This window comes from Rosa rugosa, chromosome 7 (genome assembly GCF_958449725.1).
Source record: "Rosa rugosa chromosome 7, drRosRugo1.1, whole genome shotgun sequence".
In the NCBI taxonomy this organism is placed as follows: Eukaryota; Viridiplantae; Streptophyta; class Magnoliopsida; order Rosales; family Rosaceae; genus Rosa; species Rosa rugosa.
In genome coordinates, this window is record NC_084826.1 from 13074461 (window position 1) to 13146549 (window position 72089).

A 72089-nucleotide genomic window follows, 5' to 3' on the forward strand; every position below is an offset into this window, starting at 1 on the left:
ATGCCCACGTGATCTGGAGCTAGAAGCAGGTCCTGCAGATGGTGGTGTGGATGTCTAGGGTCCCGCAACCCCTACTCTTGTTTTTCGGGCGAATGCAACGCTGTCTCTGTCGGCGGCTCTCGTCCCTAAGATTTCTCTCTCCACTCTGCTACGCAAAGAGAAGAAAGGCATTACCGTTCGAGCCTTACCTACAGGAGCAGTGGATCCGATTAGGGTTACTGGCTCATGCCATCGAAGGGAAGACGAGGAGGATACAGATGGAAAGCGGGCTAGGCATGCTTTGGCCTTGGTTCCGTCAACCCTTCAGCCGGAGGACATGGGGTTTGTAATGACGTAGGAGGGCCTTGTTGAGGTTAGTGTTACTTCGGAGGGGAAGAGCTCAAAGAAAAGAGGACGACCCTGTGGCAGTAGGAACAGTCCTAAGCAAGCGTTGAAACCCAAGGACGGGGAGTCGATCGTGACTGGGTCGGTGGCTTCAGATCTTGGTGCTCACAGTGATGTGGATGTGGCACAGGTCCCTTGTGTTAAGGAGAACTATGTTGTAGGCTACACATTACTCAGGCCAAGGCTGTTACTGGTATGCTAAGTGGAGTGGTACACCAAGAGGGTCATTAGGCCTCAAGCTTCCCATGCTGGTGGTTTTGGGTCTGAGTAATGTGCTTAGCAGTAGGTTTTTTTCTATTTCTGTTCCTAGTTGCATTTTCTTGTGAGTTTGAATTCAGTTGTTTGCATTTTCTTTTCCTAGGATGTAGTAATAAACAAAATTGAGCAGTGGATGTAATCGAAGGATTTTCGGATCATTCTAGCTTGACTTAGTACAGTAGTAAAGAGTATGTGCGTGATTACAACTTCTCCTATTTTAGAGTTAAGGTGCATATATATGAAAGAGAGAATATCACAAATAGTCACTCAACTTTTATCTATTCGACACTTTAGTCACTCACTTTTTAAATATATTACTTTGGTCACTCAACTTTAATTCTGTTATTCACTTTAGTACTTCGTTAATTTTTTTCATTAAAAAAAAATTATTTACTACAATATTAATGATATTTTCGTCTGACCAATTGTGAAAAATTGAGAAATATGTATTAGAATGATTGGGAGAAGTGATCAAAGTGAGATAAAATGCCCCTTGGGTGACTAAAGTGATTGACAATGTAATAGTTGAATGACCAAAGTGATATATTTGAAACTTGAGTGACCAAAGTGTCGAATGAGTCATAGTTGAGTAACCATTTGTGGAATTCTCCCTATATGAAATTGGAAATAAGAGTCACTTCTCAAGTCATGATAATAGAGACCCGTAAGAGTAATCACTTGCATTTCACGTGTTCAATTTGATTAATTGACCCAAAACTGAATTTATATAAAACGTAGTAAGCAATTTGTTGGTTGGTAAGAGCAACTCCAACAACTTCCCCATATTTTGATTTTTCTGTACTTTAGGGAAAAATGAGTCTCTTTTGCTCCAACAGATTCCCTATAACTATCCCTATTTTAGAGAAAGTGAGGAAAGAGAAAACCAAATTATCTATATTTACAGCAAACTCTAAAATTTTAAGAAAGAATATGGAGATTTTAGAGATTGCTGTAAAATAGGGAATCTGTTGGAGTTGGAGAAGAAAAAGATGTTAAAGCTTTGACTTTTGCTTCCCTATTATACAGAAAGGAAAAAATATAGTTTTAGTCACTCAACTTTCGCTTGATTGACACTTTGGTCACTCATGTTTATAAAATCTCACTTTAGTCACCAAACTTTAACTCCGACTATCACTTTAGTCCGCCAGTGAATTTTTTCGATAAAAAAAGTCACATGACGCCTAATATGCCATTTTAAGGGTTATTTTCGTCCTATAATTTCAGAAAATTTCAACCTATATTCAAACTAAAGGTCTCACATCTCTTCAACATCTTAAAATAACCTTTGAAAAATGGCATGAGAGGCGTCATGTGACTTTTTTTATTGGAAAAATTCACCGGTGGACTAAAGTGATAGTCAGAGTTAATTTTGAGTGACTAAAGTGAAATTTTATAAACATGAGTGACCAAAGTGTCAATCAAGCGAAAGTTGAGTGACTAAAACTATATTTTTTCCTATACAGAAATTATATGAAAGCTGTTGGAGTTGCTCTAATAGTGGATGCAGTAAACCCAAAATACAAGCCCGTCCTAAACTGTCACATGAACAACGGATACAGTAGATGGATATATGACTGGCTTGGTTTTACGGGTGGTTAATTATGGCGCGGTCCCTTGAATGCTGGTGTACGTGGGGGCACATATATGAATAGCTTTCACTCTCTGACACCAGTAGTAGTACTACTGAGAAGTGAGAACATTTCTGATTTACCGGCCGGCGAATTTATCGAATTGATGAGGAGGGAGGAGGGAAAGGGTGAGGGAAAGCGAACTCAAGTGAGATTTGCAAATGGGTCAGGCCAAGTTGACAGCTACAAGACAACGACGACAACACCAGACCTGCATTACTGTATTTGCATGGAGACGTTGACTCTCTCTCTCTCCCTTCATGATCGATCAATATCCATGGGGTTACTACTGCTGCCAGAACAAGAATCTGACACGAGACCAAATACTGAGATGGATCGTGACGGCCTCATCGTCGGCGTCCTAGCTCGTCGTAGAGTAGGAGGATAGATCTGGGTTCTTCTGCCCCATGTGAGCAGTTAAATGAATCCATGACGCCTTCTGTAACTGTAGTAGTAGTCCTTTCTTTCTATGCGTGTGTATGGACCAGACCCAACATGGACTCACACACCGCCAAACCCTACCCTTCTCCACCACCTCATTTTTTTGTATTTATATAAATGTAAATGGATGGAATTATGAAAAAGTGAATGGAAGTAGATAATAAAGAAAATCCATGAAAAGGCTCTACGTTAGGGTTGGTCCATCTCCATCTATTAATTGATCGAGGTTTGGAAGGTTTTATATCTTGAATTATGTATAATCATTCTGTGATGAAAATTTTAACCCAACTCTGAGTTCATCATTGGAAATAGATAATTTCTATTGTTGATTTTTGTAATTTGCTTAATTAATTTGCGGCTAGCTCTTCGCTATTTACCATCACAATTGGAGATGTTGAATATTTTCTATACTATAATAAATCCAAAAACTAATTCTTTTTTTCTGCTTTAATCATCATGAAGGCTTGAAGAAGGGTTTACAAATTCATAATTACAATTACTGAAATGTAATATAGTTGTGGGGAAGTGAATCAAGTAGGATGAAATGGAGGTCTGTATCTAAGTTTTCTAAACTCGTTAAAGTTATTTATATAGATTGAGTTTCTATAAGATTGTCATATTCTGGAATAGATATGATTGATAGAAGTGCCCGATCCAACACAAAATAACTAGAAGTTGACCTTATATTCTATTAGCTACAAAAACAATAACTTGAGCATCTTTCTTTTGGCCAATAGAGATTACAAAGTAAAGCGTACACATGTGTGATCCCCAATTAATTTTAATCATATAGCATGTGTGATCCCCATAAACCAGATTAACAAATTTTTTATTTCTTAATTAGCATAACTAATTTAACTATAGATTTATAAAATCATTTATAACAACATAGTTAAGGGTAAAGCTATGGTATGTTGATATTTCTCATACATCAATTATTTTTACTACTTTAAGGACTCATGTTACGACTTTGAGGACTAATATTATTATTTTGAGGACTCATATGGTAAACTAAGAAAATTTACCACTTTAAGGACTCATGTTACTACTTTGAAGACTAATATTACCACTTTAAGGACTCATGTGGTAACTAAGAAAATTTACCACTTTAAGGACTCATGTTAACACTTTGAGGACTAATATTACTATTTTGAGGACTCATTTTACCACTTTTAAGGCAATTGTATGCATGTCATACGTTAACACATTGTAGAATTTTCCCATAGTTCTTATCTGTAATAAACAAAAAAAGAAAGTAGAGGGGGATTGGTATAGCATAAGGCAATCTAAACAATATATTCAGTTTTATTTTTTATTTTTATGCGAAAACAATATATTCAGTTGGGATAGAGTGGTCATGACTACTCACTCAGTGAGAGGGTTCACTTTTAGGGTTTAGACCAAAACTAGCTCAAAGTACACTTCGACCATAGATTTAGCTATATACTATATAATTAGACTAGGGAAATGGTATATGTGGTTGATGGGTTGGGGACAAACAATAAAATCTGACACGTGTTGAACAGGTTGGCCGAGGCGGGTGCACATCCGCCTCTGCTGCCGTTGCCGGCGGAACCACTTGATTTGTTTGCAGCAAGAATCAGTCATCGATAATAAAGCTTGGATCATTACACCCATATCAATTCGATTCAAAGTAAAAAGTGTAAAACAATGGCCGCCTGGTGGGTTCAGCTTAACTAGGCTTGGCTGTTGGGTCCCCATCCTCTCCGAACATATATAGCTCACAGAGTCACAGTTGTTTAATTGTTTTCATGTTATGAAGGTATTTTGGTCGACTACCGGTTCTTTTACCACATTGATCTCTGTCTCTTGCTCCACAGAATCACTATGCCAAAAAATGCTTCATACCATACCCCTCAGACGACAGAAGACGTTTTTTCTGTTGTCTGATTTTTTTGAACGTCTTCAGACAACAGATTTAACTATTTATGTCGTCTAAATGGTATCAAAATCAACACCAATTCAACTTTTTCAAGTTTGTTATAATTTAGAAACTTCAGACAACAGATTCTGTTGTCTGAGTAAATGGAAAAATTATTTATTCTTATCTGGACAAAAAAAAATTTTTGGTTGAACTAAAACTTAATGTGAACTAAATGCCTATACCCCGAGTTTTCTCAACACTCAGTCAAAAAAACAGAAACCTTCTTTCCTTCTCCCTGAGCTAGACCCCGAGCAACTTCAGCTCCCCTTTTGGTTCTTCTCCCCTAATCAGAGACATCATAGACATTCTTTCCCTTTCCCAATTATGGTTATTCTCTCCCTGATCTAGGTTTTCTACACAGAAGAGTCTCATCAACCTCTCCCCGATCTAGGTCAAGAAGACACTGTTGGTGGAGTTCTTCGATTTCACGGTAAGTCTTATTCTTCATCTTAGGGTTTCGATCTTGATTTGTGTTGGGTTTTAGTGCTTCCTTGGGATATTGATTTGGGGTTTTAGGGTTTCTTTGGGATATCGAATTGGTAACGATTTAGAGATGGGGTGATTGAAATAGAATTGGGTTTTATTCTGGTTTATGGATTTGGGGATGGTTTATGGTTCATTTCGATTTGGGATGGTTTATGGTTATTCAGAATCTAAGGCTCTGACTCCTCTCCAATAGTGCTCCTCCCTCTCAATCTTCAGCCTCCATGACTATATCTGATGCCTGAGATTCAGTTCCTCGTTTTTTCCATTGGGTTTTCTGAAATTTTCTCTTCTTATTGATTGGGACATTGGGTATATGAAATCTATGTTTGAGTATATGAATTGTGAGATTTGATTTGAAACCCTAATAGAGTAATACTTGGTTCAAATTTTCAATTGTGAAGATTTATTGGTTATAACTTATGGGCTTTATGTGATGAGAGGATTCCTCCATTGCTATTGCCAGTTTCTCCCTCGCAATCTCACAGTCAGCCGGCATCCTTGCTTTGTGGTAAGTCTCTGGTACTTTGAATGAGAAAGGGAGAGCCAATCTGTAGTTTTGATGTGCTTTCAGAAAATGCAATGGGACCTTTGTAGTTCTTCCGTCTCTCTCTGATTGTTTGATCATATAGGAATTATTGACTGATTAATTTATGTATGAATGGGACCAAGGGAGATGATTTCAAATATCACCGATCAGATTTTTTTTTTTTTTGGGTTCGATTTCATTCAGTCAAATTAGTTGAAGGGAGATTGCTTGTTCTGGTTTGAATTGAATTTTAGGCATATATAGCTTGTTTCTTAATCTTGCTATGGGTACAGGTCCAAGTTGATGAATTTAATTAATTAAGGCATATCATATATACAGGTTTGTGATCTCAACTATTGATTATGGCTTCCCTTTGCGTGTTGTTTCTCTCAGTGCTTGGAGTTTTGTGCTATTTTTCCCAGATTTTGTTGATTTATTCAATTACCAAAAATTGTTAACTAGTTATAAAGAGATTTTGATAGGAAGCTTGAATTGCATATAAGATGTAATATATAAAGTCTCAAGATCATACGGTAATTGGTAAATGGTTATTTTGAATCGATCATGAGAATCTTGGAGTGGTGAGTTTTCAGAATATAGACTTCCTGCAATCATGTTGTGAAGAGAGAGAGATTTTTTATTTTATATTATTTTATCAATACATGAATAGAGTTTAATGAATAATTGCTTGTTATGATTTATATGATGTACATGAACGCAGAGGGTCTTATTTTGTTCTTGTTCATGTCTAAAATCATAACTTTTAACATGAGAGGTTCCTCGAGGGAATCTGAACTTTTTGAATTCATGGACATCCCCGTGCCAAGTGTTTGCTGAGGCAAGGTAAATCATCTTTGCTATGAGTAACAGAATTTTCTGTATTATATCTATTTTGGTTAATATACAAGATTATTGTGTTTTTACATTCACGTTACCAAACAGGTTGACTACGATTTTATTTATAAAGGCACTTTTAAAAAAGCAGTTTACCAAACGCTTAGAAGATTTATTTTACAGCAGATCATTTTCATAGCTGAATTTTTATTACAACACATTATTCACGCACTGACTTGGTTTTGATTAGGCGGATTGTGGTGTACCCAAAGGGGAGCAATGGGAAGCAATACTTGTCCATGTACTTGAATGTTGCAGATGCTTCAAAGTTACCATCTGGGTGGAGTAGATATGCCGAATTCACCTTGACTGTCGTTAATCAATTTAACAGCGACAAGTCGATAACAATAGGTATTTTTCTTCTTTACTATACTCTCTTCTTCATCTTGTTTGTCTATCTCACTTTTATGCTTGTGCCTTTTGTCTCTTATTCGATTGCAAGCTGATTTCTTAATACAGTAGAATGATTCTACTCTAGATTGCAACTCTATGTCTGATTGCCTTTTCTTTACACACAGCACTATGTTATTCTGCTGTTTATCTCAGTGGATCTTTTAAGTGAACCAAACACTCTGTACATTTGGTCATTTCTTTCTGGTTTGTTAAGTTTTGTAACACTCTTCTTTCAAGGACTTAAAAACTTGCTGATTGAAGGTTCACTTGCTCTATAATTATAGAATATATGCTCTGAAATTTGTTCTAATCAAGCAACTTATTTGAGTCTTCCAAGCATACCAGACCCTTTATTATGTTTTTGTATTACTGCTCGATAAGCTGTGCATTTTTTTCGATGTTTTATGATCCTTCATCTTGATTTACAGACTTGCTCTATAATTATAGAATATATGCACTGAAATTTGTTCTAAATCAAGCAACTTATTTGGGTCTTCCAAGCATACCACACCCTTTATTTTGTTTTTGTATTACTGCTTGATGAGCTGTGCATTTTTTTGGATGTTTTTTTATCCTTCATCTTGATTTACAGACACTCAGCATCAGTTTAGTGCAAAAAAAAAGTGACTGGGGCTTCACATCATTCATGCCTCTGAGTGAGCTTTTTGACCAGAATGAAGGGTATATCAGCCAACTGGGGCTTACGATTTTGTATCCTTCTTGGATTGCTTGCAACCAGTCAAGTCTCGGGACTATGCAAAAGTCAATTGCAGTAGCTCATTATCTACAACTTCATATTCTTATATTATGGTTGGATATAGAGTGGGGGATCTTCCACCGTCTTGTTATATGGTCACAGCCAGTCTTGCAATGCTACAACAACCTTGGGGGCACCGCTCATTTTCTCTCACTCGTCAGCAGCTGGAAAGGGGTTTTGATCTTTCATGGGGGAAATATATCTGCGAAAAGCATTGCCAGGCAAGTGATGCTTTCTGTTCCTTCTCAAATTACCGGTGGGAGTGCTATGACAACTGCTATTCACCATTTACAACCATCTATTGTGAGTATTTTTCAGCAGCCATGTGAGACTGAAGAATGACTAGTATGTTTCACGATTAATGAGAAACTTCATTCATAGTTGCTAAATGCTATATGCTCCTCAATTTTAAGATTGTCAAAATAAAAAATATGTCTTTCTCATTTAATCAATATACCTACATATATTTGTAGTCTAATGTTACTTTCAGAAAAATACCATTTAGTAAAGAATAAAAAATAAAAAAGTTGAAGGGGTATAATGGAAACTAGTTTTTAATATGTATGACTGTTTTCAGGTTATGGAAATGGCTGTTTTCAAGAGTGTTTGATTCCATGCATGTAGTTTACTTTGTATGCTGTGGTGAATTGGGACCTAAGTTATGGTATGAGAACTGCAACATCACTCTTGAGACTTTTCAAGAGTGATGTTGATGTTGCAGTTGCAGTTCTCATACCATAATTTGAAGCAGACTGGCACAATGTTTACCAGGCTTTTCAGACTTTTCAAATATAAATGTTAGTGATAAAATAAACCAAGTAAAACATTGAGTTGAGGGCAAAAAGAAGGTAATTTTTATCCACTATTTGATAAAACCCCCTTTTTCTTCCTCGAATCTGCTGTGTTTAAACAGTTTCTTAGCTGAGAGCATTTTAGGATCTTCAAAAGTTGCACCCTAAAACTTCTCCATCTATACCATAGTATAAATGCACTAAACTCTATCTATAGATATATAAGTTCTCCATTCTACGCAACGTGAAATTTTGAGTTCATTTTGAGTTCATTTATATGTGATTGGAGTGGTGATTTAAAGTATGTTGATAGAAGTTGCTTGTTTCTATTTGACAGGTTAGGTGAAAGCTCAATGCTAGCTATCAGTTGACTGACAAGAATAAAAGCTCAGTAGAGAAGGAAAGGACATGGTAATTGAAATAGAAGCATATTGAAAGGAAACCAGAGGCAGTTATAGTATAACACTGAACTAGCCTAAATTATGCATGCAGTTGCTTTGCCTAGCTACTCTTTGTTTACCTTATAGGTTTTTGACTTAGTGCAATATTAGGTAAATAATCGAGATCGATAAGATGGTTTTTTGGTTCTCTTGATCATTATGTAACTGTTGGCTAGGTTTAGAGTTGGAACTATGGATTGTATTTTGGATGATGTTGATGCAATGAAACGTAGCCATCATTTTCAATGCAGATTTTAGTCCAATTTTATGGTTTTGATGATTGTAAATGAATGATGTTGAAATGGTTGAAAGGCAACATATATATGCAGGTTTCACAATTTATGTTGTATCAAGAAAATAGAAACAACAGAAACAAATGATCATCTGTTGTTTGTACCAAGTTCAAACAACAGAAAAGTAGAGTTCAAAGAGCTCTCAGACAACAGAAATAGGTGGTTGATATGTTGTTTGTACCAAGTTCAAACAACAGAAAAGTAGAGTTCAAAGAGCTCTCAGACAACAGAAGTAGGTTGTTGATATGTTGTTTCTACCACGTTCAAACAACAGAAAAGTAGAGTTCAAAGAGCTCTCAGACAACAGAAGTAGGTGGTTGATATGTTGTTTCTACCACGTTCAAACAACAGAAAAGTAGAGTTCAAAGAGCTCTCAGACAACATATAATTGTCATTGTTCTTTAAATCAGACGACAGAAGCATCAACTAAGCTTAATATTGGTTCAATCAAACGACAGAAACAACAAAAACTCCGTCATCTTACATTAACTACATCGACAGTTATTTTTTGAATCTGTTGATGAAGTGAATTTCCAACAACATTAATATGTAGTGGTATGGTGTTTCAGACGACAGATAGACTCCGATTCTTCAATATTAGGTACTTCAGACGACAGAACTTAAACTGAATCTGTCGTCTGAGTAGACTATAAACGACGGAGAATATCTGTCGTCTGAATGGCTTAGAGACGGCAGCCACTTAGACAACAGATTTTTACTTCATCAGACGACAGATATGGTCTGTCGTCTGAAGCATTTTTTGGCATAGTGAATGAGCAAGTGGCAACATGATTCACTTACCTCAGAAGCTGATGCATTATCTTGTACAAGACCTTCGAGTTGTAAATTTTTTTGATGCACAATCTAATTCACGTCCTGTTCTTACAATAATTGAGGTAAATTGACATACTCCTCATTTTAGTTGAGTTAAAATTAATTCAAATAGTGCTTAGAAAGGACCTCCAAATTCAATTTGGTGGTTATGGAGCTGTTTTTCGTGACTATAGAAGGAATTTTATTTTTGGTGTTTTTTCTTCAAATCTAGACATCCCTAACTCGGTTGTAGCAGAAGTCATGGCAGTTATTGAGGCTATTGAGTTAGCATGGGTCCGAGTTTGGAAGCATATATAGCTAGAAGTGGATTCCTCCATTGTTCTTAATTTCTTTTGCTCTCTTCATTTGGTGTCTTGGCAGTTTAGAGTAAAGTTGATGAACTGTTTGCACAACATTTATCAGATGCATTTTCGTTTCTCAACTATATATATCTCGCAAAAGTAACATATTTGCTGACATCTTGGCAAATTATGGTAATACTTTACAAGTTTAGCTCGCTGGGATTTGACTACTACTTTCATTGTTTCGACTGTCAATATTGACTGTTTTGGTCTTTCTCAATTCGTTTTATGTTAGCTAGGTTTCTTTAGTGTATATCGTGTTCTATTATGGAGATTTTGGTTTCGTCTCCCTCTTTTTGTATCTCTTTTTTCTTTAATAACATGAGATGGCCAGGAAAGCGGCTGCAATGCCTTGTTAGCCGTCTGGACTCCCAACAGATTAATTTCAAGGCCTAGAAAACCTCTCGGATAATGTGAACAATCTGAAAGGAGGGTGTCAAAAAAAAAGGCTGATCAGAAGTTTTTTTCCTCTCTTATCCCTTTTTTGAAAAAAAAAAAAGTTCCAATCACTAAAAAAAAAAAAAAAAAAAGATGATGCTCCTTGCAGCTAACTATTAAGACAGTTGCCCTGATGGCACTAACTGTTCTTTAATTGTCTTCAATTTCTCCTCAACTTACCTTTTCTTCTGAGCACTAAACTCCTTCCTCAAGTTTAATCGCCGGTTTTTTCCTTTTCCGTTAATTTCATCCAATGTATCGTTAAAGTTTTAATAATAATAATAAAAAATGTTCGTTAAAGTTGAATAAAAAACACCAAATTATCTCTCATTTGTTAAGTATGTGACACCACATATGTGAGGTTTATCAACTAGGGTTAAAAATAAATTTTATCTCATCAATTAGGAAAAAAAAAAAAACTAGATTAGCTTATGAAGTGTGATCAAAATTATTGGCCTACTTGTAACCAAATTTTCTTCTCATAAAAAAAAAAAGAGGTGCATAAATGTAGAGGTAAGTAGAGCTAAGAAAATCAAACTAACTTTTTCGGTAATATTCAATTTTGGTTTTATCGGTTTCGATTACTAAAAAATCGGTTTACCAAACTTAAAATATTAGTTGGTATTCGGTCGGTTCGATAATTACCAAACCAAATGACAACTTTAGTTTCAACTCTCTTATGTACATAGAAATTAAAAGTATGAAGTATCTCATACTCTTTCATATTTTCACAACCGTTAGATTCAATTAGAAAGTAGATCAAACAGTCAACAAATCCTTCATACTCTAAATTGTTCATCTAAAATGTCATAATAGGTCTATATGTGTGTGATTAACTATTATTCTCTATGCCTTTGCGATCGTTTCATAGGTTAACATGTTCACAACCCGTAGGGTACTGTCTTTGTTAAAGGGTATTGTAATGATTATAGTTGAGAAAGAGTTCGAAACTATAATACATGATAATGATAAAGGTTGTATTCTTATCTTGAATGTGGGATAAGTACTCCTACAGTCCTACTCCTAGCACTCGAGCTCACTTTGTTCTTCATTGGGCAACCACTTTACAACATGATGAATCAAATGGTCTAAACTGAAATCAACATTGCCTTTTCTAACACGGATGGGAATGGCTCAAAATATGACCAGGGCCCTTACTAAGTCAATCGTATTGAGCCCAAGTAATAATGGGCTTTCTTTAACTTGGCTCCAAGCCCGTGTTGACGGGTCAGTATCCAGAGTGAGAGTGAAGAACAAGTTGGAGGCACCCGCTTCCTTCTCTCCTTCACTTGCTACTTTAGACTCGCTTCTCTCTCTGAATTCTGATACGATTTGCTTCAATGATAAGCATGCTACCTTCATTTTCACTTGCACAGTTTCACTTTCACTCACATTCTTCACTTCATTTCTCTTTCACGTTTCAGATAATTTCAGGGTTCTATTTTGTCTGCTCATTTGAGAAGACCGCCGGAGGACGTACATGGTTTGCATGAAGCTGAGAGTGAAGTCTGAAGCGTTTCATCGGGAAGGCCAGACTTGATAAACACATAGAATTGATGAGTTACAGATTAATATGCCCAGATGATGTTTGTTAGTTTGCTTCTTGAAGTTCATCATGTTAATTTGATCTGTACGTAGTAGTAGGCTTGATAAACCAAGAAAGTAGAACCTGTAGTGCATCATGCATTTCTAATGTTTATGAGTGATAGTATAGATGCATAAGCTAGTCAGAAAGTGCTTACTATTTAGATAACCATTTTGTCCTGTCCAGGCTACTAGAAGTTGACATTGTTCCACTGAGCTTTAGGCTATGGAAATCTTGTTGGTAATGAGGTGTGGTTTGGCAAAAAATAAACCCTTTTGAGTTTTGATAGAAACTTCATTAGCAACAGAAACTAGTTAGGATTTCATGGACGATGAATCCATGCATGGGATCAAAATTGATTTATATCGAGGGATCGATGAATGCAATTAATGATTTTTGTGTAAAACTAAATTATAAAACAAGCTCACACATACAAGTTCATTATTAACCTTAGAAGATCAAACATACCATTGACATCGAAAGTTGAAGCCATTGTTGCAGCTGCAGAAACAAAGATGAAGGCGAGGTGAAGTCTTTTGCTATTCACCAACTGAAGCTTCTGAATGGGCAGAGCACAATGCTTGCAAGAACCGGTGGTGATAACAGGGACCCTAGCCTCTTATTTATACAAGTACTAGTCCTAGGAATCCTCCCATAAAGGTTTTCCTTAAGAATCAAGTATTGTATAGTTGTAATCCTAATGCATCACAGTTTAGGACTTTCTTGTAGTCCAAATAATGGATTCCTAATCCAATGCTAAATACAATATCACATTAGATATCTAGGTTGATTCTTTTCCAGATCCATGTTGTACTCAAATTGATGTTTTTAATGGTTTCCTAGTTACTCTAGGATAACTCGTGATAAGTCCACTTTTGGTCTAACAATTTTGTCCCAAAATTGATTTATATCGAGGGACCGATGGATGCAATTAATGATTTTGATTTTTGGATAACTAAGACTATTGAATCATGTTCATGCATGTATGTATAAGATGATTTTGGGTTTATTTTCTGGATCTGATTTGTGTGGTTCTTACAGGGTTTGCCCAACTGGGCTACCGAGCGATATTATTGTTCAAGTTGTGGAAATGTTATTCCACCTCCACAAGGTACATTTCGTGAGATATATGTTCGATAGTTGAAGTATATTGTGTAGTGTGTGTGAGTCATTTCGAGTGTGCTCAGGCGCATATCTATGCGTCTGTTTCTACATGCTCTCTGTCAGCAGTTTTCCTAATTCACTCCCAACTTAAAACCCTTCCAGTTACCAGCTTTCATGCTATATATGTACATTCTCATTCTCTAATCAGCATTTTGGGAACTACTGCAGTTTCCATTGCTTTCTAAAAGTGGACTACTAGAGCAAATTATCAAAGAGTTTACAAGTATAGCGTACACATATAATAGAAGTGGGTCTTCTGTCTCTCAAATTTAGCTTTCCACGCTCAGAGCTTCGAGTCTTAATTAATTAAACTCTCACCAATTAAATTTAATTATATAGCTCGTGTGATCCCCAGAAACCAGATTAACAAAACATTGATTTCTTAATTAGTATTTACTAATTTAACTATAGAAAAGAGTATCTCCTGATCTTATCATAGATGACAGAGTCTTTTTTTTTTTTTTTTTTTGACTTTGTCAAGGGGAACCCAAAGGCTTCCTAGGCCCAAGATAAACCCCTTCGGCGTATGTGAAATGCTCCAACTGTGCATTGCAGCACAGTGCCTCGCCACTTTGACAGCTTCGGGGTTCGAACCTAGGTTGGGGAGCACACCCAACTAGGCAAGAACCACTAGACCACTTGCAGTGGTTATAGATGACAGAGTCTTGTAAAAGGCTTATGACTGACGCTAGTCTATTTATGTTAGGTATATTGACTACCTGTTTTTGGGGGATTTTGTTGATCGAGGCCAGCACAGCTTGGAGACAATGACTCTACTCGCACTCAAGGCAAGCTTCTGCTTTGAAGTCTTCTAATTTTGATATATAGTTGTATTTTATCAGGTTAATTTATTGATCGACTGTATAGTCTGTATATATAGTACCCCTGATTGATTCTGCAGATTGAGTATCCTGCTAATGTTCACTAGATACGTGGAAACCATGAGGCTGCTAATGATATCAATGCACACTTTGGTTTTCGTATTGAATGCATTGAGAGAACGGTATGTAAAATGAGTGTTTCTATTGGGACCTCCAAATCTGCTCACTTGACCTCACTCTATTATGAATTATTAAATGACATATATAACCTACTATAAAATGACAAATAAAGACAATAATTATACTAAGAAAATATTATTCAGGATGTACTCTACGAGGATTATTGTAATTGTTTCTCTGTAGCACGGGGTTCAGGTTTTATGTCCCCCCCGTTGCAAAATTCTACTATTAATATAATAAATGGAACCGGGCGTGGGGCTGAGCCTCCCAGCTAGGCTGGGTTCCAAACCCCTTTCAAAAAAAAAAAAAAAAAAAAATATTATATTAATTTATTTTATGTAGACTTTCCAATTCAATAATATTAGATTGTATTCTTTATTATTTCCCTTATCTATTTTCATTTTCCAATTCACTACATACTCATTAAAGCATTCATATATATTTAATAAGAATTAAAAATATGATTAAGATAATGTGACATAAAAATGTATGATATATTGATATATATGTTGAACACATATTGGTGAGGGAAAACAAAATAAATCCTATTATAATTTATGACCTGAATCTAAGTCTATCCATTATATTTGCAAAAAAAAAAAAAAAAGAGTAGCAGTTATAAAAAAAAAAAAAAAAAATCATGAGATACAAAAAGTAGAGAAAATAAATAAACATTAAGAAAAAATGATTTCTTCATTGTCTTTAACAGCTAAAATAGAAGAAAAAAAATTTAAAAAAACCACATAATAGTTCATGTTATTTTCTTATTGATTAGAAATTAATTTTGAAAATCAATACCTTGTGTTTGATTTATTTTATTTTATTGGAAAAACGATTTATGCATGTTGTTTGATTAAGGTATGTATATGTAGTTAAGATTTATAGAGTAATTAAATCATTCAAATGACTAAGTTTTTTTATTTTAAAGATAATAATTTGTTTATGAGTGAGGTTATTTGAGGAACTTTAGTGAGGTTTAGTGAATAAATTTAGTATTTAAAAATTTGATAGGAGGTGTAAAAAGTTTAGAGGTCAAGTGAGTAAATTTGGAGGTTCCAATAGAAAAACTCATGTAAAATTTAGGGAGTGAAATCCACATTCGTTATTTTACAATCCACACTCCATGTTCCTTTTTTGATAACTTAAATTTTGTCTTTACTAACTTAAATTTTGTTTTTTTTAATGAGAATTTTGACAAATATAAAAAAAGGGAGTGTGGATTACAAATTAGGGAGTGTGGATTTCACTTCCCATTATTTATCATACAGGCATGATGTCCTTGCTCCAAAATTTCAGAATATTAAATATACTAGTATCTTATGTGCATGTAGGGAGAGACCGAGAGAGTGATGGAATATGGGAATGGACACGGTTCAATCAACTTTTCAAGTACCTCCACTGGCTGCACTAATTGAAAAGAAAATCATCTGTATGTGTGGTGTCATGGTGGCATTGGGAGATCTATAGAACAAATAGAGAAGTTTGAAAGACCCATTGCTAGGACTGTCATTTGGTTTGGCAATTACCAAAAATGACCGAATAGTAACTGATGTTTTAGGTTTGATTATCTGTTTGGTAATTGAAACCGACTAAACCAAAACAAAAAATTATAAAAAAAGTTGATTCGATTTTGATAAATGCCGATATTTACCGATTACCTAAATATTACCTATATATCTTCTAGTTTTCAATACACACACATGTATAACAAATATAAACATAAATATACAATATTTAACATTATTACTACTACTAGATTAATAGTATACATATATTAGTGAACCTACAGAAATAGGTCATATACTATTGAGTAACCCAGTAAAAGATGGTTAGATAACTATTTTCATTTTTTTTTTTTGAGAGAATTGTCAACTCATTGCATTGATCAGCAAAATTACACATAATGACCTATCCCGGTGGGACTGTCAAAAGAGTCACTACCTAAGTAATTCAACCTTTTTAAAGATCATGAAGCCCTGCCAAAATCTATCCTAAAATATCCTAGAGAATCAAAGGGCCAAGACATCCTGGATATTTTTGGCGACAAAACTCATTCTTGAGCTAAACCCGGAGCCATTTCCTGCAGGAGAGGACTCACACTGACCTCCTCAGTGACCACCTCCCCTCCCACAGAAATTGCTTCTTCCATTGCAGGCAGCTCAACCACCTGTGCTACAACCTGTTCTTCAGCAATCCCGACATTGTTAATCTTCCGGGCCACTCTCTTACTCCGGACCTTCGGTCCCAATTTGTTTTTAACCCCTTTGGGCCTTCCCCTCTTAGTCTTCAAAGGGGAGATTTGCACTACTTTCATTGAAAATAGATAAAACTCTATGTTATATGTGCATAGAAAATTAAAAAATAAGTAGGTAAACACAAAGTCTCCAAAAATTTATAAAATTAAAAAATAAAAACAAATATCTTTCATTTCAATTTATAGTTAAAAAAAGGATTAAATACTTGTTACTCCTCAAACTTTTGCTTGAAAAACAGTTTAGTCCCTCGCCTTTCAAATTAAACTGGATAGTCCTTATTCTTTCTAATTCTCACACAACAAGTCCAAAACAGATCTAAAATGACTATTCTACCCCCAAGATCCTTTTTTTTATTTTTTTCTCTCTCTTTTTTCAATTTCTCTCTCTTTTTTTATTTATTTTTTCTGCTTTTCTCTCTCTCCCTCTCCACAGATCGATCTTCTCTCTCTTGGTTTTCACTCTCATCCAAACTTTCCAACCACCCACACTTCTCTCTCTCTCTCTTCTTCTTCAATGGCTTCCATCTCTGCTCCAACCCCAGCTCCTCCCAACCTTACCTTTCCCAACCCCAAATCCTACCCCTCCTCCGCTTCGAAAACCCCATTGTACCCTTCCTCTTCCTCTAGATTTTCCGATTCATCCCTCTGCCGGTGCCGGAACCCTTCCTCTTCCTCCTCCGACGACTCAGTCCACCATCACTCGACCCAGCAACAACAATGAAAACCAGAAACCAAGTACAATTTAGAACTAGCTAGAAACATAGGAAATGATGGTGTCGTTGGTTCCGAGCTTGGCGTTGCCGTAGGGGACGCGATTCAAGTCAACGGCGGAGACTGGGTTGGGTGCTTGAGCGACGGGGCTTAGATGCGACAGTGGGCTGGGAGCAACGCGCAGGAGGTGGAGCGACGCCGGAATCTGGACTGCGACGCCGGGAACTGGGGCTGCGGTCGGTGATGCAGGCGGTGAACGCTGGGTGGAGATGCGTTCAGGTCTGCTGGAGGGCGCGGGGATGAGGTTGGCCGGCTGTGGGCAGCGCGGGTGGGCAGGATGCTGCCGGATCGAGATGGGCTAGGTGCGCGGGATTTGCGGCCTGTGAAGGGGAATTTTGTTTTCAGGAGGAAGAAGATGCGAAGAAGAAGAAAGAAAAGAAAGAAAAGAGAGGAAGAGGAATTTTGTTTTCAGGAAGGGGGAGGGAGAGAGAGAGACAGAAGAGAGAGAGAGAGAATATAAAAAAGGGGAGAAAAAAAAAATAGAGAAAAAATAAAAATAAAAAGACGAAGTGAGGGGTATAATAGTCACTTTGGATCATTTTGGACTTTTTGTGTGAGAATTAGAGAGAATAAAGACTAAATTGTTTAATTTAAAAGGTGAGGGACTGAACTGTTTTCTGGAGCAAAGTACAGGGAGTAACAAGTATTTAATCCTTAAAAAAATACTTGTTATAAAATTGATAATACCGAAAATGAAACCAAAAATTGGTAGAAAATACTAAATACCAAAAAATTTATATTATAATTGATAGCTCAATTTTACGGTACCTCAAAACTCTTTTAGGCAAACAACTCACAATAATATAATTTCTGTTGTAAATATTATATATATGTGGTTGTCTACGTAAATACTCATTAGTTATGTCTTTATAATATAAACCTTACTCCTATATAATGGGGCCTAATGAGAATGAATGAGACATTTCTACCTGCTCATTTAATTTGTCTCTCTCTATTCTATATCTCTCTTATTTTCTAGTTTATAACACGTTATAAGCACCATTTTCTCTTCGTTGTTTTTTTTTTTAATTTTTATTTTATTTTAAGCTCCATGATGATCAAAGTGTTCAATGGTATAATTTCGTTGCTTATGACCATGAACCATGATCTATGAGTTTATTATTAAAGGTGGTATGTATATAGATGATTATATCGAGAATCTATGTTCTTATTACTATTCATTACGATCAGTGTTCTAAAAAACGGCCGCCCAGGCCGCCTAGGCGCTGGGCGGCGGGAGACCGAGGCGAGTATTAGCTAAACGGAGCTCTCAGGTGGAATGGATTTAGGCGGCCGCCTAGGTGGCCTGGACGTCCGTCTGGGCGGTCTGGGCGGCTGGGCAGCTAGGCGGGTTTCAATTTGTTTTTCTTTCTTTTTTCACGACACTGAAACCCCAAATCGATCAGACAAGTAGAAACATGTGAAGGGCTAGCTAGGTTCGGCTAGTTATATATTCAGATCAGATCCATGCCAAGTAAAAGCCAATTCGATCCCCACAACTCCTATTCGCTCTCCCCACCAAGCCACCGCGTCTCTGCACCACCCTTCCACCGCAGCTCCACCGCGGCTCCACTGCGCCTCTGCTCCACCGCTTTATCTCGGCCTCAGACTCCCTCTGCTCCCCTCGAGCCACCGTAGCTTCCCCCCAAGCCACCCCTAACTTCCCCTTAAATCAAGATCTTGAAATCTGAGAATTGAAACCTTGTTTTTGTGAAGTTATTCATGAGGTGATTGAACAATGAAGAGAAATATGAGAGACTGGAGAGTGGTGGCTATTGGTTTTGCACAAGAGAGGAAGAAAAGATCATAATGAACATGGCTGTTTGTCAAGAGAGAGAGAGAGAGAGAGGGGTGGCTGCGGTTTGTCGAGAGAGAGAGGATAGATGGGCAAGTGGCTGCAGCAGCATAACTAATTGATTATGTTTGAACTTTGAACACGTTAGGTGGCACGTTTCCTATACTAATTATATAATTATTCAATCAAGTTGTTGGAGAATGGAGAATGGTCATGTTTGTGGGGGAACTTGGAATAAAATATAATTCTATAGAATATCTTATTATTTATAAGTTATAATAAGTATTCATATTAGGCTATATATACTTGATATATATATATATATATATATATATATATATGATATAAAAATAAATAAAAATTAAAAAAATACAAAACCACCTAGGCGCCTGGGCACTCCTCCCCAGCCCACCTCCCGACTAGCGCCTAGCGATTTTTCAAACCTTGGTTACGATGCATTTCACAAAATCTATATGGTACAATTCCACATATTTTTATAAATAATTTTATAGAAATTTTTGAACTCATATTCAATACGCAATATGCAACTTTGAGAACCATTGTTCCAATAATCAAGACTTGAGTCTGCTGGCCGAGTAATCTAAGAACCTATGGCTCTACAGACATCACATGAATATTTTTTCTATGAGATCCATTGTTCATATTCACCAACACTTCGAAACCTTTGTTTCGAATAAGAATTTTTTATTATTTTTCATAGAACATATAGTTCTAATACTTATAGATCCTCACATGACTGCAAATGTGGCTACGATAACCACTTTTGGCGCATTTGTTGCATGCCCTAGCATTAGTAGCACTTTACCAAGCCATCCTCAAAGGTAATAAAGCCGAAATCAATTATATTGATCAATCAGATCCCTTGGGATTCATCTGAGCCATTGAACATCACTAGCTCGACTCAAAATTGACATTTTCTTTTTGTGGATAATAGAAAACATGTTGATGACTGTGTGGGTGATCAACAAATTCCGACCCACAATCATGACAATTAATCCCACCATGAATACGAGAATGATTTCAACTATGCATATGATGATAATTACGATTGTAAATGCAGCAGTGATGATGGTCATAAAGTGCAGCTATGATTACAACAATAAGTGCGGTAATCATTACTGCAATAAAGCACGACAATGATGACGATCATAAAGTCGATAGTAATTACATTATAAAGACGGAGTAATCACGACTTATGACCCAAGTCCTCCTACACCTATAGATAGGGGGCACGACGACAAGGTAAGATATCTCATTCTGACTTATTTGACTTGACTCAACTAAGAAAGTTATTGACTTAGGCATCAAAGGGTTTTTTGTAGGTACCCCTTCCTCTTCGAGCTGACGGTCAAACATCAGAAGGAAAGGAAGCTTCTAGATCATTCCTGATAAGCTCCCACTTCAATCTGCATTCATTGGTGAGTCAAAGTCCTCTTCAGAATTTTTCATCACCAAGAAGTGGTGCAGTCTGTGGGAACACTTTTCCCTTAAAAGTGATGGCGGTATCTGCACCTCAAGGAATCCCATTTCTGTCACTAAGGATTAGGAGTGACGAAATCTAGGCCTCAAACGACGTGGCCTTGAACCTACCTGGAGACTTGAACTTGCTCTCTAATAGACGAGACGCAAAGGTTCAGGCAAGAACTCGAACAACTCAAAAAGAAAAAACAAGATCGGGAGGATCGTCGAGGGAGGAAGCTAGAAAGAATCCTACAACTCAATAGTGACTCATCGGATGGTGAACTTAGCGATGCTCGCCAAGCCAACAGGGTAATCAACGCGGTAGCCAGCGACTTTACCAATGGAGGATTAGGTGGAACCCTGGTCAAGAGGTTGAATGGCACATTGAACGGTGGAATAGGAGTAGAAAACCCCAAGAGGGATAGAAATGATGAGTGACCCGAGAAAATGGTCGAAGAATGCAAGCAGGCCAACCTTCGAGAGCTCGCATATGAGATCGCAAGAGACGTCGATAAGTCTCTGTTTATTCCTAACATTTTCAACACCGAGAAGCCTCAAAGGTTCACCACAAAGGGTACAAATTGCAGATGTCTATCGAGACAACCGACAAGAAGCTGATGTGCAAACTCTTCCCCTTAAGCCTCACGGGCATCGCGTCGACAAGGTTCCAAGACCTCAAGCCCCAATCAATCTCAGATTTCGACACGTTGAGCCGAACCTCCATTTCTCAATATTTCTGCAGTTGCAAACAAAAGAAGGACATGGCGACCCTGTTCAACACTAAGCAAAAAGTAGGAGAGATAATAGGCTATTTCTTCAAGAGATTCAAGGCAGAGATGATGCACGTTAATTGTAACCCTCAGTGTGCGGTAATCGTGTTCCGAGAAGGACTCTTCCTAGGTACGTGTTTATACAAAATCTAAGAGACATGGATGATATTGTTACAAGGGTTTTATTCACTTGTAACAATATCCGAGTCGAGGGGGAAAAACCCAGGTAACATTTTATTCACTTTTTAGGTAACGTAGACTAAAGTTATTTATTTTAGTAATCATTTGTCTGATTTTCACTTCCTTTTGTATTCGAAATGTATTTGTGGCCGGTGGCTGGAATAAATAAAATATTGTTTACTTAACTCGTGTGGTTTCATGGTAACCCTTGCCTGCGGGAACAAGTTGGGATAGCTCTAACCAAATCTCATTTCAAAATAATACACGAGGCCGGTGGCTGAAATAATACACAAGGCCGGTACCTAAATGTGGGTGCAAGGCCAGTAGTTGAAATAATGCACGAGGTTGGTGGCCAAAATGTATGTATGAGGTCAGTGGCCGAGAGGAATGCATGAGGCCGGTGACCAAAATGTATATGTGACGTATGAGGCTAGGGGCCAAAATGAATAGATAAGGCCGGTGGCCAAAATGAATAAAATGTTGTTTATCAGACTTGAAAAATGGGGGCAACTTTATGTCCCATGCAGAAACTAACTCTTCCCCTAAGAGTATTCCATGAATTCATCATATATGGTTTGATTTTGAACTTTTGGTACTCTAAATATACTCGTGTTTTTCATTGTTATTGAGCATCTCGTAAGCACCGGTTCCTGGTAACAGTGGCAATGATATATAGGGGACGAATTATTTTTCTTCTTGCACTTATGAGTGCACAATAAAGAAAAACAGGGGGCAAGATGAAAGTAAAAAAAAAAAAAAAAGAAGAAAAGGCTCTCGGTGAGGGAAAGGCGGGGTTCAGAATCCGGCGAGGGAGAGAGAGAGAGCGAACTAGCTGTGCATCGTGACCGGAGAGAGAGAGAGAGGAGAGAGAGTGGCATAACAGTGACTGTAGTTTATTAATTAGGCTGAGGGCATATTTGTCATTTCTCTTTAAATTGTGTTAGTGAGAATAAAAATATGTTGCTAGAATAAGTGGGATAATTTTGACCAATTTTAGTGCTTTGGGTCAAGGACCCTAATATTATTGCTTTCAAATCAGAAGATGAGATGAGTATTTTGTGTTCAAATATCAAAATTAATTAATTAATATTCCCTTCTAGTGTCTACTTTCTCTCTTAAAAAAAAACACAAACCCACTTCCTCAGTTCCCTCCCCCTTCTAGATATTCGGCTTGAGAGTCGGGGGAAAGCACCGATCTATAGTTTTCCCAGGGATCTTCTCTCTTCAGAGGCTTTATGTCTCTTATCTCGGCTTTCCTTTTCAAGTCTGCTCCATCTAGCCTCCCATCTCCACTCCCACCATGCTCCCTCCTTCCCCTCCTTCAATTCTTCTCCCATCTCTTAACCCTTTCTCTGTTGCTGATCCTTGAACATCATCCAAAATTGTCATTTTGCTCTATTGAATCTGTCGCTTTACCTTTATCATTTACAGCCACTATCACCATTGCCCTTCGGGGTGTTTACCCAGCTCTTCGGAGCGTTTACCTTCATTACACGAAGGAGATCACCACTCAGTTACGTATGGTATCTGAAGATTCCATCATCCCATGGTTCTTTGGTTCTTGGTTCCTTGGTACTTTCTCGGTGGTTGCTTATCTCCGGCTATTCGGTAACAATCAGAGGGATGCTTTTAGTTCATCTCGGCGGATGCTTTGGGTCTCTCGTGTTTTGGTTGCTGGTTTATTGGGATCGTTTGTGTCCTTGTTCGATGCAATCTCTGCATCGTGAATGTTGGATCTAGAGACGCTGTTGCATTGGACCTTCTTTGTTGTTTGTGTTGTTATTTTCTGTTTTATTTGGTTTAGTTTGGTTGGGCCTCTGTTGCCTTCTCTCTGTAATCTTGTTGGTTGTTTAATGAAGTTGTTTCTCTTGCCAAAAAAAGAAGGAAAGAAAAAACCAGAAGATTAGTTGGTATAGAAGAGTCATGCATGCTAATAAAGCCAAGCTGCGAGAGAAGAGACAAGCAAGAGGAAGAAGAGAGACAGGATCATTCATAATCATCAGGACATTTTTCTAGTCAATCTCCATTTGTACAGATAAGGAGGTTTATTGTATCACTCAAAACTAAACATAATAACTGCTTGAATATAATCTCATTCTGCCACCTGATGATTCCAGTAAAATACTTGCATACTAATTCTACCATGCTGCTAGGTCCATACGCCCACCATGCTGGTGGTTGGTTTTGGTATCACTTTAAGACATCATCTATCACATATTCAACCAATTTGACAAGTCTAATCACAATTCAAATTACAACACTACATTTGACACCATGACCACTTATAGAAGAATTGACAATCTTATAGAAGAATTGACAATGTGGCCAGGATTTTGTAACATTATAACTAACAAACACCTCATATCGGAATTACAATACAATGGCTCCCAATATTTTCTTTTAACGCAGTATGCATCTCTTATAAGGGAAGTTTCAGAGAGAAAAGCTATCCATGTCAGACCCCATCATAAGTACAGATATCATACTACACCAATTTGACAATTCTGATCATAATTTAAATTACACCACTACATTTGACACCACCATGACCACTTATAGAAGAATTGACAATGTGGATTTTGTAACATTATAACTAGCAAACACCTCATATCTTACCAACTTGTTGAAATCTTAAATGGAATTATAGTAAACAATGGCTCCCAATACTTTTTTTAATGCAGTGATCATCTCTTATAAGAGAACTTTTAGACAGAAAAGCCATCCATGTCACAGCTCATCACAACTACAGATATCTTACTACACCATTACTATTTGAATTACTTATCTAGTTTTTTTTTTTTTTTTTTTTTTTTTTTTTTTTTTTTTTAACATACACCACTATTTATCATGAATGCAAATTGTAACTGTTTAGTGTTTACTCATATAGATCAGGCACTATTTAGGTTAAGTGCTTCTCATATCAGAAAACAAGCACTAATCAATCTAAGGTGGCGTTCTGGAACATCTTCATGCTTGTAAATGAAAACAGGTTAAGAGTACGTTCGGCAATCTATTTCTTAAAACGTGCAGAACAAAATTAAAAAATATTGTTAACTTTTACTCAAAGAAGCTGAAAACAACAATTTAACATTTTCACTTTTTACTTCAACTGAATGCAGATAGACAATCTTTACTCATAATATAAAAGCAGACACTATTAGGGAAATACAACAACAATTAGTTCAAACAATTCAAAATTATAATCACAACTATCACAGACCGGTGACTGACCTCATTCAGTGAGTGGGCCGTTCTGCCTTGATGCAATAGAGATACAAAACGATATTGCTTACGGTGTTGAACAACAAAACGAGCGTGAAAAGGACTGAAACTATCACAATTTGTACCACAAATTCAGAAGTCACCATCCTCCACCATCCACCATGGCTCAGATCCCCTGTTAAACTCAACTGGACTTGTAGAATCCAATCACTGAACAACCCTAAAATCAGGGCAGGAGTCCCAAAAATCAAAAGCATCATCAAACCCAACATTTTGTTTCCCTTCATCAAAGAGCTGCTTTTTCTCATAGACTCTACCAGCCCACGCGATTCTATCACAACAATTGACGATGCAAGGTTCCACTCCAAGTGAAGATGTACACTACCCAGCAATATAACAATATCTAAAATATCCAGCTTACTCTCCTCACTCCCTCTAATTACCTTAAATAAATTTTGCCCCAAATGAACAAGATTAAACAACGTAACCATGTTCGGAATAGAAATTATGACCATACCGAGGAGAGGAAGGAATGAGACAAATGCAGATTTAAAGAGAGCCGAGATTAGTTTAACTGGTCGGCCATAATATACTGCGTATGTGATTGACCAGAGACCCAAACTGTAGTGGATGAATCCCGAGTAGGAGAAGATGAAGCTAAGGGATGAGAAAGCAAGGGCTAAGAGAGTCTCAGATTGGAACTTGTTCGGAAACGGATGCTCGGCCTTTAAGAGATTTTGACGGGTCGGATAGGCTATAGAGGAGAAGGATTTAGGGAGCAGATAGAGAAAAGAGAGATAGAACAGATATATATACTCTGCTTTGAGAATCCTCACACACTCGCCAACCACTGTGAACAGGTTCAGACGTAGCGATTCCATGGCGGCCGGACTTTTCTTTTTTTGAGAAGACATGGCGGTCGGATTGGGGGTTTCTGAAGCGGTTGGGCATGGTCTTAAATGGTTCCATTTTATCTGGTCGAAGACTATGGCTTGGGCACTACTATTTAAGTCCAGGGCCTAGCCCAAGCTTAGTCCATGTTAGTAAAAAGTGAAGGACTTGCTCGGCCCAGTTCTACCCCTTTTACATGCCTACTTAACGTATTTGTTAAAAGGTGCAAAGACTTGCAAATTGAAAATTTTAAGGAGATTCGAACTTGGGATGAAAATCAGACAACATCTTGCCCACTGAACCAGACTTGGCTTTGAGAAGAGGTTAGTACATATAGTATATAAATTATAGAAAGACTAGCCTCTCAAGTGGATACGTCACTGGGTGTACACCATGCTAAATGCCCTCTTTTGTCATGTCTGCAATGGGAGAGGAGAAGAGTTGTGCCCTTAAGGACATTGGTTCCAGGAATTAAACATGATGCATTAGCAGTAGTTGTATCTCTGATGGCAACATCTGTACTTTTTGTTTCATCTGTTGTTTTTTTTTTTTTTGAACATTAAAAGAAATATTACAAAGAAGATCTCATTGGAATCTTATACAAAGCCTTATTAAAATTTACATATGGAATAATTCTAGTAGGGAAATTGTAAAACCATATACTATTATGAACAACATTTTGACCTAAATCTGCACCATATTGATTTCTCGGAAGATATGTCAGAAAGAAATGTTTGAAAAACTGGCTTGAAAATGCTGAATATCATTAACAATCAAAGAAACTCTCTAAGGAATCTTAGAAATACCTCTAACCATCTTGATTAGAAGAAGAAAATTGCCATCAACTTGAAGTTTATGAGAATACTAAGTTGTTTATTAGCCCACAACAGACCTGCTTTTAAACCTATTGCTTCAACATTGAGAACAGAGGGGTAACCAATGGGAAGAGCACTTGCAATAAGAACTGATCCATTGCTATCAAGAATCACAAACCCTACAAAAGCTTTTCCAACAGCAGATACTGAGCCATCCAAATTTAATATATAACAATTATCATTAGGTGGGATCCAAACAATCAATTGTTTGCGACGATTTTTAAATTTCCGTAAGGCAATCTTATTAGCATTCCAAAAATCTTAAAGAAATTGTTTAATATGATCGAATAACAACATGATTAATTGTAGGTTGTTTTTGCTGAAAAAGCAATTTATTTCGTTGATCCCATAATTTCTAACCCACCGGAAGTATTTTCTCTATCAAAGAGCTTGACTAGTGTTCCAGTGAGTATGAATCCAATTAACTAAAGGAGGGGAATGAACTCGATTTAAAGGTGTTTATGGTGGCTTTCTCCGGGTACCTCACACAGAATGCTATACCACCTGGGGTACCGATCCAACTCCCAAATCATGTACCAAGAACACAGCGTTAGAGGGGTAAACCGTATCGGACGGTTTACGCCTCTCTGATGCCTGAGAAAGATATAAATATATAAATGAATTGTATATATAGTGGACAAAGGAGTTATTACCCGTAAAAGGTAGTTGTGCTGATGCCTTTATACTCGAGCATGGGAAAGAAGTTTCCCCTATCTTCGATGTGGGACGCATGTTGCTCTTTTGATGCCCTATCAACCCTCTGTTGTGTAATTAGATGGGCTGTGCTGGCCATGCCCCGGGGTGACATCCTCCATGGGCCCCGCCATGGTGGGTTGTGAACCTGGCCCATGGCATGGTACCTGGGTATCCTAGAGGCCCCAGCCTATAGTGCCAAACCTAGTGAAGATCTCTCTAGTATGTACAAGTCCCCCAAGTTCCCGTTCAAGATGTTTCTTGGGTGGGGACTTGATATTTTTGGTCACAAGGTTTGTCACAGATGTGCCTGTGGGGAGTCCCCCAAGTGCACATGCAAGGGATGTCTTGAGCGGGTTACACTGCAGGTAGCTAATCTACAATGCTCCCAATTTAACCCTGTAGGGTTGGAGAAAACCTCCGGTATCGTTGGAGCCTTGAGCCTCTGGTACCCGATGGGGTTGAAGAAGGGCTTGAGCCTCCGGTACCCGATGGGGTTGAGGGAGGGCTTGAGCCTCTGATACCCGATGGGGTTGAAAGAGGGCTTGAGCCTCCGGTATCCGATGGGGTTGAAAGAGGGCTTGAGCCTCTGGTACCCGATGGGGTTGAGGGAGGGCTTGAGCCTCTGGTACCCGATGGGGTTGAGGGAGGGCTTGAGCCTCCGGTACCCGATGGGGTTGAGGGAGGGTTGGGCCTCCGGTACCCGATGGGGTTGAAGGAGGGCTTGGGCCTCCGGTACCCGATGGGGTTGAAGGAGGGCCTACTTCGATCTCGAAAATGCATTTCTGCGGGTTAAGCCGCATACCGTTGCGTAATATGATAGCGAAGACAATTGATAAGTTGGTTACATGGTCCTCGGGGGTTAAGCTTTTGACCAGCATATCGTCCACGTATACCTCCATGATAGTACCAATGACTTCTACAAACATGGAGTTGACAAGTCGTTGATAAGTGGCGCCTGCATTCTTCAATCCGAAGGGCATGACATGGTAGCAATAAAGACCTTTGTCTGTAGTGAAAGCAGTGTGCTCCTCGTCTGCCGGGTTCATTCGAATTTGGTTGTACCCACTGAACGCATCCATGAAACTGAGTAACCGGTACCTAGCGGTGGAGTCGATTAGTTGATCAATTCGAGGGAGCGGGAAGCTATCCTTAGGGCATGCCCGGTTGAGATTCGTATAGTCTACACACATGCGCCATGATCCCGGAGATTTCTTTGGTACCATGACCACATTGACTAACCACCGGGGATACGTTACTTCCCTGACAAAGTTGATGGCCATAAATTTCTTTACTTCAGCCTGGATAGCCCGGTACTTATTATGTGTGAAGGCTCTGCGCTTCTGTCTTACCGGTGCCGAGTAAGGAACGATGCTCAGGTTATGCATGGCTATGTCAGTTGGTATATCGGGCATGTCTTCGTATGACCAGGCGAAAGCAGATGCGTTAGAGCGGAGGAACGAGATTAGGTCCTCTCTAATAGCCGGAGCCAACTTGGTACCTATCTTGACAATCCTGTCTGGGAACTGCTCGGATAGCACGACCTCTTCGATGTCTTCTACTGCACCGGGCCGTTCCTCGTCAGTCAGTATCATCTCTGGGGTCCTCGTACCTGTCTGTGAGAGGGTCGGTGGCCACGGGCAACATTTCTGACTTACCCTTGCCCCGAGATACCGTTAAAGAATAGCACTGCCTTGCCGCAGCCTGATCACCTCGTATGGTCGCTATTCCCACCGGGGTTGGCACATTCATCATGAGCATGTGGCCTGCAATGAATGTCTTTAAACGCCAGAGTGCCTGCCGACCCAAGATAGCGTTATAGGATGAAGCATAGTCGACGACAATGAACTCTGTCTTAATGGTTGAACAATTTGGACTTTCTCCCACCGTGATTGATAAGTAATCTGATCTCAGGGGTTGGACTATATCTCCTGAAAGCTGATGAGGGGCTCATTATCCTGGGACAACTTGGCTCTTCCCCTGTTCAAAGCTTTGTATGCATAACGAAATAATACACTAACCGAGGCCCCGATATCTACGAGTACCCGATAAATTATGTAATGGTCCATTTGGAGCGTGATTAGGAAGGGGTCATCATGGGGCATCCTAAGGTCAGTTTCTTCCTCCTGCAAGAAAGTGACGGACTTCCACTCGATATCGCCTCCTTGTTGCGGGGCCTTGTGGAAATTGAACACTTCCGGGTGGCCGAAACTGGAATTTCGCTTCTTCTGCCGGGGAGGTAAATTCTTCGGGCCTCCACCGTGAATCATGAGGATCCGGCCATATACATCGATAGCTCCGATCTCTTTAGCAGGTAGGTACCGCTGAAGCTTGCATTGCTGAATAAGTGACTCGATCGTATTCTTTAAAGCCATGCAGAGGTTGGTATTGTGCCCGGCATCTTCATGATATGTACAGAACCTTCTGGTATCCTGCTGGGTGAATTTACTCTTTGGGAACTTCCTCGGTGGTGGTCCAGGTATCTCGTCTTTGTTCTCGTTCCAAATAGTTTCATACGAAGCGTTAAGGATAGTAAATACTTCGTACCGAGGTGGTGGTGGTGTTCGTGGGGCCTGCTGTGCCCTTTCTTCGCGGTGGGACTGAGTGGTCACGTAACCGCCGGACCTGGACGAGGAGTCTTTGCTTCTCTTGCTCGAGTTATGGGGTGATCGTCCCTGATCATGCACCCACTCCCGCTTTCTTGGCTCTTCCCTGGCCACCGGGGCCAGGTTAGAGGTTCTTCGCTCTGGTCTGATATTATCCACGTATGTTTCGAATTCGGCCTGAGCGTGTCTAATGGCTGTGGCCATCAGCTCGTCGTAGCTAGCCGGGGGATGATGATTTATCCCGTAGAGGAACTCCCCGACCCTTAAGCCCCTCCTGAAAGCCAGCTCAGCGAGTTCCTTGTTAAGGTCCCGGCACTTAGCGGTAGCCGCTTGCCACCGGTTAACGAAGGATTTCAACGTTTCATTCTCCCCCTGCTGAACCTTCAGTAGCCCCTTCGGGGTGTGTATCCTGTCGGTACGGAGGATGAACCGAGCGAGGAATTTGTCTGCGAGCTCCTTGAAATTCCCTATCGAACCGGCTGGCAGTTCGTAGAACCAACTCAAAGCTTCCCCTGATAATGTCTCCTGGAACATGTTACAACACACCTCGTCCGTGTATCCCTTGGCGCTCGTTAGTGAGCGGAAAGCCTGTAGGTGCTGGTACGGGTCCCCAGTTCCCGTATAGTCAATCTTCAATGGTTTTGATATGTTCGATCGAATGACACCTCTAACCTGCTGGGTGAAAGGACCCGGACGGTCTTCATAAGTGGTTAAGGGCCTCCATGTGTCCATGTTCTCTGCTGCCTCTACCCTTGCCTGAATGGCATGCAAGGAGTTGCTCATTTGTAAGAGCAATGCCGTGTTTGGATCAGTTACCGGTAGATCATTTTTGGTAGGCTGGGGCAAAGGCGGTGGTGGCATATACCTCAGGCTCTCGAGGTTCAGCTCCACCGGTATCTGTATGATCCGGTTATTGCCTCATGTGGACGGGGTTGCCGCCACGCCGGCTCCCGTAGCGGGGGCAACATTTAACTCTGTCGTTACTTGGGATGCTCTTGCTAGGGCATGGGTGAGCGCCTCGTTATGCTGGTGCCCGGGCTAGCGCAGTGTTTTCATCTTCCAGCTCCTGCAGTCTCTGTTGTGAAAGGAGGTTTGTCTCCCTATCGATCCTTTGCTGTTCCCGGTCGATCCTGGATTGTTCCCGGAAGGCTGCGATCTCTGCTCGCATGGACTCTAACTCTGAAACTGGGGCCACTTGGTCTTGGATGACCGGTGGGCTATTTGCGCCCTGTGGGTCCGAGAATCTGAGACCATGTGCCTCTCTCCTGACACTTGGCGTTCCTGCCGATGAAGTGCCCGGGGAGAATAACAGTGCCCAGGCTACATTTCTACCCTCACCTGCCGCTTCTTCAGGCTCGGTCATGATTCAAATCCCCTATCTGGCGCGCCAATGTTTCTTGTGGCTTTCTCCGGGTACCTCACACAGAATGCTATACCACCTGGGGTACCGATCCAACTCCCAAATCCTGTACCAAGAACACAGCGTTAGAGGGGTCAACCGTACCGGACGGTTTACGCCTCTCCGATGCCTGAGTAAGATATAAATATATAAATGAATTGTATATATAGTGGACAAAGGAGTTATTACTCGTAAAAGGTAGTTGTGCTGATGCCTTTATACTCGAGCATGGGAAAAGAGTTCCCCCTATCTTCGATGTGGGACGCAGGTTGCTCTTCTGATGTCCTATCAACCCTCTGTTGTGTAATTAGATGGGCTGTGATGGCCATGCCCCGGGGCCTGGGTGCCCGGGGTGACATCCTTCATGGGCCCCGCCATGGTGGGTTGTGAACCCAGCCCATGGCATGGTACCTGGGTATCCCTAGGGGCCCCAGCCGATAGTGTCAAACCCAGTGAAGATCTCTCTAGTATGTACAAAAGGAATGAAAGCAGTTTCCATAAACTTACTACCTAAGAGCATTCAAAAATAGATGATATGTAGTTTCACTATTAGCCTTGCCGAAGGGGATAGATCAATTACATTACTGAACCGAGCAAGTCTATAAGACGTAGAAAGCTATATATCCTTGCAACAATAATCAAGCAAAAATTTTAATCTTAGGAGGTAATATAAGCGTCTAGATTTTCACAAGAGCCTTTGAATTAGGAGAAATTTGAAGATCAGTAGCAGATTTACAGTAGAACAACCATTAGGTGAAGGTCCCCATACCTTTATTTTTATTTTTTTTAAAAGCTAATGTAGTGGAAACTTGTTGAATTGGTTAAAAGGTTACCAACCTAGGGTAAAGCTATGGTATGTTAACATTTCTCATACATCAACTATTTTTACCACTTTAAGGACTCATGTTACTACTTTAAGGACTCATGTTACCACTTTGAGGACTAATATTACTATTTTGAGGACTCATATGGTAAACTAAGAAAATTTACCACTTTAAGGACTCATGTTACCATTTTGAGGACTAATATTACTATTTTGAGGACTCATGTGGTAACTAAGAAAATTTACCACTTTAAGGACTCATGTTACCACTTTGAGGACTAATATTACTATTTTGAGGACTCAAATTACCACTTTTAAGGCAATTGTATGCATGTCATACGTTAACATTTTGTAGAATTTTCCACCAACCTAAATGTTGATATGTGTTATTTTAAAAACTAATATTTGTCATATTAACACACATTCTTTCTTGATATATAACATTGTTCAGAAACATGTAATAAATTTTGTCAAAATAATAAATTACACTTAGTAGAACTAAAATTACGACTCATGATCACACTCTTGTGCTTGTGGTAATTGAGTGGTTAAACATGTAAATATCATAGTTGCATAACTTTTATAAAATGGAGAACCTTGATTATCAAATAGAGAACCTCTTACAATACAAGTACTTACATATCTTTTGGTCTAATATTACCTTTACCATGTTCACAACACAAATGTTGTCACAGTTATAAAATGGTTGATAATTTTATAAATGATGTTGTATATCAATCGTTGTCACATCTTGAAATTGGTTTAGAAACTTGTAAATGTGGTCGTAGGTGGAGTAATTACCACAAATAGAACTTTAACTACAATTTTTTACATTAATTTTCATCATTTATAGTAAAGTGTATCTTCATAGATTAATTTTCTTATCAATGAAAGGCATTACACGACAAAATACCCCAATTACACAATCAAGAACTGTAACGCTCCAATTACTGGAAAGTGATTGTACTCCAAATGAGAACAAGACAATAAGAAGATTACCACCCTTGAAACTACTATCCTTAGATGCCATTCCCTGAAATTCCTTATTCCAAATGACCCCAACGTTGGTAAGCACAAACGCAAATAGGAAAACCCCGAGTTGTTGCTCCAGCACAACGTGGAAGGACCTTCTACTAGAGCAGCTTCACAAAAACTAGCTCTGAGAGAGCAAAAATGAGCCCATGGAGAGCAGACCCCACAGGAAACCTTGAATGTATTGCTTCTCAGTGACATTGTCTTATCTGTCTGAATCAGAATCCAATGCAATGATGACCATAGCAGCAATAATGATCACAATAACATTTACTATTAAATCATTGAGTTAGTTCTTCACCAATATATATATATCCAAGCAATGCAGAAAATACACGGGATGATGATGTAATTAGAAAGGGAGAATATCACAAATGATCACTCAACTATTACCTATTCGATACTTTGGTCACTCACCTTTTAAATATATCACTTTGGTCACTCAACTTTAACTCTGTTATTCACTTTAGTTAATTTATTAATTTTTTTTATTAAAAAAAAAATTATTTGCCACAATATTAATGATATTTTCGTCCAACCAATTGTGAAAAATTGAGAAGTCTGTATTAGAATGATTGAGAGAAGTGATTAAAGTGAGATAAAATGGCCATTGGGTGACTAAAGTGATTGATAGAGTTAAAGTTGAGTGACCAAAGTGATATATTTAAAATGTGAGTGACCAAAGTGTCGAATAGGTATCAAAACACTTTCTGATGATTTGAAGTTCGAACAATGCAAAGTCATGGTATCAAAAAAGCTACACTTTTCTCTTTCTTCTGTGAAGAGGAACAATACATAATGTGATTGTATATGCAGTAAATCAGTAAGATTGAACACACAGTGATAGTTCGTGCTTATATGATACTTCGGGAATTATGGTGGAGCAAAATATAGGAAAGGAGAGCAAGAGGGAGGAAACATAGTTTGATGTTTAGTATCAAAGACAGCTCTAGGGGGATAAATCATTACCTATATGTTGGATGCAAAATTATATCATAACTGACTAAAATTTCAAAATATATTACAAAATAGTTGCCAAAAGAGCTAAGAATTGGACAACATTGATTGTTATTGGAAGTACAAGGGTACACACGATGAAATTAGAAGTGCAAGGGCACATGTAATTTAGGCAATAAAAGTCAGGGAGGTCAAATGAATTTTGCTTTATAAATAATCGAAGATGATCAAATAATAGCTAAAGTGTGCACATGAAGTCATGACAGTTCAGAACTTGGTAAACATCTTAGTCAGTTAGCAGAGGATATGAAAATGGAAAGTAACATTTTACTTTGCTATTGGAGATGTCTCGCAAGGTAATAAAGACCACTCTGTCAACATAGACTTGGTCAACCTACTGATGTAATTGAATGTATGCTCATTTTGTAAGCTGTATCACCTGTATGTCATTGAGAATCACAAGCTCCAAGGTGAGCATACCTTGCAGGCAATATCCTCAAAGGTCTTAAACTCTTGATACCAAATATGGTGCGATGCAATACTTAATGTTATTCACCTAACAATATTACTCGTTAAAAAGCCCTTGAAATCTAAGCCATGAGCTGCCATAATTTTGCTAAATGTTGGTTCAGGAGAGATTGATTGATATCACAAAAGATATATATGCTCCAAATCCTTGGACTGTTGAACAGATAGAATTCTAACCTCACTGGAATGGATAGTACACACCGCACCGCAAGTATATAACTAACCCAAAATTAAGAGACACATCTGGATATTAGATAATACTATACTAAATAAGAACAGGCACATGAAAGGTAGAGTGACATCGTCAATATCAATAAGATATTGTATCGATTAATATTCAGAAAACTTAGTATAGTCGTCCTCGCATGCCCGGCTGGAATTAACCGTTGAAGTCCCAGTCTCAGTAATTGGGTCATCAAACGCGAATTCGAGCAGACTGCAGAGGACCTTGGAAAAACGTAAACCTCCGATATTAAACCAGACACGTCTATAATTCCACCAAGCCAACATCCTGATCTGAAACCTAACCGTACCGCCGGGGCGAGCCTTGGCTTCTGAAATTGGCTTTGCCACTTTATCTTGGTCGACGAACGTATTGCCGGTTGTTGAGAGTTTGAAACTAACAAAGGTTTGGTTCCTCGAAGTCACATAAAAGGGAGGACTCACCGGCTTCGCTGCGAGCAAGAGTATCTCGCGTCGGTCATCCTTATTCATCATCTTGTAACAGCATGGCTTCGATGCTGTAAAAGTCGAGACCCAGCTTTACGTTGGGGTTTATAACGAGGACCGTCAAGTCCAACGTGGCGGTTCACTCGGGGCCAGCAGTCACATCAAGTTGGGTCAGGACGGCCGAGTCGATCTGGAACACTGGTGTTTGGGGGCGGAGCACCGCATCCTGGATAAAGCTAAACAGCTCAACGGATAGTACTAGGATGAAACAGCAGCAGGCAAAGATCACTTGCCAACGAGGAATTGAGCGAGTCACTGTCGTCTCCATGATATTTACAGGTCTCTATTCTTTTTCTTTTTTTCTTTTGGCAACCGTCTGAGACTACTGTACTCTTTTGATTTGTTTAACTCTGTGAGGCGGATAGTAACCTAATTCAGTGAGCCGGATAGAGTTGATTATCCTAATAATAACCTAATTAAGAATAATATTTGGAGAAATTTTGGAGAAATTTTGTTCATACACATCCCTTTTTTCTATATACAAATTATTTTATTAAAAAAAAGAATATATATATATATATATATATAGGACCGATCAAGGGCGGACGTCCGCACTGTCGTTAAAGTGCGGACGTCGACGCAGCAGGCGGCTTCCAGGCGGCGACGGTGGCGCGGGGCTTGCAGGAGGGAGGCCGGAGGCGTCCCGGACTGTTCTGGGCACCATTCGAGGTCGGAGGAGGTCAGGCTTGCCGGTTTCTTAGCAGCCACCTCACCTGCAACTGCAGGTTCTGTGCAGCACCCAAAACCCGTCGCCGGCTACTCCACCCGACCGCAGACCCCTCTGCACGACCCCTAGCCTCCCTCCGGTGAGCCGCGCCGCGCCGTCGCCCGTCGATCGAGGCCGGAGCAACGACGTCCGCACTTTTTCTGGGTTGCGGACGTCCGCTCTCGAACGGCTCCGTATATATATATATATATATATATATATATATATATATAACGACATCTAATTTATGTGTCTGGCATAAACTCTAGTGACTTTTTTAAGTTGTAATAGAATTAGTCTTATAAATATCTTCAGAGATATCCTAATCATTGTACAATTCATTAAGTCATAAGTTTGGTGATAGGTTACTCCCCAATCAATATCAATTTTAAGCCACATTAGCTTGTAAAGACATTCTAAATCATCCTATATATCTTGCAGGATGTGGTTAGAATCATGAGAGAAATTTGTGTATGACAGGCCCGGCCTTGCCCAATAGGCAGCCTTGGCGGCGGCCCAGGGCCCAAGGGAAGGTAGGGCACAATTTTTTTGAATATAAGGTTATATATAGGGTAGTGCTATTCACACACCCCCTCTATTTTTATATTACTTTAATTCAATTTTGTTTTACAAATTACCCTAACTACCCTCCCTTGTAATTCTATTTCTTTTATTTTTTTTATTTTTTATTTTTTATTTTTTCTTTTATCTATTTGGCAAGTCAATCATGAATCAAACATCATTATGCAATAAATTAATTTTCTTTTACCTATAAATGAAGGAAAAATAATACGTTCATTAAGTGGAATGACCTGTATTATTAGACGAGAATATACTTTCATCCAACTGAATCTAAATTGCAAAGTTTGTTCTCATACAAGTAGGAGGGGTAAAACACATGCTTTACTCCCTCGTTGTCTCGGGTTCCAATATTGCACCTAGTTTACTAGAGTTTCTCATCTCTTATAGATTGGCAATAAGCCATTTTCAAACGAAGTCTTTTGAGAAATTTGTAGGTAAAAAAAAAAAGGAGTATAGTTCAAAATGAATTGTTTGAATAAGACTAGCTACAAATGTAGACACAAGCATAATCAATGGCATGAACTCTTTTTTTTTAAAAAAAAAATTAATTTAACTCTTTAATTTAATGTATTTTAGATAATTGTATTGAAAGAACACTGACCCATAAATAATAAGAATGTATTATGCAAGGCTGAGGACAAACTTTGCAATTTTGATTCAGTTGGATGAACATAATTACCTAGGAAGTATATTCCTTGTCTATCTAATAATACAAGTCATTCCACGTAACGAACGTATTATTTTTCCTTCATTTATAGGTAAATTAAAAATTTGATTTATTGTATAATGATATATTGATGTTTGATTCATGATTGACTTGCCAAAAAGAAAAAAGAAAAAGAATCAGAATTGCAATGGAGGGTAGTTAGGGTAATTTGTAAAAAAAAATTTGAATTAAAATAATAGAAAAATAGAAGGGTGTGTGAATAGAGAAAATGAGTGTGTGAATAGCACCACCCTATATATATATTGATATATTTATATATAAATAGCAATATATGCTAGGGAACGTGAAAAAAAAAAACCTTTATTTCAGAAGTCTAGACAACACTAACTATGTGTTTTCTTCTTCGACTCTTCGAATCATCGAGAACTGTAAAAAGTCATGCATCATTATAGCAAAGTCTTTCACTCTCTTCAAAACTTTGAAATCAAACAAATTTCTCTTTAAATTTGGGGCTTTTATGGTTATTAAATCCTTCAATTCACTTGCATCATTTGTCATTTTCAATCTTTCTCCTATCTGCTTTTCATCTCCCAATAATCTTTCTCCTATCTATTTTTCTGTTCTTCTACTGTGAGTAGACATATTTATTGACATTTCATGATGCAGGTTGAGGTATAGATCAAAATAGATATTTTGTGTTCTTTTTTTTTTGAAATTTTGGATATTAGAAATTTTGTTGCTTATTTTTTATGGTTTCGTTGATTATTCTAAAAACTTGTCATTAATTTGTAATTTTTCAAAGTCGAATTAATCTCAAAATCATCAACAAAAAAAATTCTCAGGACCGGCCCTTGGCACCAAAAAAAAATTTCGCCCTGGGCATCAAGAACCTCAGGACCGGCCCTGGTGTATGACCAGCACATTGACTAGCATGGTGTTGTGGATTTTGGTCTGAGTGGAGGGATGAGTCAACAAAAAGAAGCAAAGCAGTTTTTAAGTGCCCTTAATAAGCAATCAGAGTTGCACCGGAAAGAGACTTTCACAGTTTCTGTATGTCGATCTGAAACACTTTGTGTACTTCTAAAATTTATTCAGTCTCCGTTGGTTGGTCACCCATATATTCTGGTTGGTCACCCAAACTTTGGCAGATGGGGCTGGCCTAAGAGTTCCAGACATTGACATATTCCTTGATGGGAGAGGGTCCTCTCCCTTCTTTGATAACTTAAACAGTGTTGGCTGTCTACTCAAGAAGGAGCGAAGACATACCAGGTACTGAAACCCAGGAACATCATACTTGGATTACAAAAATACAAATCTAGAACTTGAAGCATACTGTGATCCTAAGACCCTCTAGCTTCCATATTAAAATTACCACATATAAATGTCAAATGCCAAGAATTTTATATCATGCAAATCTAATTAAACCATGTTTTTGTGTTCAGGTACTATCATCATCTTATTCTAGGAGTCAATCATCATCAAGGTGAAGAATTCATAGCACATTGAACTTGTATCTCTTTGTACTGGTACGGTTTCTGTTACAATTGGTACTGACCAAATCTAAAGCCAAAAGAGATGCATTAGGGTTCATGCCATAATTTGTAAAACGTACTTCCAATTGTATATGATATTGTCATCTAAATGTTTGCATATATATATATATATAGGGCTCTTCCACTAAGAAATCCATTTTTTTGGTCTTTTATAGGGATAGGGCATTGAGAAATTCTTAGGTTGGGGCTTCCCCACCACGTGGATATAGGGCAAGCAAATCATACATCAGAATTTTTTTTCCTTGTTCCGAAACTACCCCTGCTTTTTAAAAGTGCAATACTCAAAAGACCCCCCTGTTGGGGGTTGATTGGTCAGCCCTATATCCATGTGGTGCGGGAGCCCCATGCAAGTCTCTCTCTAGGGCATTAGACCAACTTTTCAATCACATTTCGTCATCTCAACAGTTCGGTTTTTGGGTCATAATGTGTAGATCATTTTTGCAAATTTTCAGCCAAATCGGTGATCGTTAAGGTATCAAACTAGATTAAATCAATGGATCAACCAAATCTGTCATACTTATAATTTTAAATCGCCATTTTGAATGCCTTAACGTACTATAATCAATTTGGCTGAAAATTTGCAGAAATGATCTACACATTAGAACATAAAAACTGAACGGTTGAGATGCGAAAATATGATTGAAAAGTTGGTCAAATGCCCTATCCCTAGAAAAGATAAAAAAAGGGATCCCTCACTAGAAGGGCCCTATATATATATTGACATATTTATATATAAATAGCAATATATGCTAGGGAACGTGAAAAAAAAAAACTTTTATTTCAGAAGTCTAGACAACAGTAGCTATGTGTTTTCTTCTACTTCGACTCTTCAAGTCATCGAGAATTGTAAAAAGTCATGCATCATTATAGCAGAGTCTTTCACTTTCTTCAAAACTTTGAAATCAGACAAATTTCTCTTTAAATTTGGGGTTTTTGTGGTTATTAAATCCTTCAATTCACTTGCATCATTTGTCATTTTCAATCTTTCTCCTATCTACGTTTCATCTCCCAATTATCTTTCTCCTATCCACTTTTCTGTTCTTCTACGGTGAGTAGACATATTTATTGACATTCCATCATGCAGGTTGAGGTATAGATCAAAATAGATATTTGGTGTTCTTTATTTTTGAAATTTTGGATATTAGAAATTTTGTTGTTTATTTTTTGTGGTTTCGTTGATTATTCTAAAAACTGGTCATTAATTTGTAATTTTTTGAAGTCGAATTAATCTCATAATCATCAACAACAAAAATTCTCAGAACCGGCCCTGGTGTATGACAAGCACATTGACTAGCATGGTGTTGTGGATTTTGGTCGGAGTGGAGGGATGAGTCTACAAAAAGAAGCAAAGCAGTTTTTAAGTGCCCTTAATAAGCAATCAAAGTTGCACCGGAAAGAGACTTTCACAGTTTCTGTATGTCGATCTGACCCACTTTGTGTACTTTTAAAATTTATTCAGTCTCCTTTAGTTGGTCACCCAAACTTTGGCAGATGGGATTGACCTAAGAGTTCCAGACATTGACACATTCCTTGATGGGAGAGGGTCCTCTCCCTTCATTGATAACTTAAACAATGTTGGCTGTCTACTCAAGAAGGAGCGAAGACATACTAGGTACTGAAACCCAGGAACATCATACTTGGATTACAAAAATATAAATTTAGAACTTGAAGCATACTGTGATCCTAAGACCCTCTAGCTTCCATATTAAATACCACATATAAATGTCAAATGCCAAGAATTTTATATCATGCAGATCTAAATAAACCATGTTTTTGTGTTAAGGTACTATCATCATCTTATTCTAGGAGTCAATCATCATCAAGGTGAAGAGGCTGAGGTTTGGATAGCAATTCATAGCACATTGAACTTGTATCTCTTTGTACTGGTACGGTTTCTATTACAATTGGTACTGACCAAATCTAATGCCAAAAGAGACACATTAGGGTTCATGCCATAATTTGTAACACGTACTTCCAATTGTATATGATATTGTTGTTAATGTCTAAGATTTAGCGGTGACTAAATCTTGGTTAACGCTGATCCGATGGGCAGACCGCTACTTGTGATGTAATAGATACTTCCGCTACATGTCAAGTGAAATACAAAGGGCGTCAGAGGGAAACCGCGTTAGGCGGTCTTCTCCGATGCCTAAGTTAGTCAATGTATTTGTGTTGACAAAATAACAGTAGGTAAGTAGTAAATGCGTCATTAATGAGGAGAGAGGAGAGAACATTTTATAGGTAAGGAAGAGGCTGACCTCTTCCATGTTTTCGATGTGGGACTGATATGCTTCAGTTCCCAGCTTCTGGAGCTTCTGATGCTATCTTGGCACGGCGCGTGGCGGCGCGTCAACAGTGATCTGAGGGTGAGCCGGGGCTTAGGCAGTAGCTTGGTTGGCTGTGTTTACGTAGGTCACCCCGTTGGTGGCAGTTGGTACCGCTGGCGGTAGCATGAGCGTGGCTCATTATAGCTAATTATGCTTGGCAAATGCTCATATAAGTACAAGTCCCCCAAGTCCCCAGTCAAGGAGGGCAATCTTAGTTGGGGAGTTGTCTAGCGGTTTGAAGCGTTACTTCCACTAGACTTGCAAAAGCATAATTAGCGTCAGTGCGTTGTCAACCATGGACCTACTGAGCAAACGCTTTATACCATTTCGGGTGGGCCCCTGCTAGGCCCTCCAGGGAGTCCCCCACTCCCCGGCTAAGATACAACTCTGTTTGGTCGGCGTATTGTTTGTTGAGGGGAGTTGCGCTGAGCAAAGGGTGTTGGGTAGCGAACCCAATCTTTGATACCCGAATTGCGGGGGTCAACGTGCCTGATCAGGGCCGTCGTAGACTGGTTGACTTATCCCCGTGTCCCTGAGGGACGTAGCGTGACTGTGATGCCGCGTGGCGGTCGTCGTCAGAATGAGGCGTTGCCTCGGGAATCGCCGTTGGCGGAAGTCCCTCCGCTGATAGTAAGCGGCTAGCAGCGGCGCGGGGACCTGCCTGGTTGTAGCCCAGTGAGCGGTGTTGCGCTCAGCGGAGACCATTGTCTGCATGGTGAAAGTCCCGGTAGCGGAGTTGCGCTTAGCGGAGACTGTCGTTTGCAAGATGAAGGGAGAAGTCCCGCTAGCAGAGTTGCGCTTAGCGGAGACTGTCACGCTTGCAAGATGAAAGGGAGAAGTCCCGCTAGCGGAGTTGCGCTTAGCAGAGACTGTCTCGCTTGCAAGGCGAAAGGGAGAAGTCCCGCTAGCGGAGTTGCGCTTAGCGGAGACTGTCTCACTTGCAAGGTGAAAGGGAGGAGTCCCTCTAGCGGAGTTGCGCTTAGCGGAAACTCGACGATTGGTATACCTCTTCGACGGTTACTTCGGATAGACGCTTCGTCTGACTACGACTGACACGTGGCTGCCATGCATTGGGTTAGCGTGTGGGATGGCGTCTCCTCAGCACGCCCGTTGCTTCGCCATTAATGTGAGTAATTATTGATTTTGTAACCGAGGCGACTCCTCGGTTAATCCGGAGAGTAAGTGTGATCGTGGGTCACGTGTATGGCTGTCGTGCGATGTCGTTTTTCAGCGGACGGTTTAGATTTGTTTGATGTTGACACAAAAGAGAGGGAAACTGAGTGGTTCAACACTTTGCACTTTGAACTGAAATCGTCGTCTTCAAGCTTCGCTCTGAAATTCGAGAAGGAGGTTCTGTAATTCCATGAAGTTGCCGTTCTTTGGAGGACGAAGACTAGCATTATCAAACGCATCAGAGTTTCCATCTTTGAGGTTGGTAGTCTGAATCTCGTCCCTGTTTCATTGGGTTTTTTTTTTTTTTTTTTTTTGCTTCTGTCAGTTTCTGTTTTTGGTACTTAGAGTGATTTCCTGCTTTTCCTCGGTGTGTTCCGAGGGTGTAGAACGATGTTTAGGGATGGGTTTAGGTGTTTGACAGAGGGTTGAGGTTTCTTGCTTTGTTAGATGGTCAAATCTGGGTTTTGAGTGTGTACGCGCTTTGTTCTTGTTTTGGTTATTTCTGGGTTTTCTGGGTTACTGTTCTTGATGTTCTTGGATGAAAACTGACGTAGGGATAGTTTAGATCGTTGTTGAACTAACTGACCTGGGTTTTAGGGTTTGTGATGGCTAGCGTCGTAGAGATCTCGAGCAGTGAGGATTCCGGGTCTGACGTGTCGCTCAGCGTGGCGGCTAGGATATTTATTGACTCGTTGCGTCCGTCTGCCCATGCAGGAACCTCACTGTCCGAACCGCTAGATATTGAGCCGCTATAGACCATACCCTAGGAAGTGTCAATGGGTCATGCCGGGCGGCCCGAGAGTTCTAGGGCAAGGGAGGAGACCGCCGCCAGCCATCGTCGTGAGGAGCGGCTAGCCAGCCACAGCGCCGCTAGCGGTTCCGTTGAGGGGGGAAAGGCTTGCGGTGAAGAGATAGAGTCCGCCTGGGTTATACGTGATGGTACCGTTGTTGATGAGGCAAGAGGGCCGATGACTGTGGCCGCCGTCAACCGTCTGAAGCGGGTGTTCCTCCTTCCTGGCATGGTGAAGTTGCGACCGCCAACCGCTAATGAGAAGGCTTCCGTTCTGCCAGCGGGGTATGCTGCCGTTCATGAGGCCATCTTCTGCCAAGGTGTCACCTTTCCGCTACTCCCCAACCTTCATATCCTGGTGTGCGAGTTTGACCTCGCCTTTGAGCAGATTTGCCCCAACATGTGGCGGTTGCTGATGGCGTTGAATTTTCTTTGGCGTCTATCTGGGTGTGAAGGGCCAACCGTAGCGGAGGTGCTTCACTTCTATGAGTTGGTTTATGTGCGGTGCCAAGGATGCAGTGGTCAGGTGAACCTCACTCGCCGACAGGGGGCACCCAAGTTGGTAGAGAACCTGAAACATTCGATGTCTCCCTGGCGGGCGACCTTCTGTACTGCGACGTCGGGGTGGGAGTACGATGTAGGAGCAAATGAAGGGGCGCCGATGTTTAGGATTAAGTCGGAGTTCCAACCGATCCGAGGTCGTCAACCTCTGCTGACAAAAGTTGGCGGAAAAAAAATGTTTGTATGATATGCATGTGTTTTATATATTTTTCCTAATCACTGCTTCATTTTCTGTGCAGCGGGTCTGCGTTTTAATTTGACGCGCGAGAAAGAGTGTCGCGTGGCGAGGATCAAAGGCTGCTGGCAGAATCGTAACCTGCTAGATCTCCGCCTACTTACCGGGTGGGAGTTGTTGGTCGACCTGCGGTTGACGCGGGCCGTTGGTAAGTATATCCCGCCCACTTGTGCCTTACCTCTAACTTGTCCCCTGCTAACTAGCATTGTGCTTGTAGATACACCGCCAGGTAACAAGGCTAGTCGCGAGGCATTCGACAAGGCTATGGACCGCGCAGAAATTAACAACTTCTTGGAGAGCATGTACGTTGCAGGGCTGGCGGCTCAGCAATCCGCCGTCGATCCTCAGACACTGGTGGTGACAGGACCCGCCCCGAATTTCACCCTGAAATCCGAAGTGGACCTGCGGGGCCCACCTTAGAAGAAATTCTACCGAAAATTAGGCAGAACTTCCCCTAAAGTGGACAACCCAAAACCTGTAGAAAGAAAATTTACACTTCTAAATCACCCATCCTTATTCTCCTGGAGCCACCCTGCTCCCCCAAACAACATCAACCAAATTCACAACACACAAATCTCAACTTAATAACCTTAATTCCGCAGGTAATCAGAGCAATTCTAATAGAAAGGTAAATGAGGAAAACCTAATTCAAGGCAATTGCGGAAGCCATACTGTTGACTATGCCTCGACTCCATGTACGCCCGACCTCAACTAATTTCTCCTGCACACTGGGCATTTGAAACCGAAGGGCCCAGGGGAAAGTACATAAAAACGTTAGCGTGAGTGGACAAAAATAAATAATTTAATATGAATAAAACAAAATAAAACTTCATACTTTCCCACATTTTTCGATATATAAAATCCGGATGCATGCAACATTTATAGAACACTTAAGAAAATAATCCGAAAAACGTTGAACTCCAGAAAACCGACTAGCCCCGCTAGTCAAAACAACAGAGTAAGAGATTGAAATTTCAATACTCGAAAATATAAGTCCAGCCCCGCTGGTTAAGGAAACTCAGACTAGTCCCCGCTAGTCAAAAATAGTATAAGTAGGGGAAGATGATAGCCATACGAATAAGCCACTCAGGCTTGGTTGGGTGATAGCCTCCCAGGCTAAAGAACTCCCATAACTCCCATAACTCCCGTAATATACCCTTACGCCACTAAGTGTAGCGATAGGATACTGGGCTACAGAATTACTGTCACAGAGACAGTAATCTGCGCCACAAAGGCGGAAGGGCTACGGTGATCCCATCACCGCGCCACAAAGGCGGAAAATCAATGCTAGCATGATAAAATCACCCCTCAGTATGGCACAGGGAAACATAACCGAAAATCCAGTAAATCCAAAATACATAAGGCTTGCCCCATCTCTCGTTAAAGAATTTCCAACGACGTGTCCCACACGCCAAAAGTATCTCCAAATCAATAGCAGAAAAGCGAGATCAAACAAAATCACAATTCTCAAACCGAAATCATTACTAAGGCATTCCCAATGCCAAAACCAAAGATCGAATAAATAAACAAGAAATAATTCCATCAAAATCCCATTTCGAAACTCCTTTAGAAGTCTCAAATCGAAATAAAATATAATTAGAGAATAATTCCGGAAATAACCTCGGAAATAAGATAATTCACCATTAAGATTATAAATCAAAAGCAATTTCGGAAACGAATCAATAATGAAAGTATTTATATGAGATAATACGAAATCAATTTATAATCTCATACTCGAAATGTAAATTGATGAATAAATAGAGCATACTTTAAGAAATAATGCATGCATCAATTACTTAAAAACAAAAGTCCACTCACAGTACTATTCCGACGATCACGTATACGAGTTCCTTCATCGAGCCAGGGCTCGGTACGACATCCTGTACACGATTATATTCCGTGAATAATTATTCAACAATTTAATATAATTCCTAAACTCATTCCTCATAATTTACATCTCCCATTCTCCTCGGATTCAGCCCAAATTATACCACTAATACCAATTCGTTAATCTAAAGGTTCCAAAGCAGAACCGAGAGATATCCGACGGTCGGATTCTCGTAATTCGATAATCGAAACCCTAAACTTCAAAAATTCATAATTAATTCCAAGTTTCTCCAAAAATCACCAAACTTCACATACAAGCTCTACAACATTTATAGAATTTAATGGGCTAAAAACTGGAATTAAAACACTGCCTTACACGCCTCCACGCGCCACCAACAGTGGCGGCGCGTGGGCCCCACGCGCCGGCGGCCACCACCTCCGATGGCCACCAAATTTGGACAGTAGCATCTACTCAACACACCCAACCATTCATTCAACTACAACAAGTTCCAATTTTACCTGAAAGAGCTCCAATTCGGCCGATGAACACAAGCCCAGAAATTTCTCAAGAACCCTAAAATTTCAATTCATCAATTCGACTTCTACAAAACAAATCGTGACACAAGGCCATAGGGGAAATGATCAGTGATGAAAACCGAACCTTCGATGCCAATTTTGTGGCCGGAAACGGCCGGAATCGCCGGAAATCGATGAAAGTTCCGATCGGCTACAGTATCCTTCACAGCTCAATTCCTAGCTCCACCGGTCGAGCCACCGCCAAACACCACCCCAGGCGTGACAAGGAGGAGGAGGCGAGCCTGCCGGTGCCCGGATTCCGTCGTGGGTCGGCCGGAGAAGGAAGAAACCGGAGGGAGAAGAAATCGGGCCGAAGAGGAAGAAAATGTCGGGGGAGAAGAGAGAGAAAAGGCCGGGTAAGTTTCCAAAAATGGAAACTTACCACAGTAACTTGGCTATTTATAGAAACTTACCATGAACAGTAACCGTAAACAGTAACTTTACTATTTCGCTTATAACTATCGCATACGAGCTCCGATTTTTACGAACCACATATGCACGCGCTCGGTTTAACGTCCTCTACAACTTCCATGAAGAACATTTTCCCAAATTTTGACCCGAACAAAAAGTCAACTTTTAGGGCCACAAAAGTTGCTGAAAAAGAGTAAAAGTAAAACAAATTACCGTTTACTGTCCAAATGACTAGTAAACCGGTGAATTTGGGTTCGGGACGTTACAGGTGGTGAGCCAGTCGGAGACTCCGACAGTGATGCCCATGCCACACCACTTGCATCTCAGTCCCGCTGGCCAGACCGTGGCGTCGGTCGAGGGTGGCGACGAGCAAAGGGCTGCTGGAGGGATCAAGGCCCCTGCTGCTCCTGTGCAGCCGAAAGAGAGAGTGCCCGCCAATCGGCGTGGGCCCCAGAAAGAGAGGGTGGTTCCCTCGAATGAACCAGTTACTATTGCGAGGCTGGAGCCGCAGATGAAATCGAGGCCTGTCACCACTGGTGCTACGCTAGCGGTTCTGCAGAGGAAGCGGCGGCAGAATGACACCGATGAAGAAGAGGAGGGAGACGATGCGGAGATAATCGGGGCCCGCCAGTAGAAGAGGGCAAAACAGGCCCCGCCGAAAGTGAATGTGGCCGCTGTTGGGGAGGTGCAGGCGAGCGGTCTAGATTCCTTTGGCGCGTATGCTGAATTCCTGACCGACCCCGAGCGGGAGTTTCTCTTCCACCTCTATGAGCGGCTAGGATTTGGCGGATTGGACGGGACCGTCCGCTCGACCGGTGTTCAACATTCGCCATTTAGCTCAGCGTTTGGACATCTGTCCGTCGGGCTGCACGAGCTGTTCCTCGCCGCGTCAAACCAGCCAAAGACAAGCTGGCGGATGTTGAGCGGCGCCTGATGAAGGCAGAATGCGACGCTATGGATGCCCGCGGCAAGCTGAATGTCTCCATTGAGCGGGACCTCGAGCGGACGACCATGTATCCCAGCTAGAGCAAGACATAGCTCTGCTGAAGGATCAACTAGCGGCGAAGGCTAAGAAAGTTGAGATCCTTCAGTGGGATTCTGCCGCCAAATCCGCGGAGGTGAACAAGTTGGAGGGCGAGGTTGCCCGGCTGGAAGCTGAGAGGAGCCGCTCGGAGGCTGCCGCCGTGGTGTCGTTCAAGCAAGCCATGATGGAGGCGGTGAAGGCTGGCGCCGCAGCTAATTTGGACTTGCTGAACAAGAAAGGCGCAATTGACTGGGTCAAAGCGTCTCAGTCTGCCAGCACGTCCAACCAGCCGCCGGTGCCAGTGGGTGGGCCTGCCGTTGATCAACCTGAGGGTACACGGTCTGGCAGCGGCAAGAGTGACCATGGTCAGCGGACTCCTGTGCCTACCCACTATGATGTCTCCCGGGCCAATTTTATGGCGGCACACACTCGGCCGGATGGCACCATTGTGACGCCGAGCCCTACCGCTCCCGGGTCTGACCAGACGAGCCGCATGGGCGCCCAGCCGCAGCCGGTGACCAATGAAGAAGCCGCCACCTCTCCCAACAATCCTTGAAGATCACCTGAGCCCTGTGGTCCTGCTCTTGCTGCTTTTTTGTAATGCCGCTAAGGCTTCTTGCTTTTGTATTTTGACAATATTTTTGGGCGGGTAGTCCCGACCCTTAATATATGTAGTTGGTATTTGCCTTCTGAAGTTTTCTAAGTGTGGGATTCTTTTCGATGATTGTGTTGTTTGCATGTTGTTATACCGCCAGAGTTTTGACTTGTGCTTTTGCTAATCAACGAAACATTAAAGGAATTAAAATTGTTCCAAATGCACGATGTAGCGGATGTGGTCCGCCGAATATTGTTGGCGTTGCCAGTTAACTCTTGTGCTTGGACTTGGTGATAATGGTTTGAATAATTCCTCGTTTCATTGATAGCTGACAGATCAGCGTTTACAAAAGCGGGGTTGTACCCGTTGGGTAGCTTCCCTTAGCTAAATATTGAACAAAAATTTAGCTAAGTCAAGATGCTCTTGGGTAGCGGTATGACAATTTGTAGTAATACCGAAGGGTGTTCGGTATTCCAAGGGTGGGTCATTGTGACTCCATCCTTGTCCATTAAGTAGAAGGTGCCGGGGCTAACGACTTCCACTATTTTATATGGTCCTTCCCAAGTTGGGCGGAGTGCCATTGGCGGTGGAATAACTTCCTTCATCAGTCCCCCAGTTGGAGGTTCCAGACCTTGACTCTAGCGTTAGAGAAACGCGATACCCACTGCTTGTTTTGCAAGTTGTGCAAATGGGCCTTGTGGCGTTTCTCCTCGAGGAGGTCCTTGTCGAGGTTGACGCCTTCGCCGTTGGTCTCGGAGCAGTAGCTCTCGACCCTAGCGGTAGGTTGGGTGACTTCAATAGGTAGGACGGCCTCAGTTTCGAACATCATCCAGAATGGTGTTTCACCGGTGGCGGAAGTTGGGGTAGTCCTGATCGCCCACAAAACTTCCGGGAGCTTTTCCGCCCATAAACCCTTAGCGTCGTCGAGTTTCTTTTTTAGCAGCTTCTTGATTATCTTGTTTGCTGCTTCGACCTGGCCGTTGATTTGGGGGTGAGCGACATATGCAAAACTCATCTTTGTGCCCAGGTTAGCGGTGAAAGATATGAGTTCCTTGTTGTTGAACTGTGTGCCGTTGTCTGTGATGATTGTGTGGGGGACGCCGTAGCGGCAATAGATGTTCTTCCAGAGGAAGTGAGTTACCTTGGCTGTAGTTATTGCCGTCAGCGGTTCAGCCTCTACCACTTACTGTTGTAGTCGATGGTGACAATGATGTACTTGAACTGGCCCTTGGCGGTTGGAAATTTTCCAAGCAAGTCCAGGCCCCATGTGGAGTGGTTCCATGGGCCAATAATAATTGACAGTGGTTTCGCTGGGGCCTGGTGAAGGTCAGCGTATTGTTGACATTTGTGGCAAGATCTTGACACCCTTCTGGCATCGTCGCTGAGCATGGGCCAAAAGTAGCCTTGTCGCATTGTGCGATTGGCCAGAGATCTGGCGCCTGAGTGGTTTCCACATTCCCCAGCGTGTATCATTGCAAGAACTACTTTTCCCTCCTCTGGGGTTAGACACCGGAGGTTGGGGTGGGTGAACCCCTGGCGGTAAAGCTTGCCATTCTGGATGTTATAGCGGGTTGCCCTCCGCTTAAGTTGTCTTGCCTCGACCTTGTCTGCTGGCAGCGTTCCATCGAGCTTGTACTCGATGATTTCATCCATCCCGCTGGGATTGACCTCGATGTTGAAGATCTCCGCTAGGGTTTTTGTGATGCTCGGCTTGTCAAGGCATTCTACCCTTGTGTCCGTTGGACTTTGGTGTGGTTGAGCGGTTGCTAATCTTGCCAGCGAATCAGCCTTGGTGTTCTTTTCCCTGGGGATTTGTGTGATTGTGTGAAATTTGAATTTTTTGAGAAGCGTCTTTACGTATCCCAAGTATGCCGCTTGGTCTTTGGCTTGGAAACTGTCGTTGACCTGGTTAACGACTAGTTGGGAGTCCCTGAATATGTTGACACTGTCAGCCCCCGAGTCGATGGCGAGGAGTAAGCCGGTAATGAGCGCTTCGTACTCCGCCATGTTGTTTGAGGCTTTGAAATTGAACTTTAAAGTGTATTCCACGTTTAGTCCCCCTGGTCCTGTTAAGATGACTCAGGCGCTGCAGGCCTTGGCTCAAGCGGAGCCGTCCACGTGTAGGTTCCATTTTGACTGCTGCTGGGGGGCTGGTTCCTCAGGGGTTATCATTTCTACGCTGGCCTCTGCCCTTGGGTTGGGTTCATCCTGATGCTCGGTGAGCTCAGCGATGAAGTCTGCCACCGCCTGGCCTTTCATGACGGTCCTTGGCTTGTAATCAATGTCGAACTCGCTGAGCTCGATGGCCCACTTGCTGAGGCACCCAGAGTGCTCAGGGTTTTGCATTAGCTGCCTTAGCGGCTGGTTTGTTAAGACATGAATTGTGTGGGCCTGAAATTATTGACTGAGGCGTCTGGCGGCGACAATGAGTGCGAGAGCGAGCTGCTCCAGGGGGGTATACCTTGTTTCCGCCCCGTTCATGCCTCTGCCAGCGTAGAATACTGGGAGCTCCTCCTGGCCCTCTCATCGTACAATAGCGCAGCTTACTGCTGATGGTGATACTTCCAAGTTGATGTATAATATCTCCCCTTGCACAGGAATAGAAAGAAGTGGGACTGCTGCCAAGTATTCCTTCAAGCTCTGAAATGCTGCCTCACAGTCTGGGGTCCAGTCAATTTCTTTCTTGTGGGTCTTCTTCAGAACTTTGAAAAATGGGAGGCACCTGTTAGTGAGTCTGGAGATGAACCGAGAGAGGGCAGTTAGTTTGCCTTGGAGGCTCTGAACGTGCACTTTCCATTCCAGGGCCTTCATGTTGAGGATGGCTTGCACCTTGTCAGGATTGGCCTCTATGCCCCGTTCACTGACGATGTAGCCCAGAAATTTGCTAGCGGTGACGCCAAAGAAACATTTTTCTGGGTTGAGGCGCATACCATAAGCCAGGAGAATGGCGAATATGATGCATAGGTTTGCCACGTGTCCGCTGGCCTTAATGCTCTTGACTAGCATGTCATCCACGTATACCTCTATTATTTTGCCAAGGTGTTCCGCGAACATGGCATTCATCAGCTGCTGGTATGTTGCTCCAGCGTTCTTCAAACCGAAAGGCATGACATTGTAACAGTATAGGTCCTTGTCGGTTGTGAAGGTTGTGCATTCTTGGTCGCCGGGGTGCATCTTGATTTGATTGTATCCTGAGAAGGCGTCCATCATGCTGAGCAACTCATGACCCGATGTTGCGTCAACCAATTGGTCAATGCGGGGTAGCGGGAAACTATCCTTGGGGCATGCCTTGTTAAGACCCTTGAAGTCGACACACATTCGCCACTTTCCGCTGGGTTTCTTGACCATGACCAAGTCGGAAATCCACTGAGGGTAATTGACTTGGAGGATGAATCCAATGCCCTGAAGCTTGGCAACCTCCTCCCCTATTGCACGGTATCTTTCCTCGTCGAAGGCCCTTCGCCGCTGCTTGACCGGATAGAAGGATGGTTTGATGCTCAACTTGTGCGTGATGATTTCAGGGGAGATTCCGGGCATATCAGCTTAGGACCATGCAAAGACGGCGACGTTGTCACGTAGAAACTGAGTAAGCTCTGCCGCTATTTCTGGAGCTAGGTGAGCGCCTATGCGGACTGTCCGCTCAGGATGGTCGTCGGAGATGCTGATAACCTTCAATGATGTTTCTGGGTTGACAGGCTCCTTTTTTACATATTTCTCCTCGTCATCCCTAGGGTCCTCAAAAATATTTGGTGCTGGTGTATGGTTTCCTATCGTTAGGATTTCATGGCGGCGCGTCGACCGTGCCACAGTCGTTGAATAACACTCTTGTGCCAGTTGTTGACTTCCCTTGACACAGCCGGTCCCGTTGGGTGTAGGGAACTTCATGAGAAGCATGTATCCGGCTATGATGCACTTGAGTTTATTGAGTGTTGGCCGACCGATGATGGCATTATATGAACTGAAACAGTCGACGACGATGAACTCTGTATGTATCTCCGCCATGCATGGACTAGCGCCGATAACCAGTCGCATGTAGTCAGAACCGAGTGGTTGTGTGACGTCACCGGAGAAGCTGAGAAGTGGCTCATGATCTTGGAGTAGTTTTCTATTCCGCTGGAGATGGTTGTAGCAGCCATTGAAAATGACGTTGACAGCGGAACCGCTGTCAACAAGGACCCTTCCAACTGACCATTTATCGAGCATGGCATTGATCAAGAATGGATCGTCGTGGGGCAGATGCACGCTGCGCTCCTCCTCCTCCTCCGAGAAGGTAATGGGTTCCCAACTGGACTTTGGGAGTTTGGCGGATCTCTCATAACGGATGTTGCAAACTTCTTTGGGGTGGTTAGCACGTGCATAGAGCTTTCTTGCCCTATGAGACATGTTGGTAATTGGAGCACCGCCGTCGATGCGGCGCATGGGCTCAATGTTGGCGACCACAGGTGGCGGCTGATGTACCTTGAATTGCTCCAACTTACCATCACGGTACAAAGTCTCAATTGCCGTTTTAAGAGCGTTGCAATTGTTGGTGTTGTGACCGCTGTCCTCGTGGTATTTACATCACTTGCTGGTGTTTCTTGGTTTTCCCACTCTTGGGTACTTTCTCGGGGGTGGCGGTGGGATCTGGTCTTTGCACTGGTCGTATATCTCTTCATACGAGGCTGTGAGGACTGTAAGCACGGCGTATCGCTGGGAGGACTCCGATTGTTTGTTACGGTTATCCCCGTGGGATGAGCGGTTGCCCTTGTGGTAATGTTGGTCTTTTGCCGCTTGCTCTGGTAGTTGCCTTGTTGCCACTCTCTCTTCTTATCAGTTGGCAGTGTAGCAGAGGTTTTGTTAGCGGTCTCCTGATGGATGGAGGAGGGTTGAGTGGACTTTACTGGTGTTGGTGGTGATGGCGGGGTTTCTCCATATGTGATGAACTCTGCCTGTGCGTGGATGACGGCTTCGCTTATTACATGGTCATATGCAGCATTTGGATGGTTGTAATTGAGATGATAGAGAAATGGTCCCTTTAAGAGTTCTTGCTTGAAGGCTGCCAATGCCATTGTTTTATCAAGATCGCGGCATTGAGATGCTGCCACTCGCCACCTGGTGACGAATGCCTTCATGGCACCTTTACTTACTTGGAATGAAAACTAATCATGAATCGGAGACAACTGGAATGGGAGAAGAAAGCAATCGGTATTAATTTCGGAGGAGTTGATTCCTAAACCCATCTCCCCTCTTCGTAATCAAATTTCTGAGTATTCAGGAATCCATTCCTTATAAAGAGGTGAGACCTACATCCATTCCGATTCCTTCATGTGTTAGTAAACGCAGGAATACTTTTATCCAGAATCATTCTGATTCTTTTATGTGTTAGTAAACATAGGAATACTTTTACCCCATAATCATTCCCTCCCATTCCAAGTAAGTAAACATGCCCTCAATGTTTCCTCTGCGCCCTGCTTGATGTTGAACAACTGACTTGTGTTGTGGTGTCCGGTGGCCAACAGGATGAATCGAGATAAGAAAGTGTTTGATAGTGCGTGGAATGAATCGATGGATCCTGGCGGACATTCAAAGAACCAGCTCATGGCTTCACTATCCAACGTTTCGCTGAACAAGTGGCAGAAGGTGGCATCATCGAATCCCTTGTTGTTAGTGACTTTTTTGAAGGTGTCCATGTAGACGAATGGGTCAGTCATGCCGCTATAATGTGACATCTTTGGTGTCTTTGCATGTGCCGGCCGGATGGCATGCAGGATCCTGGCGGTGAATGGTCCTGGCCTGGATGCAAAAAGCGAATTTGGGATTGGTGCTGGGGCGCCTGCCTCCGCCCGGATTAGCCTTTGTTCTAATTGTTGCATCCTTTCCAGGATTAGGGCGGTTGCGTCGCCAGCGGGTCCCGCCTGGAGGTTCCGCTGCGCCAGCCCCCGCCTGGGGGCAGGCAGATTGCCCTCAGTTCTAGCCCTAGCTGCGGAGCGGTTGGTGTGTGGTTGTGACTCTGCCTCCTGCTCCCACATTAGTCGGGGCAGAGGAGGTGGGCCCATTTCCAATAGTTCTGGTGGGTTCAGCGGTACCTGCATTTATATGATTGGTACGGGTACCAATCCGCCGGTATTGGGTCGACTGCGTCTGGTGCTCCGAGATTGTTCGCTCTGCGCTGGGTTGGCGTTTGCCTCCAACGCCTTCTTCAGTTCGTCGAATCTTGACATTAGCGTGGCCACTTGCTTTTGGGCTTCGGTCTTTTCTCTGCGCTCCTGCTCGCGTTCCCTGTTTGCCTTGTGAAGGTCCGCTAGTACCAGTTCATACAAAGCGGCGAGGTCCTGGCTTGGTGGGCGACTGCTGCCTGGTTGGGTCTCCGCTGCGGTTTGGGTCAGCGGGACCTGGGATGAGCCCTGGGCCCCCCGCTAGGGTTGACCGGAGTGTTGAATAATGCTCGGTTAACGTTAACCTCTGGGTTAATGCTAGCCGCGGGGTTGGGGGGATGAGAGTTGGCGGATTGATCTGCTTGCTCCTCAGCGTTTCCCCCGCTACCGTTAGTCATGGTGATTGTTGTGGTGGGGTGGCCTTTGTTCAAGGATTCCCACAGACGGCGCCAATGTTAATGTCTAAGATTTAGCGGTGGCTAAATCTTGGTTAACGCTAATCCGATGGGCGGACCGCTACTTGTGATGTAATAGATACTTCCGCTACCTGTCAAGTGAAATACAAAGGGCGTCAGAGGGAGACCGCGTTGGGCGGTCTTCTCTTCTCCGATACCTAGGTTAGTCAATGTATTTGTGTTGACAGAATAACAGTAGGTAAGTAGTAAATGCGTCATTAATGAGGAGAGAGGAGAGAACCTTTTATAGGTAAGGAAGAGGCTGACCTCTTCCCTGTTTTCGATGTGGGACTGATATGCTTCAGTTCCCAGCTTCTGATGCTATCTTGGCGCGGCGCGTTAGCGGTGATCTGAGGGTGAGCCGGGGCTTAGGCGGTAGCTTGCTTGGCTGTGTTTACGTAGGTCACCCCGTTGGTGGGAGTTGGTATCGCTGGCGGTAGCATGAGCGTGACTCATTATAGCTAATTATGCTTGGCAAATGCTCATGTAAGTACAATTGTCATCTAAATGTTCAGGATATTGTTTGCACACATATGAAAAGATTTTTGGCAAGGACATCATTTTCAATTGCCAATATGATAACATGATCATATTAAATGGGATTTCCTTCACTGGTGTTGCAAGAGAAAGTTGATACTCCATTATTCACTTTCTCAGATTTTGTGAACACTACAACTATTTCTTGAGTAATAATGTATACAGGTGACATGTCAAGTGGTCAAAACTGAATCCAAAGCAAAACTATCAGTTATCTCCATCCAAAGATCCTAACCACCATTCATTCGCATAACAAGAATTGGTAAACCCAACCAAAACTTGAAATTCCCAGCTGCTCTCTCCCTCTCACTCCTCCTGTCCTGCCTAGCTTCTGAGGCATGCTTACTGATAAATATCCTCGAACGCATCTCCACATAGATTTTAGTGAATTTGGTCTTGTTCGGAGGAATCCCATTCTCTTCCATACAAGCGACAATTTCCAGAGCCTTCTTAAATAAAGCAGAAGTAACACAAATATTAGCTGAAGTATCCAATAGCCCTTCATTAGGTTTCAATGTTGGAGGATCTCAATCATCAGACTTTTCACCGTCCTTTTTCACTATGTCCTTCACTTCCTTCAAAGCAAGAGTGCCTCTCCCGGTTTTCTAGCCAATCCTATCCCATTAGCTAGGTTACAATAATTAGCCACATCCGGATGAAACCCATGCGCGCTCTTTCATTCTCTGAATGATTATCTTGGATTTTTCAACCAACCCCAGTTTGCAATACCCTTGAACCAACATGTTCCAAGCTACCAAATGAGCCTTTACCTGAGGATCGTTAAGCATTTCATTGAACACCTTGTTAGTAAGCTTTGACTGTCCTGACAAGGCAAAAGCTTTTATCGAAGTGGTGTAGCTGATCTTGGTGGGAGCAATTCCTTTTGCTCTCATTTCGTTGATAAAAGCAAGAGCACCGGCACTGTCATCAACCTGTATGTACCCATTGATCAAGATGTTATACGAAACCACATCAGGCTCAATCCCGCATCCTCAATCATCTCTCTAACCAGCTCCTTTGCCTGTTCTATCTGCAGCTGCTTGTTGCCTCTGAAAATCACCTCGGCCAATATAGCCGAGAGATCAATGAACAAACGTCCTTCTTGATGAATATATTGTTGGGCGTGCCAGCACACGGCCAAAAGGCCAAATGTGCAATTGTAGATGTAGTGCGCGTGATTCTAACTTATCAAGCAATTGTTGGCCGATGAAGGAACTGATTCTCGGCCAATAGTTTGCTGCCTTTGGATCAAGAACTTGATGGCTGAAGGTCAGGTGAATTGGGTGTGGTTGTGAGAGTGTGAGTGAATACGAATTATTTGGTCACAGGGCTTAGGTCCTCCCATAAATTTCAATGACATTCTGAATTTAAAAACAAGCTACAGGAGAAGCTTGAGCATAAAGCATGTTGTTGTCTGCAAACAACAAGTGGTTAAGAAAAGGAGCTCCTTGACAAATTGTAATTCTAAGTAATAGACCCAGTCTCTGCTTCTGCTGAAGCAAAGCAGAAAAGTCTCTGCTTCTGCTGAAGCAAAGCAGAAAAACCTTAAGGCTCTAGCAGGAATAGATATGGTGACAGTGGATCACCCTATCATAGACCTCTAGAAGGAATAACAAATCCTCTAGGTTTGCCACAAACCAGAAAGGAGTATCTGATAGAACTAACACAATGCATAACAACATCAATCCACTCTTGTGCAAAACCAAATCTTACCAGTACTTTGCTCAAAAAGGCCCACTCCATATGATCATAAGCTTTGCTGAGATCCAACTTAAGAGCCATAAACCCATTCTGACCCTCCCTTTTTATTATGAACATGGTGAGCAACCTCATTTGCTACCAAGTTATTGTCTGTGATTAACCGACTTGCATAAAAGCACTCTGGAATGGAGAAATTAACTCAGGCATGAAAACTTTCAACCTATTAGCAATTACTTTCGAACATAGTTTGTAAATCACATTACAAAGAGAAATAGGTCGTAAGTCTCCTATCATTTTTGGTTGCTTTACTTTGAGAATCAAACAAATATGCATGAATTTTATTTGTTTCAATAAAGAGCCAGAATGCAAAAAGCTCTAAACCGCTTCAGTAACATCCTTGCCAATAGAGTCCCAATAATGTTGGCAGAAAAGAGGAGGCATACCATCAGGGCCTGGACTTTGTCGGATACATTTGAAAAAGTGCAGTCCGCACTGCCTCCTTTGTGTACTATTCACACAATCTTTGATTCATTCTAGGTGTGAAACAGGGTTGCATAGCAGCCAAGGTAAGTTCAACTGCTTCACTGTCTAGAGTAGTTGCTGTAAACATTTTCGAAAAATAAGAAGTGACAACCCTCTCCATGCCGTCATCATTCTCCTGCCAAACCCTAATTGCTTCAAACAGACCTAGCTAGCAATGAATTCTTCCTTTTCCTACAGCCTTCCTGTGAAAGAAACCTGAATTTCGATCACCTTCTTGTAGCCAAGTTATCTTGGCCTTTTGCTTCCAAAAAGCCTCATCCTGCGACAATAAGTCTTATCGAGAAGTCATTGATCAGTAATCTCAAAAGTAACAGGTTGCTCCATCAAAAACTCCAATCTTCTTAGAACATCAATCATCCGATGTTGCCTCACTCTAAACCTGTTCTGCTACCATGTTTCTAATGCACGACGAGTGCATATAATTTTCCTCGTCAAAGCATACATAGGAACACCTTCGAAATCAATATGCCAATTAGAGAGTATCAGGGGGTTGCATTCTTCATGTTGTAATCCGAAAGATTTAATTTGAATTTATGGCCTCAGGGGTAAAGGAACACAACTACCTTGTAGAAGTATCAGAGTATGATCCGAATCACTAGGGGCCAAGTGCTTAACCCTAGAAAACTCGGCCAAAAATAACACTCCAAGTTGTCGTAGCCACCGCTCTCTCTAATCTCAACTGAGTTTCAGAATTCCACCATGTCATTTTAAACCCTTGAAAACCTAAATCGATGAGGTCACCATAGCCCAAGGCTTCTCTGAACCCATGCATTTGCCTTTCAGGATGAATCGGGGGCCATTCATCTTCTCTCCATTATTCAGAATTTCGTTAAAATCTCCGATGATCACCCACGGAAGTGAGTCTAGGTCGCACATCCCCCTAAATAGTTGTCAAGACAGATCACGCTCACAAGTACTAGCGTAACCATAGAATCGGGTAAGGCACCAACCCGGCTCCCCCTGTCTAGTATAAACCTCCATGTCGATATGGTGCCCAGAAAACTTACGCACATCCAGAAAACTTACACACATTAACCTTGATCTCATCTATCTAGAAGACCCCCAAACCTCCAGCATGGCACGACAGTACCTACTTGGAGTGAGCAAACCCTAGATCACGGTCAAGGTTTTAAAAATCAGTCAATTGGCTAATCTTTGCTTCACACATGAACACAATCTGAGACCGATTTTGTGCAATCAGATCACGCAAAGCTCTAGATGTAGTTGTATTGCAGATACCCTTGCAGTTCCAACTAAGAATGTCTACGTTCATGATGGATGATGGTAATCTCCGGAAAGGAGAAGAAACCCTAGTCAGACACGGCTAGCTTAACTTATATATAAAATAAATAAATAAATGTTAAAGCTAGTAATATAATAAATCAAATGACTAATTTTTTTTTTTTGCTCGGATCATCTTGAAGAAGGGCTTACAAATTCATAATTACAATTACTGAAATGTACTGCAGTGGGGAAGTGAATGAAGTATTGAAGTATATAGAAATGGATCGAGGTCCACTCTGTATCTAAGTTTTCTAAATTATTCGTTACAGTTGTTTATATAGATTGAGTTTCTATAAAATTGTCATATATTCTGGAAGAGATTGATCAAAGTGGCCGATCCAACAAAATAGCTAGAAGTTGACCTTGCTCATATTCTATGAGCTACAGAAAAACAATAACTTAATTGAGCATCTTCTTCTGGCCTCTGGAGTATACAAAGTATACCGTACACATATAATGATATAATAGAAGTGGGTCTTCTGTCTGTCAAAATTTAGCTCTCCACGCTCAAAGCTTGGAGTCTTAAACTCTCACCAATTAATTTTAATTATATAGCTTGTGTGATCCCCAGAAACCAGATTAACAAAACATTGATTTCTTAACTAAACTATAAATATATAAAAATTATTTATAACATACATAGTTCTTATCTGTAATATATAGAGTGGATTGGTATAGCATATTGGTACGTGCAGGCATCTAAACAATATATTCAGTTGAGATAGAGTGGTCACTACTCACTCAGTGGAGAGGGCTCGCTTTTAGGGTTTAGACCAAAACTAGCTCAAAGTGTTGAGACACTTCGACCATTGATTTGGCTATATACTATATAGTTAGACCAGGGAAATGTTATATATGCATGGTTGATGAGTTGGGGACAAACATTAAAATCAGATACGTGTTGAACAGGTTAGCCGAGGCGGGTGCACAACCTCCTCTGCTGCCATTGCCGGCGGAACCACTTGATTTGTTTGCAGCAATGATCAGTCATCTTAAAACTTGGATCATTACACACAATATTAATTCGATTTAAGTAAAAGGTGTAAACAATGGCCGCCTGGTGGGTTCAGCTTAGCTAGGCTGGGCTGTTGGGTCCCCATCCTCTCCGAACATATATAGCTCACAGTTGTTTTCATGGTTTGAAGGTATTTTGGTCGACTGGTTCTTTTACCACATCGATCTCTGTCTCCAACTCCTTCATAGAATGAGCAAGTGGCAACATGCATGATTCACTTACCTTATAAGGTGATGCATAATCTTGTACAAGACGACTTTCGACTTGTAGAAAGTTTAGGTGCTCAATGTAATCTATGCCATGCTTCTACAATAATAAAGGTAAATTGACATACTCCTCCTTTTTGTTGAGTTAAGATTAATTAAGGTAGTGCTTGGAAAAGGAGCACCAATCTTGGTGGTTAAAGGGTTGTTTTTTGTGACTATAGAGGAAATTTTCTTTTTACTTTTTCTTCGAACCTAGACATTCCTACCTAGATTGCAGCAGAGGCCCTCGATTGAGTTAGCATGGGTCCGGGATTGGAAGCATAAGTAGATAAAAGTGGATTCCTCTATTGTTCTTAATTTTCTTTGCTCTCCTCATTTGGTGTCTTGGCAGCTTGGAGTAGAGTGGATAAATTTATTTGTACAACATTTCTCATATGCATTTTCATTCCTCACATAATCACATATCTTTCGGGAAGATAACAGAGTTTCTGACATCTTGGCAAATCATGGTACTACTTTAATAATTTTATAAAAAAAAAAAAATGGTACTACTTTAATAAGTTTAATTTGGTGGGATTTGACTCCTCCTTTCATTGTTTTGACTTGCAATTACGACTGTCAATTCCGACATGACTCGAAACCCGCACGAAATAAAGCGGGTTGAACCCACACAATTAAAAAGCGGGTCGGCCGTGGGTCAACCCGCCATGACCCATTTAATAAATGGGTCGGCCACGGGTCAACCCGCCAACACAAAGTGAACCCGTATAACCTGATTATGCTATACTTCTTCTTGAAATTTTAGACGTTGGGAGTATTTGATCATAGGATTAGACAATTTGAAATATTTTGCTTTATAATTATTGAATTTAATTATTTATGAATATATATAATTATTTATATTCTTCATCTTGTGGAGTTTTTAGTGAATTTAATTAATTTATGCATTTTTTTAGTTAAATGGGTCGCATTGTTAACCCTTAAATGGGTCATTTTGTCTAACACGACACGACATATTTGTTAAATGGGTTAAGCGGGTTGGAAATGGGTAACCCGTTTAATAAATAGGTTGTGTTTGAGTTTAAATTTTTAACACAATTATTAAATGGGTTGGGTTTGGGTTTGTATCTTGCGACACGACAAATACATTGACCCGACACGACCCATTGACAGGCCTACTTACAATATTGAACGTTTAGATATTCCTCAATTTTATTTTCGTTAGCTCATTTTCTTTAATATATGTTGTGTTCTACTATGGAGGTTTAGGCTTCATTCCCCTCTTTTTGTATCTCTTTTTTCTTTAATAATGTGGGACGGTAAGAGAATCTCAATGGTGGTGTCAAAATCCACCGTGGAGCTCCAATGGATACAAAAGACAGGTCTCAAGCTCTTCAACCCAACCTTCAAATCCACCGTGAAAGACAGTTTTGGGTTCATCCTGTCAAATTTGACGACCTCAAAGCATTATGTCTTTTCTTTTTTTATTGTTTCTCTCCTCTTTGATTCTTTCTCGTCTCTCTCTTTCTTTATACCAATTACCCATGACAAACCAAAACTTCTAGTCTTGGTCGAGCGTTTCACAGATAAAACAAGAAAGCAAGAAATGTCTCCCAGCAATTTCTCTCCCTATAAGTCTTCGTTTTTGGCTTCTGGGTTTTCTATAAAAGTCCCTCTGTGATCGATCTGATGAAGAAGATGAAAGGGGTTGTTGATGTTTTAGAATTCAAGGGCCAGATTTGATCATCAAAGTCTTATGCAAGACCATGACGAGCTGCAGAGGTAATATCCCGTTTATGGGTTCGAAAATCTTTTCTGGGTTTCATCATCTGTGTATGTACGTTATTGTGTTTTTACCTAGGTTTTTCTAGATTTCGATGTTTATGTGATTGTTTTTGCTATTGAGCAATTTGAGCTTAAGCAGTTGGTTTTGAGCTGAAGAATGAGTCATCGGTTTTGGATAGAGATGATGAAGGAGGAGAAAGGGGAGAAACAGAAGGAGGAAGATAGAGATTCAAACAAGAGCAGAAAAAGGAGGATGAGAAGAAGAGAAACAGGAGGAGATGGAGATGGAGATGGAGATGATGCATTTTGTGATTTAATAAAATATTTCATAAAGGTAATAAAATATATATTTATTTTAACTGATGGGTTGGAGTGTAAGTATGAGAGTATCTTTAGCAATGCTAGCTATTTTTGAGTCAAATTTTAGCTAAAGTAGCTAAAAAGTCATTTTGGCTAGCCACTTTAGGAATACGTCGGTATCGGTGCTCTCTATTTTAGCTAATTTTAAATTTACTTTATTTTTTTATGAAAATTAAATAGTTTAAATGTATTTATAAATTACATAAAATAACTCAAAATGAATGTTTTAAATTATAGAGAGTCTCATCTTGCTATTTATATTTAGAAACGAGATAACTAAAAGTTATAATAAAGAGTCACTTAGGTTGAGGCTACTTCAGCTTTTCGACGGAAGCCATAGCAGTTTCTGGAAAAAAAAAAAACTGCTCACAAGTTTGGTTACCAAACGCTTATGGGTCTTCTGCTTATAAGTGGGGGAGCAAAAAAGCCCCCCGCCCCCCGGCCACCCCCCCCCCCCCCCCCCCCAAACGCAGCCCAAGTCAATCGTATTGAGCACAAGTTATAATGGGCTTTCCAGTAACGTGGCTCTGAGCCCATGTTGACGTGTCAGTGAGTGAGTGTGAATGACAAGTCCAGTTGGAGGCACCCGCTTCCTTCTCTCCTTCACTTGCTGCTTTAGACTCGCTTCTCTCTTTGAATTCTGATACGATTTGCTTCAATGATAAGTACGCCACCTTCACTTTCACCGACATAGTTTCACTTGTACTCACATTTTTCACTTCATTTATCTTTCACATTTCAGATAATTGCAGGGTTCTACTATGTCTGCCCATTTGAGAAGGCCGCCGGAGGACATGGCTTGCATGAAGCTGGGAGTGAAGTCTGAAGCATTTCATCGGGAAGGCCAGACTTGGTAAACACTCTTCTGCTTTGATCCAGCAGATTAATACATAGAACTGATGAGTTACATATTAATGCCCAGATGATGTTTCTTAGTTTGCTTCTTGAATTTCATCAAATTGATCTGTAGTAGGCTTGAAAAAGCAAGAAAGTAGAACCTTTAGTGCATCATGCATGTCTAATGTTTATGAGTGATACTATAGATGCATAAGCTAGTCAGAAAGTGCATAGATAACCATTTTGTCCTGTCCAGGCTACTAGAAGTTGACAATGTTCCACTGAGCTTTAGGCTATGGAAATTTAGTTGGTAATGGAGTGTAACTTGGCAGAAAATAAACCCTTGTCGTTCATTAGCAACAGAAAGTAGTTAGGATTTCATGGACGATGAATCCATTCATGGGATCAAAATTGATTTATATTGAGGGATAGGATGCAATGATTTTGATTTTGGATAACTAAGACTATTGAATCATGTTCATGTATGTATAAGATGAATTTGGGTTTATTTTCTGGATCTGATTTGTGTGTTTCTTACAGGGTTTGCACAACTGGGCTACCGAGCGATATTATTGTTCAAGTTGGGGAAATGTCTTTCCACCTCCATAAGGTAGTTGAAGTATATTGTGTAGTGTGTTTGTGTGTGTGTGTGTCATTTCGAGTGTGCACAGGCGCATATCTATGTGTCTGTTTCTACATGCTCTCTGTCAGCAGCTTTCCTATTCGCTCACTACTTCAACTCTTCTAGTTATCAGCTTTCATGCTATGTACATCTCATTCTCTAATCAGCATTTCGGGAACTACTGCAGTTTCCATTGCTTTCTAAAAGTGGGCTATTAGAGCAGCTTATCGAACAGTGTTCTATGGAGGAAAGCTCACTTTGTGCATTGAAACTTCATGGTGTGCCTGGGGGAGCTAAAGCATTTGAGCTTGTAACCAAATTTTGCTATGGTGTCAAAATAGAGCTGACTGCGTTGAATGTTGTCATCCTTAGATGTGCAGCAGAATACCTCCGGATGACTGAAGAATATGAACAAGGAAACCTCATTGCACAAACAGAGGTTTTCCTTAATGAAGTCTTCGGCAGTTGGAGAGACTCCATAATAGCTCTTGAAACATGTGAAGAAGTGCAACCATATGTCGAAGAGCTCCACATTGTGTCAAGATGCATCGATTCACTGGCTACAAAAGCTTGTTCAGACCCAAAATTGTTCAGCAGGCCTATGTCGGGAGGAAGTGACATTAAGAAGCCAACAGGCACTGTGTCATGGAATGGAATTGCTGCTGAAAGTAAGCCACAATCTCCCGGCGAAAATTGGTGGTATGAAGATACATCCTTCCTGAGCTTACCTCTCTATAAACCCCTGATTCAAGCTGTCGAATCAAAAGGCATGAGGCCCGAGAGTATTGCAGCTTCTCTTATAACCTATGCTAGAAAGTATCTGCCCTTGATGAATAGGCTATCAAGCTTTAACGACGCAAATCATGCAAACTCGGGCACAAACATTTCTGATGAAGACCAAAGGGTTTTACTTGAAGAAATTGTGGGGTTGCTTCCTAATAAGAAAGGAGTAACATCCTCCAAGTTTCTGCTTAGGCTCTTAAGAACTGCTATGATATTACATGCAAGTCAATCATGTAGAGATAATTTGGAGAAAAGGGTGGGTGCACAGCTGGACCAAGCTGTTCTCATTGATCTTCTCATACCAAATATGGGCTACTCAGTGGAGACTCTTTATGACATAGACTGCATTCAGAGGATTCTTGATCATTTCATGTTGGTAAACCAGCCATATCCATCATCTTCTCCATGCATAATTGAAGAGGGGCAACTGATGACTGGCACTGATCCATTGACACCTATTACCATGGTGGCCAGTCTGGTTGATGGATATCTTGCCGAGGTAGCACCAGATGTTAATTTGAAGTTACCGAAATTTCAGGCACTCGCTGCTGTCATACCTGAATATGCCAGGCCGCTGGATGATGGCATTTATCATGCCATTGATGTTTTCTTGAAGGTAAGACAAGCTTAGGTGCAGGGCATGCCTTTTTTCTTGCAACTGAAGTTTGATATATATTTTCACATTCACTTAAATGGTCCATTATTGTCTGAGAACTGCACAATATTTGACTCTGAAATTATTACTATGTGTTTCATTTCTGGAGCACTAGTTACTATTGGGATCATATTTTTCGGTGACCATAGTGTCTCTTTTTGGTTTCTGATTGTTTATGCTAACTACATTGCATATATTACAACCTCAGGCACATCCTTGGCTTACAGATGCTGAAAGGGAGCTACTATGTAGACTCATGAACTGCAATAAACTCTCATTGGAAGCCAGCACCCATGCAGCGCAGAACGAAAGGTTACCTCTTCGAGTAATTGTTCAAGTCCTCTTCTTCGAACAGCTTAGACTTCGAACATCAATTTCTGGTTGGTTGTTTGTTGACAATCTTGAGAACTCACAAAATCCTAGTGGAAACCTTGGGCTTCCCAGCAAAAATGATGGGTCCAATCAAGTAGACCCTGCACAAGTTGAACGAGCTGTGGGTTTTGATCATGAGGTGAGGGAGCGTGTTTTGGAGCTCCAAAAGGAGTGTTCAAGTATGAAAAAGGAGCTTCAGAAGCTGGTAAAAAACAAGAGAAGTTGGAGCATTCTTCCCATTAGGTTAGGTTTTAGAAAAAAGGTTGATCCTTGTTGTCCAAAAGAATCAAAGGCCTCTGATAGAATGACACCAGCATCATGTTTCAGTGGGCAACAAAATCATGTGAATGGTGAAGTGCCTCATTCACCTGCAAAGCCTCAAACTTAAGGGGATCAAATGTATCTTTTCCTGTATTTTTTTTTTGGATTTTATTCTTTTGCAACTCTGAGTTAGATTGATTTTATTTAATTTCCTCAAGAGAAGTTGCATGTCATTATAAATTGAAGATTGAGAATGGAAGGGTACACAAGAGAAGTTATAGCTCTATTGCATTTGGGGTTGAATTTCTTATACAAAATCTAGGTATCAGCCCTGCTCAAGTGTTCCAGGTCCAGGCTGAGCCGTCCATTACTTTAACTGCCCTAGTGCTCCGAGTGAATTTTTGAGTCTTTTTTTGTATCTATAAACCTTGATTGTGCTCAATACATTTTGCCTCTATACGCGCGTGAGTGACTTCCAACCATAAATACATATTGATTCCTCATATAGACTAACATACATCAATAATTGGAAATCTGATACCCCTGAAAGACTCTTTCAACATTTATCACAAGCTTTTTGCACAGATTAAAAAGAGCCAGAAGGGTCTATTGAGCTGACATGAGAGACAGGAAGTTCTTTGCTTTTCCTCTTGTACTTAACTTTCCAACCCCATCTTCACAATCACGAGTAGTGGAATCAACCCCAGGAAAATGTTAGAACTCAAATGAAGAAACCGGGTCCTAATTGTCCCTAACCCTTCGCCTCCTACTCCTGTGTTCATAACTAGTCTGACTCTCCATAGGCCACATCACATGTCACACTGTCTCCATTGTTGGAACTTGTAAGGCAAAGGCACTCCTCTTTTCTCAATTAGCTAGGCCCCTTCCTTTTCCATTTCCAATCAACATGACTTGTCCTCTCCTTTGTATTTGCTTGTAGTTGGTTAGCCTAACCTCCACTGTTGGCCACAGCTCCTAACCTTTACCTTAACAGAAAGCAGTACGTGAAAAGATAGGCCAAGTATGTCTGCAACAACAATTGTCCCCTCCTTTTCTCTTGGCCAGTGACACTTATCTCACTGTGATTGGACCACCTGTTCCACATCTCCAACTACATCACAAGCTTTCTACGGACCCATTTAGTGTGATTCCATGACAGTGATAAAATACAACAAAGGACAAATAAAGCATATGTATAGGCACAGAGGCTTTTGTTTCCTTACACTTCTTGATTTATTTTTTATTTTTTTATTTTTTAACTTTACTATCTCCCAACCAAGATGAATTTACTAGTCTTATCATTATATCTCAAAAACATTAATAAACGGGTGTGGGAGTAACTTAACGCTTAACTTCATGAAACAAGATTGAACTAGTTGAAATCAAGCACATATTTGGTTTAATTAGACAGAAAAGAGTAGATTATAAATTAGTTAACTATTAATAGGGGGAAGGTTCACAAGCCTCTACTACTTGCTTACTTACAACTAAAGCAGGGGAAGAAAATTTCCACAAAAAGGAATGTTGAAGATTGACATATTAAGGTCAATTGCAATAATATACAACAAAGAAACTCCCCATATCAGAGATTTAGAGTTCTACAAATTAGCTTCTTCAACTTCTGAAATTCCCACAGGCATTTTGCTTGAATGCTACAATCCCCTTTCACCTAGAGATACCGAATTCTTGAGTGTAGCCAAGCTGTCCCATCTCCCAGTTCAACTTTGAAGCAACTCTTTCATGACATGGAACATAATCCTATCACCATAAGAAAGAAATCAGTACCACAGACCACAATAGAGGTGAAGGACTTGACTTTTCGGTGTGAAGTGTTTAGTGACACTTAAAAGAAGCTTTAATAATTTTACATGTGAATTTGTTGATTATTCGAGTAAAACTCAAGAGACAAACAAACAAAGAAAATCAAAGAATGTTTTGGGCTACCTCCAATTTCTTCACCAACTCCATTGCTGTTGGTGCTGATATAATAATGTGGCGTGCATTTGGGCTAACAAATCCTTCTTCCACAGCTGTATCAATGAATGACAGCAAGGAATTGTAGTATCCATCAACATTCAGCAATCCCACCTGGAAAAAAAAAAAAAAAAGTTGATTTAAGTCCCGATATTCATAATTCTTAATTACCATTGATTTTGGCTTTAAATTCCAGAAAAGCTACTTACCGGTTTGTCATGAATTCCAAGCTGAGCCCAAGTTATCACTTCAAGTAACTCTTCCAGAGTTCCATAACCACCTGTATGTAAAATGTAATTAAGCTTTTGCAGTCCAAGCTTCATTTGTCTTACAGTTGAAATAATTAAGTCATACAATATTGTGGCCTAAGGATCAAGATCAAGCTATTAATCATTAGTATATCTAATACATGAAGAAGGGAAAGACCACTATTTTGTTGATGTAAAACAGTAAAAGGATAAAAAGGCAGATTATACTGTCAGTTCCTTTGCTTTGATCATTTGACCTTGGTGCAATGTACTTTGACTACATAACTTTGAAAGTTCCAAATATACTTTGCTCACTTGCAGAGGGAGTTTATATCTTTTCAATTTTTTTTATTTTTTTTTTAACTCTCATTTTCTTCTGGGTTGGAAGAATTCAATTCTTCAGGAAGACCCATCAAAGCATAATGACTATTTTGCCTCTCTCCCCCTTCATATGTTCTATGATGTTCAAAAGAACTCTGCGATGAAATGAATGTAGTTTCTCAAAAGCGATCAGCATCATTCCCTATCAGGTGCTTGTGCAAGTTGGCAAAGACTATTTAGTGAAAGTGTGCATATGTCAAGCTTTTTCTCCATAAGGCAGGAAACAATTGGTAGAGTCATTTACTGGCTACAAAGACTATTAAGGACAAGAGCATATTAACAACAGAGGCAAGGTTCCTCAGAAGCTCTAATTTTCAGTGTAAGGATGTTGATGGGTCATAGGACTGGTTTGAATGGTTGCTCTCTAATCATCATGGCTCTTGGGGAATGTGAGATTCACACAATCACAATCATAATAGACACATAGCCTGACCAGATTTCAAGGCTTTTACAATAAAAATAAGAACCTTCAACAGTAAATTTTCAACTTATTTTGACCTATTAATCTATTATGGTCAAATTGTTCATAAACCCTTTTTGTTATTTACTCTTTTTCTTTTTCCTTTTTTTGGTCAAAAGTTATTTACTCAGTTTATTAAGGGTTTAGGGTTCTCTTCTGATTTGTGGTTCTGTCTCACTCAATTCTCTTCCATTTATGTTCCATTTCAGTTCATTGGGATTCGGTATATAATAGTTAAACACAAGAAGGGGAATTGGGGATCTTCACAAGAATCAAAAATTCCAATTCGGGTCAATCCTTACATGCTGAAATTGGTAAAAATAAAAGCCATGGAGGACCTATGTATTTTGATTGGTTTAAGAATTCTGGTGCAAAACCAAAACAAGTATGCAGGGTGTGCAGTGCAGGGCTTATACTAACCAGGCAATGCAATAAAGGCATCTGAATGCTTAGCCATCTCTGCCTTTCTTTGATGCATGTCTGCAACTGCCTTCACTTCCCCCACAGTTTCACCAGTGATCTGTAAAATGGTGCCAGTGCGCAGAAAACCATTAAAGATATTGCAATTTGGAACTTTGTGCAGAGAAGCAATGATGGTTTTGCAGAGAAATGATGAACTCAATACAAATTTTCAACCCAGCTACTCCCCAGCCAGTCATTTTAGAGCAAAATAAACAAAGTTCCTTACATAGAATAAGCCAAGACAGAAAAGCACAAGAAGCAAAATACTTTTCAGTTAAATGAGCACATAGACTATACAGAGAAACCAGTAGTGTAGTATTAGTACTTGAGTGTAAAAATAAGCCTCCCCAAGCATCCATTGAAGAATCACTATTCTAGAGAACCAAACAGAAAATAACAAGAAACAAAGCAAGAACAAAGAACAAAGAACAAAAAGGGAGCAAAAACCAGACCAAATAAAAAGAGAGCAAAAATAAAATTAAAATCCAAAAGGGTGGCTAAAAGTGCTCACATCATCCACAGATTCCACACCAAAAAGAAGAAAAGGAAAAAAGAGAGAAAGCAACAAAAGATTGAAAAGAAAGAAAGATGCAGAAAAGATTTGGACAAGAATCTGAATCCCAATGAATTGTGAGATATATAGAAATAACAATAAAATAAACCTTGTACAATTAATAAAAGTTGAAGGACTTTAATCCTGGCTAATACGAAACATACCTCTCGAGGCATGAGCGTCTTGGGAATAACTCTACAGGGAGACAATAACATGATAAAAATTAGTACCAAAACTCACTTAATTGTTTCTTAATCTGTTTTGTGTTTTTTTTTTTTACTTCAATTCTTTTATGGTTTCTGAGATTTCATAATGAAAGAGCAAAACAATACCCAATGACATGCCGACCACCATCATGCACAGCTTGAGAAACCAAACCCATTAGGCCTATGCTGCCTCCTCCATAGACCAGATCAATGTTCCTTGAAACCTTCAAGAAAACCAAACCAAACTGAGCTCATAAACACTAAACTAAATACTACGATGTGTCAGTACTCAGTACAAATGGACAGATATAAATTTCATTTATATGAAAGCTATCATTTTTTCCATCTCCAAATGGACTTAGTTAAGTTTGATAAGCTTTTTGATGATGACAGAGAGAGAAAGATCAACATTTTCATGCATTATGCTAGAGACAAACTTAACAAGGACGAAAGGTTCAGTTTGAAGAGGTCAATCTAAATTCATAAAATGGAAAATCAACCCATGAACCATATGACAAACAAGTTGCAATATCATAATGTGCTTGCCCCAAAAAAGCAGAACAACTTAACATGAAATGTTAAAAGCCTAAACAAGATGAAGGTTTGAGCAACTTCCCACTAACTCCTAGCAAAACCCATTTGGCACAAACAAGAAACCAACCTAAAATGAAGACCAAAATGCATCTACCAACACACCAGTGCAAGTTAGACAGTTTGAGAATATACAAGAACCCGCTATAAAGTAACAAAACCCACATCTTAATAAGCATAAACAACTTTTGAAATAATGAGAGACTCATTCTATACCAGCTCTTTTCCAAGCTCAGTGGCAGCGTCTTGGTAGCTGGTCTTCTTGCCTTGGCTACTCCCACAGAACACACAAATCCTCCTGAACTTTGAGAGCTTCATTTCAATGTTACTAATCTCCATTTCTCTCACTCTCACTCTCTGGTTTTTGTTGCTCAAAATTCAAAGACTATTCTCTCTGTCTCTCTCAATCACTCTAAATTTCCCTCTACTCTGTTTCTTTCTTTTCTTTTGCTCGTTACACTACTTTGGTGGTGCGTTCTCCACATGAGTATTTATAAGCCCCCTCGCACGTGAGTACTCCTAGCACGCTTGCAACAACCAAAACTCTCTCACCCAAGAAGCCATTGGCACGCGTGGACCACTATTTTATTTGTTTTCTATTTTCCCATCCCATTATTTTCTTTCATTTTTTTTTTTTTCAGTCTCTACCCTTTCTGCTTTAGAACCATTATGATCAAAAAATAAGTTGTCTATTTATGAACTTCCCTCAATGATGTTGTAATGTTTTCTTATCTTGTTTGTCCATTTTTTGTGATACATCTCAATAAGGGTGGACCGGGTAGTACTAGTTTGAATTAACACATCGACGTCTTCATTCTATTATTCGTGTTGTAGAATTATGTGGTCGTACCAATCTATTTACTTACCTCTATCAGCTGACTTGACCTAATGTGATATTTATGTTTTGAGTCTAATTAGCCCATATGTATTGCGAACTAACAAATTTAGGCTTAATTTTCTGTACGATTTTTTACAGTTATGGATATACTATTAAATAAGAAAGCAAAACCATAAAATTGCATGGAATTTTG

At 40.7% G+C, this 72089-nt stretch overlaps 4 protein-coding genes and 1 long non-coding RNA gene across 5 annotated transcripts; 2 read left to right on the forward strand and 3 right to left on the reverse strand.

Annotated features, from left to right (window-relative positions):
• Nucleotides 1–5488: 5488 nt before the first annotated feature.
• LOC133722220 (uncharacterized) lies at nt 5489–9261 on the forward strand. The gene is made up of 4 exons (XR_009852563.1): nt 5489–6511; nt 6753–6913; nt 7548–8015; nt 8841–9261. It is a non-coding gene; the product is annotated as an uncharacterized LOC133722220 (long non-coding RNA).
• A 15661-nt stretch (nt 9262–24922) lies between these two features.
• Nucleotides 24923–26040, reverse strand: LOC133723620 (uncharacterized). Its single transcript, XM_062150511.1, has one exon. It carries the CDS (start codon nt 25985–25987, stop codon nt 25088–25090), a length of 900 nt encoding a protein of 299 aa, XP_062006495.1. The 5' UTR covers nt 25988–26040; the 3' UTR covers nt 24923–25087.
• A 3414-nt stretch (nt 26041–29454) lies between these two features.
• On the reverse strand, nt 29455–30999 carry LOC133722871 (uncharacterized). Its single transcript, XM_062149729.1, has one exon. The coding sequence runs from the start codon at nt 30997–30999 to the stop codon at nt 29455–29457; it is 1545 nt and encodes a 514-aa protein (XP_062005713.1).
• Nucleotides 31000–63347: 32348 nt separating this feature from the next.
• On the forward strand, nt 63348–66539 carry LOC133722567 (BTB/POZ domain-containing protein At5g03250). Its single transcript, XM_062149449.1, has 4 exons — nt 63348–63506; nt 64031–64100; nt 64300–65511; nt 65759–66539. Exons 1-4 carry the CDS (start codon nt 63415–63417, stop codon nt 66308–66310), a joined length of 1926 nt encoding a protein of 641 aa, XP_062005433.1. The 5' UTR covers nt 63348–63414; the 3' UTR covers nt 66311–66539.
• Nucleotides 66540–67601: 1062 nt separating this feature from the next.
• On the reverse strand, nt 67602–71508 carry LOC133721473 (cytokinin riboside 5'-monophosphate phosphoribohydrolase LOG3). The gene is made up of 7 exons (XM_062148095.1): nt 71275–71508; nt 70594–70691; nt 70426–70456; nt 69667–69766; nt 68367–68437; nt 68128–68271; nt 67602–67941 (listed from the first exon to the last, which is right to left on the reverse strand). The coding sequence occupies exons 1-7, from the start codon at nt 71395–71397 to the stop codon at nt 67849–67851; spliced, it is 660 nt and encodes a 219-aa protein (XP_062004079.1). The 5' UTR covers nt 71398–71508; the 3' UTR covers nt 67602–67848.
• Between the last annotated feature and the right edge of the window lie 581 nt (nt 71509–72089).

Excerpts from the sequence above, each read along its gene's own strand:
- LOC133723620 (XM_062150511.1), bottom strand. The coding sequence starts at position 25,987 with ATGTCTTCTCAAAAAAAGAAAAGTCCGGCCGCCATGGAATCGCTACGT.
- LOC133722871 (XM_062149729.1), bottom strand. The coding sequence starts at position 30,999 with ATGCCACCACCGCCTTTGCCCCAGCCTACCAAAAATGATCTACCGGTA.
- LOC133722567 (XM_062149449.1), top strand. The coding sequence starts at position 63,415 with ATGTCTGCCCATTTGAGAAGGCCGCCGGAGGACATGGCTTGCATGAAG. Across the intron at positions 63,507-64,030 it reads CATCGGGAAGGCCAGACTTG|GGTTTGCACAACTGGGCTAC; the intron begins GTAAACACTCTT and ends TGTTTCTTACAG. Across the intron at positions 65,512-65,758 it reads CCATTGATGTTTTCTTGAAG|GCACATCCTTGGCTTACAGA; the intron begins GTAAGACAAGCT and ends TTACAACCTCAG.
- LOC133721473 (XM_062148095.1), bottom strand. The coding sequence starts at position 71,397 with ATGGAGATTAGTAACATTGAAATGAAGCTCTCAAAGTTCAGGAGGATT. Across the intron at positions 69,767-70,425 it reads AGACGCTCATGCCTCGAGAG|ATCACTGGTGAAACTGTGGG; the intron begins GTATGTTTCGTA and ends ACCATTTTACAG. Across the intron at positions 68,272-68,366 it reads TTGGAATTCATGACAAACCG|GTGGGATTGCTGAATGTTGA; the intron begins GTAAGTAGCTTT and ends TTTTTTTTCCAG.